Source organism: Pinus tabuliformis, chromosome X (assembly GCF_031772625.1).
Source record: "Pinus tabuliformis cultivar Carrire ecotype Pingquan chromosome X, CPIR1, whole genome shotgun sequence".
NCBI lineage: Eukaryota > Viridiplantae > Streptophyta > Pinopsida > Pinales > Pinaceae > Pinus > Pinus tabuliformis.
In genome coordinates this window covers 1067522183-1067594271 of record NC_142308.1, presented here as the reverse complement: position 1 = coordinate 1067594271, position 72089 = coordinate 1067522183, and positions in this window count along the sequence as shown.

Sequence of the window (72089 nt, the reverse complement as noted above, 5' to 3'; positions counted from 1 at the left end):
TGAGGGTATTTTATACTGCCATATTTTGTGCTTTAACATTGTGCAGAAGCATGCAAATTGATATTTGAATCTGCTGTACCATTATATCAGAACTATATTTTTTTTCCATTAAGAGTAAAATTTTTGCAGCAGAAGTTTTTTTTGCTACATAATGCATTCAATCATATCCATGGTGGGAATAGTTCTCACTAGCAAGGAGAACTATCTTGAATGGTCCCGTATGATAAAACACACCCTCATTTTCAATGAGTTGTGGAAGGAGTGTGTGTCGGAGAAGGAGACAATGACCCAGTACAGCCTACCTTAGACAAAGAGCTCGTCATTTTGGAAAACAAGAACAACAAAGCTTATGCATTAATCATAGCATCTATAAATGAAGAGGTGAGTCGCCATATTTCGTCATATTCAACTGCCTTTGAAGCCTTACAAAAGCTAAAAGAACTTTATGACTCATATTTTGCACTTGAAGTTGTCCAACTCATGATTAAACTCTTCACTCTTGAACTGCAAAATAATGATCCTCTTGCTCTTGCATCTGAAGTAAAATCTATAATGCATGATATCAAATCCACTAAGGTTGAATTGGATATTCCTCTTATCACTTTTCTCAAGGCACTTTATCCTACTTACTCCAATTACCTTGATTCATTGCAAGCAAATGGAAATCTCAAAGATATAACCTTTGACTCTCTTGTGAAAAAGTTTGCTGAAAGAGAGAAAGATTTTGGAAAGAAGACAGACCCTGAATCTTCTGAAGAGACTGTGTGCCTTGCTCATAAAAAAAAGCATCCTGCTCAAGATTCTACAAGGGGAAGAGGTGGACGAAGAGGAAGAGGAAGATATTTCAGAGGTAGGGGGGGCAGACATTCTCAAGGAGAAAAGACAGATTTGCACTGCATTCGCTGCAAAAGAAATGGATCACATGATGCCTCTACATGCAAGCTACCATGGGACAAAATTGAGCAAAAAAGAAATCAACAGAAAGGTAAAGCTGATGATACAGACAAAGGTAAAGCACCTGAATCCGCTCACTATGTTGTGGCACAATGTAACATTGGAGTAAATGAAGATTTATTTAATGCTTCACTTGCTTCTTGGAAAAATGATTGGTTGCTTGATTCAGGAGCAACCTGCCACATGACTCATAGAAAATATTTTTTTGAAGATTTCACTGACAATGTTGATGGAGTAGTATACTTTGCAGATCAATCAAAAATCAAGCCACCAGGGCTTGGCACAATCAGGCTTAAACTGCCCGGTCTTCCAGAATTTCTTCTGGATCATGTTCTATATCTCCCACAGCTCAAGAGAAACTTGCTGTCCTTGGTCCACATCTGCCAGCAAGATCACTCCATTCATATGTTTGATGGCAAGCTTGAGGTAAGAAAAGCATCTGACCACTCACTTGTCATGAGGGGAATAGAGGAAGAAAGGCTTCTCAAACTACAAGGAACATCTGCTCATGCACAACATTTCTCATACAATTCTCATCATGAAGAAGGTACACTTTCATCAAGTTTATTATGGCATGCTAGATTTGGACATTTGAACTATGACAATCTTTGCTTATTGAAGAAAAATGGTGTTGTTGGTTTGCCTACAATTCCTAGGAAACTTAAGCAATGTGATGCTTGCATTCTAGGAAAGCATAGCAAACAATCTTTTCATGATTCACATTCAAGAGAACATAGGAAACTTGAACTCATTCATTCAGATTTATGTGGTCCAATGCCTGTTCCTTCTACAAATGGAAATAAATATATCATGACATTTATTGATGACTACACCAGAATGTGTTGGGTTTATTTATTGAAGAACAAATCTGATGCTTTTCAAACATTCAAGAATTTTCATAAATGGATTGAAAATGATGCACAATCTCATATTGGGTCTATTCGCACTGATAATGGAAAAGAATACACATCAAATTAATTTGAAAACTATCTTCGCCAACATGGGATCAAACATCAAACAACTGTGCCTTATAATCCCCAACAGAATGGTGTAGCTGAAAGAATGAATAGGACAATCTTAAATATGGTACGATCCATGCTTTTCTTCAAAAATGTAAACATAATGTTTTGGGATGATTATGTTCTATGTGTTGCATATATAAAGAATAGATGTCCATCTAATGCTATAATAAACAAGACTCCTTATGAAATGTGGTATGGACATGTTCCTTCGGTAAAACATCTCAGGGTCTTTGGTTCCACCTATTATGCTTTGATACCAAAGGTACATAGAAACAAACTTGGTGCTAGAAGTCATAAGTGTATCTTCCTGGGATATTCAAACACCTCCAAAGCATACCGTCTCTATGATGAAGTAAATAAGAAGTTTGTTGTATCTAGAGATGTAATTTTTCTTGAATCATCCAAAACTGACAATGTTGTTGAGCGGCAACTTGATCGCTTGGATAGATTCGCAAAAACAAAATCATTTCAAGAATTTGATAATCAGATTCCACATCTTGAAGGGGGGATTCCTATACTAGATCAACATGTGGAATCTTCTTCTGAAGAACACTCTCCCCCGCATGAAACTCCAACAACAGATGATGCTTTAAGTGATGTAATTGATAGAATTGGGAGACTCAATCTTGATTTAGTCCCGACTCAATTAACGGAGCAGCCTGGACCATCTCAGAAAGGTCCCCCATAGTGGCTGACAAAGACACTTGAAAGTGTTCATCCTGATGAAGTTGGAAAGACAGGAACCAGAAATTCAAACCAGCAAAATGGAGGTGATGTAGATGACTCTAATTCACCTGTTGATATGGGTGTTTCTTATGATTGTGAATTGAACTTGTCTACAGATTTTGAACCAAATTCCTTCAAAGAAGCTGCTTCTCATGATGAATGGAAAGAAGCAATGCAAAAGGAGTATGATGCCCTCATAAAGAACGACACTTGGAAGCTGGTTGATCCTCCATTTGGAACCAAACCAATTGGCTGCAAGTGGTCTATAAGAACAAGTATAAAGCTGATGGCTCACTTGACAAGCACAAAGCTAGGCTTGTGGCAAAAGGTTTTGCATAGAAGGAAGGGGTCGATTATGAGGAGAATTTTGCCCCCACAACAAAATGGGCTACCGTCCAGACACTCTTTACACTAGCAGCTCAGAACGGTTGGAAAGTCCATCAAATGGATGTAAAAACTGCTTTCTTGAATGGAGATCTAAAAGAAAATGTTTTTATGTCCCAGCTTGAAGGATTTGCTATGAAAGGACATGAACATAAAGTATGCAAACTTGTGAAGTCCTTGTATGGCCTCAAACAAGCACCGCGAGCCTGGTATGAAAAACTAATTGAGCATCTTTTGAAACTCAATTTCAAACATTTTGATCTTGATGATGCAACTCTATTTGTCAAGAAAGTTGGCAAAACAATTGTATATCTTGTGGTATATGTAGATGATCTTTTGATGATAGGGAACAATGAAAGCTACATTGCATCCATAAAGAAGGAATTGGGGAAAAGTTTTGAGATGACTGATTTGGGCTATGTTCATTACTATCTTGGCATTGAAGTAACCCAACATCCAAAGTCCATATTTCTTTCTCAAAAGAAATACATTGGAGATTTTTTGAACGGGTTTGGCATGACAGAGTGCAATCCTCTTACTACTCCAATGGAACAAAACTTAAAGCTCACATCTATTGAAGAAAAAGAATTTGAGGATGCAACAAAGTATAGATAGCGTGTAGGAAGTCTCAACTACCTAACTACTACCAGACCAGACATTTCGTTTGTTGTTGGAATCCTCTCCAGGTTTATGCAAAAGCCTTGTGAGGGACATTGGTCTGCTGCAAAAAAGGTTCTAAGGTACTTGAAGGGAACTCAAGACTTTGGAATCAAGTATACACAGGTAGACGACTTCAGCTTGATTGGATACTCTGATTCAGACTTCGATGGAGACAAGGAAACTGGAGTATCAACTTTAGGATATGCTATGAGTCTTGGATAAGGAGCTGTATCCTGGATATCACGCAAACAATCGGTTCCAACAGATTCCACAACAGAAGCAGAATACGTGGCAGCAGCTGAAGCAACAAAAGAAATTGTGTGGCTCAGGAAAATTCTTGAAGATTTGCAGGTAAAACAAGTAAAATCAACTCCACTCATGATTGACAATACCTCTGCAATAAAGTTGGCCAAGAACCCAAAGTTCCATGATCGAACGAAGCACATCAATACTAAATATCATCTGATTCGACATCATGTTGAGGCCAAAACAATCCATCTCCATCATTGTTCCACAAATGAGAAAATTGCAGACATCTTCACCAAAGCGCTTGGAAGAGAAAAGCTTGAACAATTCAGAATGATGCTTGGACTCACCAACATCCCTTCAGATTAAGGGGGGGAATATTGACACCTAATCCTTGTGATTGGGTAAATATATGTAAATAAATAAATGAGAAATATGAACAGTCATTGTGAGATGAACTAAACAGTCTCTCCCTCATGTATATAACAGACCTACCTGATGGAATAGATAATACGAATTAGTTTTTGTTTTGTGGAGTTACTGCCTGGCCTGACAAAACCACTTGATTACCAGTCAATAATGTGAACTGTTAACACGCGTGAGAGAAACCACCAGTAATGTCAACGAATCTCAAAGTACTCAGTACAATCCATGAAATATGAATAGATGAGCTGATGTTGAACATGTCATAGAATCTTTTGATCGAAGGTTAATGATGCAACTTATCGTCGAAGGCGAGAAACCTGCCATTGAGGCATGCAGATTCCAAGGTACTGACGATTTCTAGATCATCTTTCTAGATAATGAGCTGAAGTCGATAGAAAGCAATCCGTTGTAGGCAAGCCCACAACACAAAATCATAGATCAAGTTTGAAGAAATATATTTGGCAAGGACTAACTCAGGGATGGTCAATATGGACGATAGATATTTTGCAGATGAATGGTTTATTTGAATTGACCTCTTGAACACATAATGACACTGCAGATGGTTTGGTGACAATTGAACCAAATCTAATACCCAGAAACCAGCTGAAGACTTTCAATATGGTTTGATTAACTGTTAGGCAAAGGATTTCCAAACCCAGGTGAACAAAAAGTGTAATGTCCAAGAGTGGTTAAATGCTTTTCTAAAACACAAAGTATAACAAACAGGTTCATTTTTCTCTCTTTTCCCTCACCATTTCTGGCAAGTACCTCTTTATTTTTGACAAGCTTGAGGAGGATAACATTTGCTTGGTTATAAGTTCATCCTTCGGATGAGACCAACTTAGTTTAAAATTCGAACCCTAAGAAGGAGTGGTTCGTTCCTGTTTAAAATTGAACAGGTCCTTTACTGTTAAATTTGAATGAGTCTAATATAGGAGAAACTCGGTGTTTTTCAATTTTAGGGAGTCAGAAGAAAAACTTAAGAAAACTCCATGGTTGTCCTTTTTCGTAAATTTGTGTCCCCCAAGCTCGAAAAAGTACAAAATAATACTTGAGAGAAGCGCTTGACCATTACGATCAAGGAGTACTTTTCATAATTAGTGTCCTTGATCCGAAAAAGTAAAAAAGCGATCAAAGACACGTCATTTTATAACCAATATCGAACTTGAAACGACAAAAATCCGGCAATATTTTCTTGTTTATGCGATTAGAAAAGAGATGTAAGTGGACTGTCCTTTTAATTCCATTTTAACGAGTTCAAAAAGAAAAACTCGGCAATCTTTTCATATTTTACGAGTCAGAAAAGAGCTTAAAGAGGACTCCAATGTTTTTTGTTGAAAATGATCAATTTTCCCTGAAAAAATCTAATATTCTGCACAAAAACTCAAACATTACTCATACCTATTTAAAATAAATAAAAATGCATCAAAAAGCTACCTTTTTAAAGTGAAAAATAAACAAATTAAAATTTCATTTATTCAAAAAAGCTATAAAAAGGGCTTTTGTAAATTCATTTTTACCGTTTGACTTCAAAGTGAGAAGAGAGAGCTTTTGGGTAAGAAACTTCCTGTGAATATTGTGGAAAATCCATCCGTTGGAATAAAAAACCGTCAGCTCCAGGTAATCCACATCATTTTTATCTTGCATTTCAACCATTTGCATTTCGTTTTTAGGCTTCCATTTTGATTTTTGAGGGAAAAATTAGTTTAGAAATCCGCTCGCGGGGGTCCGCAAGTGCAACATGCAGACCCCGAATTTTTCTACAAAGGAAAGAGTCAGGGTTCCGCACCTGTTGCTTAGGAATAGTGCGGACCTATGCACTATCCCTAACTAGCGGGTGCGGACCCCGTGAAATAGGTTTTAAAACTTCAAATTTCTCCATTTCTGCCCAAACATTTTCGAACTAAATTGTTTTAATACATATTTTTTTGCAATATAGGAGGTTCCTTTGTAGGGTGGCCCGAGCAGTGGTTTCTTATCGTGATCATCACCAGGGATAGTATGATCACCTTTGTAGACTCATATGACATTTTTTTTTGTACTATCATTTTTGCCAATCATAAGGTGATTTTCAACCTATGATCGAAGACGATGTATATTTGACACACTTCTATGCTATGCTATATCACTATTACTAGCTATCTTGTATAACATGTTAAGGAATGTTTTTAAATTTACTATTTGATTATTGCAAATGTATATTTAACATTCGAGAAGCAATTGCATCTGCTAATGTATTTAAATATCTTGGAATATCCTGATATTCAATGTAGTCAAATTCACGTTCCAAGAGACGAACTCTCAAAAATAATTTTAATAACACTGGATTTCTAATGGCATAAACTCTGTTAAGATGTAATACAATGAGTTCAGAATCTAACCTAACAATCAAACTCCGAATCCCAAATGAAATGGATTCAGATAATAACTCAATTACAACACTATACTCTGCAATGTTGTTTGTTGTTTGACCCCATGCATAACCAACTCATCAGAGGGTGAATAGATAACCCAAGCTACGGAAGAAATGTTCCGTGTATTACGACAAGCACCATCAGCGAAACAAATTTATGTTTGAAGAGACGTCGACATCTGCAATATCAAGAGTAGAATCAAGATAAGCAGGAATAATGATAAAAACACTCTCTAAACTAGGCACACTTTTCTAATCTAAAACACAGCAGCTAGAAAGAAACTAATCTAACAAAAATATCCACACCCAGATTTAAGCATAATATCTCTTCAGATAAATACCATTTCTGGGTTTACCCAAAGAGACACTGTCAAAATCTACCAATTGATAGGCCCTTTTTTCCAGCTTTCGCTTAACAACACAAGGACCATGCCACATAGGTACAAATTTTCCAGCCCCTAGCTTATCATTTTCTTGATCGTATAGTAAGATTAGGTCTCCTTCTAAAAAATTACAAGGTGTAACATTTCGAGTGTACTGAGCTTTTATTCGTTTGGCATGAGTTTAGATTGCTAATGCAGCGTCACGTCGATTCTCATCTAGCTGAGCTAAGTACAATAAACGTTTCTCCTCTTCGGAAGTGGCTAGGAGTAATTCTATGGCTATTTGCAATGACAAAATTTCACATTCAATGGGTAACACTGCTTCCAAACCGTAGACCAGTTGAAAAGGAGTGAAACCAGTTGATGTTTTTACTGAGGTTCGATATGCCCAAAGTGCTGAAAATAACATGTTATGCCAATTCTACCTATGAATACCAATGATTCGTCAGATCATAGTGACTAGAATTTTGTTGATAGCTTCAACCAGACCATTAGCCTGTGGGTAATATGAAGTAGAATTATTGTGATGTAGGCCAAGTTGATCTGTCAGTTCAGTCATCATGATGTTTCGATAATGACTCCCGTGATCAGTGATAATCGCTTGAGGAACACCAAATCTAGTAATTATATGATTGAAAACGAGAATTGCAGTAGTTTTTTTGTCTGCTGAAAATGTAGGCATCGCCTCAGCCCACTTAGTAAAATAATCTACCACAAGGATGATATATGCATGCCCCCCAGTCGAGTGAGGGTTCCATGTAATAAAGTCGATACCCCACTTTGCAAAAGGACTGACGACAATTATAGGGTGGAGAGGAGCAGGTGGAGCACGCATCTTACGATCAACAATTTGACAATTGTGGCATTTTTGGATCGCATAGATACAATCTTTAAATAAAGACGGCTAGAAATAACCAGCGCACAATATCTTTTGGGCTGTGGCATACCCAGACATATGAATGCCACGTGCTCCAGAGTGACAGTCATTTAGAACCTTTTCATCTTCTTCATGAGTTAAACAACATCAGAAAACAGAATCTGCCCCACGACGATAGAGTGTATCTCCAATAATATTGTATTGTTGGGATTGAAAACATATTTTTCGTCGCTGAGATCGTGAAATTTCAGGCCGAAAAGATTGGGTTTGGAGATAAATAATGATATCTCCATACCATGGATCAAGAGTACTGATAAGAAATAAGGATTCATCCGCAATGGGCTCTTCCACCACAGTTTCAATATCAGCACGCGGGAAATCACACATCAGTTCCGCAAATACCAAAGATTTCTTTGCCTTGGATTTTTCAAATTCCAAGTCAAATTCCTGCAGGATAACTATCCATTTGGAATACTTGCCCCCTAGCAATTGTTTGGTCAAAATATAGATCATAGGGTTACAGTCAGAAATTACGGTAGTTTTGCATAGTAAGATGTAATGACGAAATCTTTGGACAACTTGAACAGTTGCCAAGGCCAATTTCTCCACATGCGAATATTTAAGCTCAGTCGGATTCAGAGTTCGACTAAGATAGTAAATCACATGTTCAATGTTGAATTCATCTTCATGAACTAAAACCATCCCAATGGTGGAATTAGAAGCGGCGAGGTACAAGAAGTAATCCTCGTTGTAGTTGGGAGGATGCAATAATGGTGCATGGGTCAACGCGTGTTTAAGTGCATCAAAAGATTTGTCAGCTATCTCATTCGAAAACAATGGAGCATTCTGTTTCAACAACCTGGTAAAACCCTTTGTTATCTCGGCATAGTTAGGAATGAAACGACGTAAAAAGTTTTCTTTCCCTTGAAAACTTTGGAGTTGGCGAAGAAGGAGGAGGCAATTTGACAATAACTTCAACCTTCGAGGGATCGACATGAATGCCAGATTTTGAAACAACAAATCCTAGTAAACGACCTTTTTCTATATAGAAAATACATTTGTGTGGATTCAACCTAATTCGATAATGCCTACATCTCATAAAGATTGCTCATAAATGAGTGAGATGATCGGTTCTACGTAATGAATGGGCAGGTAAATCATCGAGATATGGCTACACAATGTGCTTGATGTCATGAAATGCATAAGACATAGCTCTTTGAAAAGTTGCTCCGTCATTCTTCAATCCAAAAGGCAATTTTCAGTAAGCAAACATCCCCCATGGACAAATGAAAGACGTTTTTGGTTGATCAGTAGGGAGTATGTTGATTTGATTATAACCGGAAAAGCCATCCATAAACGAGAATATTTCACTGCTAGCACAATCATCAATGATTTGATCGATATAGGGGGTTGGATAATTGTCTTTAGGACAAGCTCGATTAATATCCCTATAATAGATACATATTCTTATTGTTCCTTGCTTTTTGTTAACAGGAACAATATTTGATACCCAATCCTTTAAGGGAATTGGATAAATGAAACCCGCTCGAAGTAATTTCTCAACTTCAGTTTTAATAGCAGCAACTTTTCGCGGATGTATCTGACACAAATGTTGCCGGACAGGTTTAGCATCCGGGTAAGTTTTAATTTCATGGACAACAATTGATGGATTGATTCCTGGAATTTCTTCATATGACCAGGAAAACACGTCGCGGAATTCTTGAAATAGGGCTTTATAAGTTTGGAGTTCATTGTCCGCACAGGAAGTACCTATATGAATGTTTTCAATAATTCCTGGTTTAAATGAAATGTCAATAGGAACCATTCGAGAGATATTTCCCCAATTTAACTCAGAATCAGGATGTTGCAATGGATTCTGTGGTTCTTTGACATAATCAATAGTAAAAACAGATGAAAAATCATTTTCAAAATGATCAGGCTCAGGTAAAAAAGAAGATCGATGATGAAGATCTTCCCATGGTAAATCATCAACAGACAAAAGTTCACGAATCTGCTCATCAGTATGAACAAGCTCAGAAAAATTTGTTGAAGCTGAGGTTGATATTGAAAGTGATTATTCATGGACCACATTCATTAGATCGATTTCGGTTGAACAAGGGTCAGAAAACAACTGTACAGCCTGATATGCAATTTCATAGGGACTCAAAGGCATCACATCACCAAATGAATCCACCTGAGACTCGGAAGGTATGATCTAAAGATCATCAAAAGCAATAGTGTTCAATGAAATCATATGAATAGTTGCAGTAGAAGGCGATACGTTAGGAGGAGGAAAGGAAAAATTTCCTAGTAAACCTAAATCTTTAATCAATCCTACCCCAACACCTTGTAAAGGATAGTTGTTTTACCAACATGTTGGATAATTTCATAAGAGGCTGGGTCGGATGAAAAATAAGTCAGCTGGTCTATTGTAACGATCTTTCCATTATGAGGAAACTTGATAAGCCGAAATACTGATGAAACAACAACAGTCATAGCATAAGACCAGCTGCGACCCAAGAGAAGGTTGTAATATAGAGGGGCATCAACCACTTCCACATCTAGATTAACAGTTTTGCCTTCAACTCCTATAGGTAAATCCTATAGAATGCCAAAAGGATGGAACCCACAGCCATCAAAAGCATTTAGAATCGTCAGGGATTGATTGAGTGTAGGAGAACTAAGCGATCTCCAACACTGGATCGACATAATACACGTAGAAGCTCCCTCATCAATTACAGTCCTAAAGCAAGGTCTGTTTTTGACTAACACTGGAATCTAGAAAGCCATTTGATGAGGTAGGTGAGGTGTACTATTCTCTAAATTGAAGATTATAAGGTTCGTATCCTAAATATCAACAGCTCCTATAGCCGACAAAAGTAATTTACACTGTGTTGGACATGATTGCAGCACTTCCAAAGCCGACATTGCTGAAGGGGAAATAGCTAAGTCTTCAACAATGTTATAATTTTGAGCAGCTCTCGCATGTGTATTGAAAGCTGACTTCCGAAGTATACCTTTAGCAGGCGGTTTGATTATTAAGTCTAGGTTAGGTTTCTTGATCTGTAGCGGATCAGAACCAGAAGGAGTTGAATTTGATGGGTTTGAATTAGAAGATTCTTCTTCCTTACCACCAACAGGACTTTTACTACCATAATCTTGTGATTATGTCGCAATCCTGACATGTGACATCATCATTATGGGTTCTTCTGAGGCATTTTAGGAAGAACCAATCATTTTACTATCTTGAAGAGGAAAAGGATCCTTCAAGACAGCAGGCGTTTGAGAACCTTTGATGATTTTTGCAACCTCAGCGTGATGTGGGCAGTCTCTTGTAAAATGTTCCTCATCACAAATGAGATAAGGATAGTGAGGTTTACGTTTCTCGTCAGTAGATTCAGTTTTATCTGATTTCTCTTTTGAGTTCTGTTTATTTTTCTTCTTCCCTTTCTTTTTACCACCAGATTCTGATTTGGCCGCAGATGATTCTACGACATGAATATTGGTAGGAATTTCAGTGGAAGAGTTTCCTGTTGGGGAATCTGGTAAAGTTATAATAGGAGAAGAATTCTTTGAAGATTTCTTCTTGCTTTTGGTGCTAACTGAACTAATCATACCATCAGTGGCATGAGACCTTGAAGGAGCTGCAGTTATTTGATTTTGTTTCGGAAGGTCAGGGATTTTTTCGTGTAAAGTACCCGACTGCGTATAAACGAGGTCAAGGTACTGAGCTTGAGAAATTACTTGCTCTTTAGTGACAACTCCTACCTTAGCTACGTCCTCAGTGATTTTAGGTAATAATGATTTAATGAACCATTCTGCTAAAATTTGATCCGGAATAAAAAATTTCACTAAACGTCATCTACGTCGCCATTCATGAATATGATCTAAAATATATGTGGACGTTGATTGTTTTAATGGAGTTAATAATTTGTGCCATTGTCATATCTGATAGGCAACTGAAAATGAGTTAAGAAAGAAGTGGCTAACTGACTAAAATTATAAAAAGAAGCTCGCGGTAGCTCAATGTACCACTTGGCTACAAGACCAATTAGAGTGCGTTGAAAAAGACGTAAGCGAATTGAATCATCAATAATGGAATTAGATGCACACTAGAAGTGATAAGTCATCACATGGTTTGACGGATCCTCTCCTGATTTACCTCAAACTTTGGGATATCACTGGGCAACTTATTCAGCATTGGCAGCCAAAACAGAAGATAATTAATCGGATCATTCGTAAGGCGCGACAAATCAGGCAAGTCCAAAGTTGCAATAAACGGTAATTGACGGTTAGGGTCCCAAAAACCTTGGGTCATAAGACTAGCCCTAGGAGGAGGATATCCAGGATAACTTGGAATTGGAATTGCATTTGGAATATTATATCCTCCCGGAAAACCGGGATTAACCAGACCAAACTGGGGTTGTTGAGGTTGCTGATAAGTATATCTAGGGTACGGTTGATACTAGTAAACTGGGGTTTCCATAGCAGGACCAAATTGGTACTGTCCCTGGTACAATTGATAAGTGAATTGCTGTTGACTTGTGACAACCATACTTGGACCAGGTTGTCCTATAGGCATCTGAATTGTAGGTCCCGATTGAGGTAAAGAGGTTTGAGGAGTTGATGCAGGAACAGTAGAAACCGGAGTTACCGATACTCCAGAAGTAGGTGGGGTAGATTGAATAGAAGCTGCAGTAGTTGCAACAGTCGTTTGAGGTAGAGTTCGAGGTGAACTAGGCAAAAACTGATGAGCTACACAAGGTGCATAAGTTTGAAGAGTAGGCTGGACAGGTTGCTGGGTTGAACTAGAAACCAAAGATTATCCAGATTGAGATGACAACTACACATTAGGTTGCAAAATCTATTGAGTTTGAGATGGATCCCACACCATGTTCATTCCGGGGTATGGACCCATAGAAGGTTGAGCATATGAAAGGCCATAACCGGGTTGAGCATAGGGCTGATAATTAAATGGTACATTTCTAGTTCCTTGTACAAATGATTGACCAGAAGGTGGTTGGAAACCTTGAGTTGGGTACTGACCTTGAGGTTGATAACCTTGAGGCACGTACTGAAACTGGGGTTGACCTTGAGGTATATATTGATACTGGGGTTGACCTTGAGGTATGTATTGCATTTGGGGTTGACCTTGAGGTATGTACTGTCCCGAAGGTATATACTGTCATTGAGGTTTCCCCCTAGGCGGTCATTGAGTGCCTTGAGGTTTCCCCCTAGGCAGTAACTAACTACCTTGAGGTTACCCTCCAGGCGGTAATTTAGTACCTTGAGGTTGCCCCCCAGGTGGTAACTGACTACCTTGAGGTTATGGATTTGGAATAGTACCAGACATCATAAGAATTTCTTCTACACTCAACGGTTGAGTTCCGTTATTACCAGTTGATATCCCATGTTCAATGGATTGAGGAGATGCTCCTGAAAAAGTACCTATGAGTGACTGATATCCCGAAGGAACAGAAGGAACAACATATAAAAATGTTTCTGGTGATTGGGAAAACATGGATGACTGTCTTGACATATTCAATGGAGGATAATAACCTCTAGGTGTTGGATGAAAAGGAATTCGAGGTGGTGAAAAACTAAGACCCGGATTTTCTAAAAAGTTGGTCAATGAGACGTACCAAGCATCACTCCTAAATGGACTGTAGAAAATTGATTCACGCTCCCTAAGTTCTAAAGTTGGTTGATTTTCAGGGAGAGTTATATCTTCTTCCGGACTAATAAGTTCTTCAATAGAAATGAGTCCAGAAGGAAGATTTTGGGTAATGATCCTTCCTACCCTAGGTGAACCAGGACCACTAGAAGTTGGAGAAGCAAATCCTGAAGATGGAGTAATAGTAGGTTCAGTTTCAAGCTCAGAAATTTCAGGTTCTTTAGCTAATTCACTAGTAGAAGAAAAACTACCAGTAACTTCGGAAAATGAAATTGGTTCAGAAATATACTATGTTGCTTGAACTTGATAATCAAGATAAACAATTAAAGAAGACTCTCCAGCTTCCGGTGACCCAAATCTACTATCACTAGGTGATACAAGAGCTCGTAGCCCTTCAAGCTGGCTTAGTGTATAGTTGGGAGGTTTCCCCCGAAGTTTACTGGATTGTCTCGGTAATTCAGCCACGATTAAATATTTAATTACTTCACACACAAACAAAGAAAATTTCAATAAAACCACCTAAAGTCTTTAAAGAACCAAACAATTGAATCACACGCCTAAAAAATATAAGAGTTCAATCCACACACAAACAATAACTTTTCGTACCAAAAAGACTAGTTGGTGATGAAATCCAACATCACAGAATTCAATACAGAAAGGGCGGTTAGAACAGTTACCCCGAAAACCTGCTTAATGAAACAAACTGACACAAGTTTCTTCACAAAACCATCTCGAGTGAAGAGAACACCCCAGAGAGTCCAAGTGAGTCTAGTCTACGTCTGCTCTAGGTACAGTGAGACCCGTCCTTCACCATCACCTTAGGAAAGAATCTTAAGATTATGGTCACTAAGGATACCAACAGTAACAAATACAACTGGGGGAACAGTCTACGATCCGATCTATGCGCAAGGGAAAAGTAACAAAGCTCAATCCCCTTGAAGGCTCCTCAACATGATCAATCCGAGGTTTACCAACAAGTGACCCCAGGATCCTCGACAATGGTTAATCCGAGGTTTACCGTTTTTAATACGCGCAAATCTTCTATCTTTCGCAATGAGACAGACTTGATTGTCTGAAAGCTTCGGACATGATCTCGTGGTTGACTCCTTTAAGAGGAGCTTCCTAGATTATATCGATTACAATTGGATTTATTTCCTACTGCAAGATATAGCTGCTTGTTTGTTTTAACTATCTTCGAGGATTAATTACTCCCTACTCCAAGATACTAGCCTAAGCTATATTGGTGATAAGAGCCCTAGAAATAAAAATATTGCTAGATCAATTTTAATTAAGCATTATTTTTATGGGTTGTTTCTTAAGTCAATAGGTATGGATATGAAACTTTGATGGTGTGAAGACTCGACTCCAAAAACACTAAAAAAATTCACCTAAGATGACAAACAATTCTTTTTCTTCAATGAATTTCTAGCTAAAAGAAAGAGTTGAGAATGCAATACTTTGAAAAACAAATCTTTCTTTCAACATGTAAATGAAAAGAAAATCTTTTTTGTCTTTTTCAATAAACTCAAAACGAGACTACTAATTATGCTCATGAAAAATCCCTTTCCTTTTCAACACTAAAAAACTATAGAAAACAATTTCTTTCAAAAGAGATTCTATCATTTCTAGAAAACACTCAAAACTATAAAAATCAATCTTGAGATCTAAAAACTTCTAAAAACCTAATTGAAATAAAAGCTTTAAATCATTTTGAGGACATTTTACTTAGTTATTCAGTAAACTAAGGATTAATTCGTTCAGAATAACAAATCAATCAAAAAACACCCAGCTATGTTTTCTTTTATAAAAATGAAATTCAAAACTTACAAGCAAGTTCGTTCAAAGCTTTGCAAAGAGAAAACGAAATCTATTTCTCACCAAGGGCAGATTTCACAAATCAGTTAGACTCATCAAGAAAACTAAAAAGACCAGGGTAATCTAAGGTTTCTTAGGCTTCTAATCTTTGAGTCACTACAAAGACCAAGCGAAAATCAATCCAGGCACGCAAAAATTATAGAAAATCTCCTAAAACCAAAATGCCAATGGAACTCACTCACAAGAGATTCTTGATAGAACACATGCAGATCTAGGTAGACAATAAAAATCGTAAATAAAAACTAAACTTAACTGGACAAAAACAATTTTGGTTTTTCAAAAATTTTAACAGGGTCCGCAGGCTTCTAGTAGAACTAGATGCGGTATCGCTCTGTGTACTAAAGGAAATATGCGGAGAGGTCTGCACTGTTTGTAAAAAGAAAGTGCGGTTCCCTATAAACTTCAGAAAAAACAAAAAGAATCTAGATCCTAAAAACCACCCAATCCCACACACATTAAGCAAAAACTAGAAATAGGGATAAGTTTCTCAAGTCAAAGAAAAAGGAAAAGCAAAAAACCAAATTTAAGTCCCCAGCAGAGTCGCCAATTTGTTGGCCAGATAAATCGTTCTTGCGGACAAGACCAATCTCCCTAGTATCAATAGATATCTAGCGACAAGCAGGACATGCAAATCTACCTTTCTCTAAATATATTGCGATTCATTAATAAAAACTAAGAGGTGTTTTAGACCCTACCTTAATTCCAACGCTAGTTTGTGGCAACCACGCTTCGACTGTCTGAAAGAGTTTCCTTTTGAGAACCTATAATCACAAACAGACGCACATCAAATAACACCTGCATAGCTAATATAATAAATCATATTCATCATGGTGATCAAGGAATCCATGAAATAAACCATAAAACATAGCTTATTGAGAAAAATAAACTTGATTGTATTAACTTTGAAAATAGAAGAACTTTACAACCTTTGGTGCCTTGATGTTGTACAAGCTCCTCCCAGGGTCCGAAACAAGAATCTCCTCTACTTTGACAAGCCTCACACTCTTCCAAATGAGATCAAAAAGGTATGTAATCTTTCCTCACAAAAGCTCAATTAGGAAGACTAAGTTCCAGTAGCATTTCACCTCAAAAATCTTCAGCTTTCAACCTCTCTAGTAACCAACCCAATGCTTCATTTTATAGTGCAAAGGAAGGAGGTTACAGGTCCACCTATGAAGGGATAGAGTCCTCCTTCAAAGGGATAAGCTTCTCACATCAAGGGGTTAGCTCCTTAAGGTATGGGATGCATGAACCCTAAAAGAGCGAACTTGCCACCTCAAGATTCCTTCTAGAAGATTCCATAAATGACTCGAAGTGAGTTTTTAAGAATGTACTTGCTCCTTTTTGACTTTTAAAGGGGTTCACATCCATTACATAGAGACAGAGCAGTCAGGTACACAGGGGACATGACCAGTAGGTGCGGGACTACAAATAATGCTAAGAGAAAGTGCGGAACTAGAGTTTTAGAGACTTTTAAGGGATTCCTCCTATTTTCAAGGCTTGACATGAAGAACTGAGGTTTAGGACTTGCAAAGGAGGAAAGTATGAGTGATGATAAACTCACACCGATTGCAGAATGTCATGGTGACAATATTTTGTGCAACAGATTGCCCCCTAAAGTGCGAAGTCTGTAATAGATGAGGATAGCATTTGTCATCTAAGAAGAGTGAAGTACTTTATCATTTCAAGGATCATCCTATGGACACCCTGGTCAGAACCTGTAAAAAAATTCAATATAAAATATATATATGTGAACATATCATTGCTGAGGTAGGCATTCCCATACTCAAATCAAAACTGACTAGAAAACTAACTAAAGTGCTTTGATACAGGAATGATTTTGTAATACATCACAAGTATAGACATATGTAGACACAGTATGGGCGCAACCATCTATTTATGAATAGTCCATTGGATAATGAATAACAAAATTCCTCGCAACTTGGATGGTGGAAACTAGATCCAAGGTCTTGATTTCTGCTTCCCGAACTAGTACGATTCTATCCATGTGAATGAATGTGTTGAAGTTGAACATGGTAGAAACCACTTGATTACCAGTCAATGATGTGAACTATTAACAAATGTGAGAGAAACCACCAGTAATGTCAATGGCTCTCAAAGTACTCAGTACAATCCATGAAATGTGAATAGATGAGCTGATGTCGAACATGTCATAAAATCTTTTGATCGAAGGTCAATGATGCAACCTATCGTCGAAGGCGAGAAACCTGCCATTGAGGCATGCAGATTCCAAGGTACTGATGATTTCTAGATCATCTTTCTAGATAATGAGCTAAAGTCGATAGAAACCTACCATTGAGGCATGCAGATTCCAAGATACTAACGATTTCTAGATCATATTTCTAGATAATGAGCTGAAGTCGATAGAAAGCGATCTGTCGTAGGCAAGCCCACAACACGAAATCATAGATCAAGTTTGAAGAAATATATTTGGCAAGGACTAACTCGGGGATGGTTAAGATGGATGACAGATATTTTGCAGATGAGTGGTTTATTTGAACTGACCTCTTGAACACATAATGACACTGTAGATGGTTTGGTGACAATTGACCCAAAGCTAATACCCAAAAACTGGCTGAAGACTTTCAATATGGTTTGATTAACTGTTAGGCAAAGGATTTCCAAACCTAGGTGAACAAAAAGTGTCGTGTTCAAGAGTGGTTAATTGCTTTTCTAAAACACAAAGTATAACAAACAGGTTCATTTTTCTCTCTTTTCCCCCACCATTTCTGGCAAGTACCTCTTTATTTTTGACAAGCTTGAGGAGGATAACATTTGCTTGGTTATAAGCTCATCCTTCGGATGAGTCCAGCTTAGTTTAAAATTTGAACCCTAAGAAGGAGTAGTTCATTCCTGTTTAAAATTGAACAGGTCATTTACTGTTAAATTTTAACGAGTCCAGTATAGGAGAAACTCGGTGTTTTTCAATTTTAGGGAGTCAGAAAAAAAACTTAAGAAAACTCCATGGTTGTCCTTTTTTGTAAATTTGTGTCCCCCAAGCGCAAAAAAGTATAAAATAATACTTGAGAGAATCGCTTGAACATTACGATCAAGGAGTACTTTTCATAATTAGTGTCCTTGATCCAAAAAAGTAAAAAAGTGATCAAAGACACGTCGTTTTATAACCAATATCGAATTTGAAATGACAAAAATCCTGCAATCTTTTCTTGTTTATGCGGTCAGAAAAGAGCTGTAAGTGGACTGTCCTTTTAATTCCGTTTTAACGAGTTCTAAAAGAAAAACTCGACAATCTTCTCATATTTTATGAGTCAGAAAAGAGCTTAAAGAGGACTCCAATGTTTTTTGTTGAAAATGATCAATTTTCCCTGAAAAATTCCAATATTCTACACAGAAACTCAAACATTACTCATACCCGTTTAAAATAAATAAAAATGCATCAAAAATTTACCATTTGAAAGTGAAAAATAAACAAAATAAAAATTCATTTATTCAAAAAAGCTATAAAAAGGGCTTTTGTAAATTCATTTTTATTGTTTGACTTCAGATTGAGAAGAGAGAGCTTTTGGGTAAGAAACTTCTTGTGAAGATTGCGGAAAATTTGTCCGTTGGAATCGAAAACCGTCAGCTCCAAGTAATCCACATCATTGTTATCTTGCATTTCAACCATTTGCATTTTGTTTTTAGGCTTCCATTTTGATTTTTGAGGGAAAAATTAATTTAGAAATCCGCTCGCGGGGGTCCGTAGGCGCAACATGCAGACCCTGCAGACCCCGACTTTTTCTACAAAGGAAAGAGTCAGGGTTCCGCACCTGTTGCTTAGAAATAGTGCGGACCTACGCACTATCCCTAACTAGCAGGTATGAACCCCGCGAAATAGGTTTTAAAACTTCAAATTTCTCCATTTTCGCCCAATTTTTTTTGAACTAAATTGTTTTAATACGTCTTTTTTGGCAATATAGGACATACAAAATGCTTATTTGGAGGGAAAACGAGCACGAAGATGTGGACCTTGCCGTAATAAATCATCAACCCTCATTGGATGCATTGAGAGCATGCAGACTATTTAAATTCTAGGCCATACCTGGCATGAGGGCCCAAGTAGACTTTTTGCAATGGTTGGTAGACAGGTGGAACATACAGGACTAGTGTGTCATTATTGGTGGCCACCGGCTCAAAATCGAGCTAGAGGACATTTATTTCTTGACTGGTTTGCCCAAGAGAGGTGAATGATTATCTCTTTTTGGGACTAGGCCAGGTGGCCAGTCTGTCGATAGTCTCCGACTAGAGTTTTGTAATGACCAAACAAAGGACAAAGGGATCGATATCAAAACTATCTCCCGTCCTAAACCTAAAGTGATTGCATTTACTGTCACCGGAATCTATGGAAGTGCAGCACTGCATGTAGCTATTGGATCCCAAATGTGGATGGCAGTAGACTGTTATCGAGGTACCATCTTCAACTAGTGCGACGTTGTGTTGGTGAATGTAAAAGGCCAACTAACTAGAGCAAAGAATGGACAACTAAAAAAATTTGGATATTATTTCCTAGATGTGAGCTTTGGTCTAGAGAGGGTCCCGATGTTGGTCCCACAACAGCTCTCCGTTGAGGTTGGACTTCCCCGAGAGCCTAAGTTAATGTGTTGGGTTGCAGTTATGGCCTATCATCCTGAGAGGGTTCAGAGGTAGTTCGATTTCCGCCTGAGTATTTTCATTGGTTGGAGAACCAACTTTTTGTGATTCAGGATTTTCCATATGCTGGGATGGATTATCGTGGTGACCCAAACATGACTCTTCCACTAGGAGAGTAGTGGGATGATTCAGGTAAAATCATTCTCAACATTTTCTAAGATTTTTAACTAATTTTTTTTGTTTTTAAATCATCCAAAACTAATAATAAAAGTTTCAAATGCAGATGTGGGTCCACGGTGACCAGCCGCTCTCTGGCCCTATGAGAGGAGACACCTAGCTATAGCAGTACCGGCCCCATGAGACAAATCTACAGAGACCCTGACCGAATTAGAAAACCATCTAGAGCGTTTGACAGTAGATATTCCAGAGACTAGCATAGATGATATTCCACTTAGGATACAACGCTATGTGATTGGGGTCCTAGGACCTTTCAGGAGAATCCTTTGTAGGGTGGCCCGAGCAATGGTTTCTTATCGTGATCATCACCAGTGATAGGATGATCACCTTTGTAGAATCATATGACATTTTTGCTTTTGTACTATCATTTTTGCCGATCATAAGGTGTTTTTCAACCTATGATCGAAGACGATATATATTTGACACACTTCTATGCTATGCTATATCACTATTACTGGCTATCTTGTATAACATGTTAAGGAATGTTTTCAAATTTACTGTTTGATTATTGCAAATGTCTATTTAACATTCGAGAAACAATTACATCTGCTAATGTATTTAAATATCTTGGAATATGCTGATATTCAATGTAGTCAAATTCACGTTCCAAGAGACGAACTCTCAAAAATAATCTTAATAGCACTTGATTTCTAATGGCATAAAATCTGCTAAGCTATAAGACACTAAGTTCAGAATATAACTTAACAATCAAACTCCGAATCCCAAATGAAATGGATTCAGTTAATAACTCAATTATAGCACTATACTCTGCAATGTTGTTTGTTGTTTGACCGATGCTTACCCCATGCATAATCAACTCATCAGAGGGTGAAGAGATAACCCAAGCTACGGAAGAAATGTTTCGTGTATTACGACAAGCACCATCAGCATAACCAATGTATGTTTGAAGAGACGCCGACATCTGCAATATAGAGTAAAATCAAGATAAGTAGGAATAATGATAAAAAAACTCTCTAAACTAGGCACACTTTTCTAATCTAAAACACACCAGCTAGAAAGAAACTAATCTAACAAAAATATCCACACCTAGATTTAAGCATAATATCTCTTCAGATAAAGACCATTTATGGGTTTACCCAAAGAGACCGTCAAAATCTACCAAATCATAGGCCCCTTTTTCCAGCTTTCTCTTAACAACATAAGGACCATGCCACATAGGTACAAATTTTCCAGCCCCTAGCTTATCATTTGGTTGATCGTATAGTAAGAATAGGTCTCCTTCCGAAAAATTACGAGGTGTAACATTTAGATCGTACTGAGATTTTATTCATTTGGCATGAGTTTCGATTGCTAATGCAGCGTCACGTCGATTCTCATCTAGCTAAGCTAAGTACAACAAACTTTTCTCCTCTTCGGAAGTTGCTGGGAGTAATTCTATGGCTATTTGCAATGACAGAATTTCGCATTCAATGGGTAACACTGCTTCCAAACCGTAGACTAGTTGAAAAGGAGTGAAACTAGTTGATGTTTTTACTGAGGTTCGATATGCCCAAAGTGCTGAAAATAACATGTTATGCCAATTCGACCTATGAATACCAATGATTCGTCGGATCATAGTGACTAGAAATTTTTTGATAGCTTCAACTAGGCCAAGTTGATCTGTCATTTTAGTCATCATGATGTTTCGAAAATGACTCCCATGATCAGTGATAATCGCTTGAGGAACACCTAATCTAGCAATTATATGATTGAAAACGAAAATTGCAGCAGTTTTGCCGTCTGCCGAAAATGTAGGCATCGCCTCGGCCCACTTAGTAAAATAATCTACCGCAAGGATGATATACGCATGCCCCCCCGACCGAGTGAGGGTTACATGTAATAAAGTCGATACCCCACTTTGGAAAGGACCGATGACAATTATAGGGTGGAGAGGAGCAGGTGGAGCACGCATCTTACGATAAAAAATTTGACAATTGTGGCATTTTCGGACCGCATAGATACAATATTTAAATAAAGATGGCCAGAAATAACCAGCACATAATATATTTTGGGCTGTGGCATACCTAGACATGACCAGCACATGCTCTAGAGTGACAATCATTTAGAACCTTTTCAACTTCTTCATGAGTTAAACAATGTCGAAAAACAGAATCCGCCCCATGACGATAGAGTGTATCTCCAATAATATTGTATTGTTGGGATTGGAAACGTATTTTCCGTCGCTGAGATCGTGAAATTTTAGGCTGAAAAGATTGGGTTTGGAGATAAACAATGATATCTCCATACCATTGATCAAGAGTACTGATAAGAAACAAGGATTCGTTCGCAATGGGCTCTTCTGCCACAGTTTCAGTATCAGCACGCGGGAAATCACACATCAGTTCCGAAAATACCAAAGATTTCTTTGCCTTGGATTTTTCAAATTCCAAGTCAAATTCCTATAGGATAACTATCCATTTGGAATACTTGCCCCTAGCAATTGTTTGGTAAAAATATAGATCATAGGGTTACAGTCAGAAATTACGGTAGTTTTGCATAGTAAGATGTAATGACGAAATCTTTGGACAGATTGAACAGCTGCCAAGGCCAATTTCTCCACATGCGAATATTTAAGCTCAGTTGGATTCAGAGTTTGACTAAGATAGTAAATCACATGTTCACTGTTGAATTCATCTTCCTGAACTAAAACCATCCCAATGGTGGAATGAGAAGCGGCGAGGTACAAGAAGTAATCCTGGTTGTAGTTGGGAGGATGCAATAATGGTGCATGGGTCAATGCGTGTTTAAGTGCATCAAAATATTTGTCAGCTATCTCATCCGAAAAGAATGGAGTATTCTGTTTCAACAACCTGGTAAAACCCTTTGTTATCTCGACGTAGTTAGGAATGAAACGACGTAAAAAGTTTGCTTTCCCTTGCAAACTTTGGAGTTGGTGAAGAGTCGAAGGAGGAGGCAATTTGACAATAGCTTCAACCTTCTAGGGATCGACATGAATGCCAAATTTTGAAACAAAAAATCCCAGTAAACGACCCGTTTCTATACAGAAAACACATTTGTGTGGATTTAGCCTAATTCGATAATGCCTACATCTCATAAAGATTGCTGATAAATGAGTGAGATGATCGGCTCTACGTAATGAATGGATAGGTAAATCATCGAGAGATGGCTACACAATGTGCTTGATGTCATGAAATGCGTAAGACATAGCTCTGTGAAAAGTTGCTCCAGCATTCTTCAATTCAAAAGGCAATTTGCAATAAGCAAACGTCCCCCATGGACAAATGAAAGCCATTTTTGGTTGATCAGTAGGGAGTATGTTGATTTGATTATAACTGGAAAAACCATCCATAAAGGAGAATATTTCACTGCCGGCATAATTATCAATGATTTGATCGATATAGGGGGTTGGATAATTGTCTTTAGGACAAGCTCGATTAATATCCCTATAATCGATACATATTCTTATCATTCCTTGCTTTTTGTTAACAGGAACAATATTCGATACCCAATCCGTTAAGGGAATTGGATAAATGAAACCTGCTCGAAGTAATTTCTCAACTTCAGCTTTAATAGCAGCAGCTTTTCACGGATGTATCTAACGCAAACGTTGCCAGACAGGTTTAGCATCCGGGTAAGTTTTAATTTCATGGACAACAATTGATGGATCGATTCCTGGCATTTCTTCATATGACTAGGCAAACACGTCACAGAATTCTTGAAATAGGGCTTTATAAGTTTGGAGTTCATTGTCCGTACAGGAAGCACCTATATGAATGTTTTCAATAATTCCTGGTTTAACTGAAATGTCAATAGGAACTGTTCGAGAGATATTTCCCAAATTTAACTCAGAATCAGTATGTTGCAATGGATTTTGTGGTTCTTTGACGTAATCAGTATTAAAAATAGATGGAAAATCATTTTCAAAATGATCAAGCTCAGGTAAAAACAAAGGTTGATGATGAAGATCTTCCCATGGTAAATCATCAACAGACAAAAGTTCACGAATCTGCTCATTAGTATGAACAAGCTTAGAAAAAGTTGTTGAAGCTGAGGTTGATATTGAAAGTGATTCTCCATGGACCACATTCATTAGATCAATTTCGGTTGAACAAGGGTCATAAAATTACTGTACAGCTTGATATGAAATTTCATAGGGACTCAAAGGCATCGCATCACCAAAGGAATCCACCTCAGACTCGGAAGGTAAGATCCAAGGATCAATAAAAGCAATAGTGTTTGATGAAATCATATGAATAGTTGCAGTAGAAGGCGATATGTTAGGAGGAGGAAAGGAAAAAGTTCCTAGTAAGCCAGAATCTTTAATCAATACTACCCCAACATCCTTGTAAGGGATATTTGTTTTACCGACATGTTGGATACTTTCAGAAGAGGCTGGGTCGGATGAAAAAAAAGTCAGCTGGTCTATTGTAACGATATTTCCATTATGAGGAACCTTGATAAGATAAAAGACTGATGAAACAACAACATTCATACCATAAGACCAGCTGCGACCCAAGAGAAGGTTGTAATCTAGAGGGGCATCAACCACTTCCACATCTAGATTAACAGTTTTGCCTTCAACCCCTATAGGTAAATCCTGTAGAATGCCAAAAGGATGGAACCCACGGCTATCAAAAGCCTTTAGGATCATCGGGGATTGATTGAGTGTAGGAGAGCCAAGTGATCTCCAACACTGGATCGACATAATACATGTAGAAGCTCCCTCATCAATTACAGTCCTAAAGCAAGGTCTGTTTTTGACTAACACTGGAATCTGGAAAGCCATTTGATGAGGTAGGCGAGGTGTACTATTCTCTAAATCGAAGATTATAAGGTTCGAATCCTGAATATCAACAGCTCCTATAGCCAACAAAAGTAATTTACGCTATGCTAGACATGATTGTAGCACTTCCAAATCCGACATTGCTGAAGGGGAAATAGATAAGTCTTCAACAATGTTATAATTCTGAGTAGCTCTCGCATGTGGATTGAAAGCTGACTTCCGAAGTATACCTTTAGTAGGCAGTTTGATTACTAAGTCTGGGTTAGGTTTCTCGATCTGTAGCAGATCATAACGAGGAGTTGAAGTTGATGTGTTTGAATTAGAAGATTCTGCTTCCTTACCACCAACAAGACTTTTACTACCATAATCTTGCGATCGTGTCGCAATCCTAACATGAGACATCATCATTATGGGTTCTTTTGAGGCATTTGAGGAAGAACCAATCCTTTTACTATCTTGACTAGGAAAAGGATCCTTCAAGATAGTAGGTGTTTGAGAACCTTTGACGATTTTTGCAACCTCAGCTCGATGTGGGCAGTCTCTTGTAAAATGTTCCTCGTCACAAATGAGACAAGGATAACGAGGTTTACGTTTCTCGTCAGTAGATTCAGTTTTATCTGATTTCTCTTTTGAGTTCTATTTATTTTTCTTCTTCCCTTTCTTTTTACCACCGGATTTTGATTTGGCCGCAGATGATTCTACGACATGAATATCGGCAGGAATTTCAGTGGAAGAGTCTCCTGTTAGGGAATTTGGTAAAGTTATAATAGGAGAAGAATTATTTGAAGATTTCTTCTTGCTTTTGGTGCTAATTGAACCAATCATACCATCAATGGCATGAGACCTTGAAGGAGCTGCAGTTATTTGATTTTGTTTTTGAAGGTCGGGGATTTTTTTGTGTAAAGTACCCGACTACGTATAAACGAGGTCAAGGTACTGAGCTTGAGAAATTACTTGCTCTTCAGTAACAACTCTTGCCTTAGCTACATCCTCAGTGATTTTAGGTAATAATGATTTAATGAACCATTCTGCTAAAATTTGATCCGGAATAAAAACTTTCACTAAATGTCGTCTACGTCACCATTCATGAATATGATCTGAAATATATGTGGACGTTGACTGTTTTAATGAAGTTAATAATTCCGTGCCATTGTCATATCTGACAGGCAACTGAAAATGAGTTAAGAGAGAAGTGGCTAACTGACTAAAATTATAAAAAGAAGCTCGGGGTAACTCAACGTACCACTTGGCCGCAAGACCAATCAGAGTGTATTGAAAAATACGTAAGTGAATTGAATCATCAATAATGGAATTAGATGCACACCAGAGGTGATAAGTCATCACATGGTTTGACGGATCCTCTCCTGATTTACCTTCAAACTTTGGGATATCACTGGGAAAATTATTCGGCATTGGCGGCCAAAACGGAAGATAATTAATCGGATCATTCGTAAGGCACGACAAATCAGGAAAGTCCAAAGTTGCAATAAATAGTAACTGACAGTTAGGGTCGCAAAAACCTTAGGTCATAAGACTAGCCCCAGGAGGAGGATATGCAGGATAAATTGGAATTGGAATTGCATTTGGAATATTATATCCTCTCGGAAAACCAAGATTAACCAGTCCAAACTAGGGTTGTTGATAAGTATATCCAGGGTACGGTTGATACTGGTAAACTGGGCTTTTCACAGTAGGACCGAATTGGTACTGTCCCTGTTATGGTTGATAAGTGAATTGTGATTGAATTGTGACAACCATAGTTGGACCAGGTTGTCCTACAGGCATCTGAACTGAAGTCTGAATTATAGGTCCTGAATGAGGTAAAGAGGCTTGAGGAGTTGATGCAGGAATAGTAGAAACTAGAGCTGTCGATACTCCAGAAGTAGGTGGGGTAGATTGAACAGAAGCTGCAATAGTTACAACAATCTTTTGAGGCGGAGTTCGAGGCGAACTAGGCTTAGAATGATGAGCTACACCAGGTGCAGAAGTTTGAATAGTAGGCTAGACAGGTTGTTGGGTTGAACCAGAAACCAAAGGTTGTCCAGATTGAGATGACAACTGCACATTAGGTTGCAAAATCTATTGAGTTTGAGATGGATCCCACACCATGTTCATTCTGGGGTATGGACCCATAGAAGGTTGAGCATATGAAAAGCCATAACTGGTTTGAGCATAGGGCTAATAATTAAATGGTACATTTCTAGTTCCTTGTACAAATGATTGACCAGAAGGTGGTTGGAAACCTTGAGTTGGGTACTGACCTTGAGGTTGATAATCTTGAGGCATGTACTGAAACTGGGGTTGACCTTGAGGTATATATTGATATTGGGGTTGACCTTGAGGTATGTATTGCGTTTGGGGTTGACCTTGAGGTATGTATTGTCCCAAAGGTATATACTATCCTTGAGGTTGCCCCCCAGGCGGTAATTGAGTACCTTGAGGTTGCCCCCCAGGCAGTAACTGACTACCTTGAGGTTACCCTCCAGGCGGTAATTGAGTACCTTGAGGTTGCCCCCCAGACAATAACTGACTACCTTGAGGTTGCGAATTTGGAATAGTACTAGACATCATAAGAATTTCTTCTGTTGAGTTCCGTTATTACCAGTTGATATCCCATGTTCAATGGGTTGAGGAGATGCTCCTGAAAAAGTACCAGTGAGTGACTGATACCCCAAAGGAACAGAAGCACCGCCATATAAAAATGTTTCTAGTGATTGGGAAAACATGGATGACTGTCTTGACATATTCAATGGAGGATAATAACCTGTAGGTGTTGGATGAAAAGGAATTCGAGAGTTCAAACCACACACAAACAGTAACTTTCCGTACCAAAAACACTAGTTGGTGACAAAATCCAACGTCGCAAAATTCAATACAAAAAGGGCAGTTTACCAACAAGTGACCCCAGGCTCCTCGACAATGGTTAATCCAAGGTTTACCATTTTTAATACTCGCAAATCTTCTATCTTTCCCAATGAGACAGACTTGATTGTCTCAAAGGTTCGGACATGATCTCGTGATTGACTCCTTTAAGAGGAGCTTCCCAGATTATATCAATTACAATTGGATTTATTTCCTACCACAAGATATAGCTCCTTGTTTGTTTTAACTATCTTGGAGAGTTAATTACTCCCTACTCCAAGATACTAGCCTAAGATATAATGGTGATAAGAGCCCTAGAAATAAAAAGATTGCTAGATCAATTTTAATTAAGCATTATTTTTATGGGTTGTTTCTTAAGTCAATAGTTATGGAGATGAAACTTTGATGGTGTGAAGACTCGACTCCAAAAACACTAAAAAAATTCACCTAAGATGATAAACAATTCTTTTTCTTTAATGAATTTCTAGCTAAAAGAAAGAGTTGAGAATGCAATTCTTTGAAAACCAAATCTTTCTTTCAACATGTAAATGAAAAGAAAATCTTTTTTGTCTTTTTCAATAAACTCAAAACGAGACTACTAATTATGCTCATGAAAAATCCCTTTCTTTTTCAACACTCAAAAACCATAGAAAACAATTTCTTTCAAAAGAGATTCTATAATTTCTAGAAAACACTCAAAACTATAAAAATCAATCTCGAGATCCAAAAACTTCTAAAAACCTAATTGAAATAAAAGCTTTAAATCATTTTGAGGACGTTTTACTTAGTTATTCAGTAAACTAAGGATTAATTCGTTCAGAATAACAAATCAATCAAAAAACACCCAGCTATGTTTTCTTTTATAAAAATGAAATTCAAAACTTACAAGCAAGTTCGTTCAAAGCTTTGCAATGAGAAAACGAAATCTATTTCTCACCAAAGGCAGATTTCACAAATCAGTCAGACTCATCAAGAAGACCAAAAATACCAGGGTAATCTAAGGTTTCTTAGGCTTCTAATCTCTGAGTCACTACAAAGACCAAGCAAAAATCAATCTAGGCACGCAAAACTTCTAGAAAATCACCTAAAACCAAAATTCCAATGGAACTCACTCACAATATATTCTTGACAGAACACATGCAGATCTGGGTAGACAATCAAAGTCGTAAATAAAAGCTAAACTTAACTAGACAAAAACAATTTTGGTTTTTCAAAAATTTTAACAGGGTCCGCAGGCTTCCAGTAGAACTAGATGCGGTACCGCTTTGTGTACTAAAGGAAAGATGCGAAGAGGTCTGCACTGTCTGTAAAAAGAAAGTGCGGTTCCCTGTAAACTTCGGAAAAAACAAAAAGAATCTAGATCCTAAAAACTACCCAATCCCACACAATTAAGCAAAAACCAGAAATAGGGATAAATTTCTCAAGTCAAAAAAAAGGAAAAGAAAAAAACCAAATTCAAGTCCCCAGCGGAGTTTCCAATTTGTTGGCCAGATAAATCGTTCTTGCAGACAAGACCGATCTCCCTAGTATCAACAGATATCTAGAAACAAGCAAGACAAGCAAATCTACCTTTCTCTAAATATATTGTGATTCATTAATAAAAACTAAGAGGTGTTTTAGACCCTACCTTAAGTCCAACGCTAGTTTTTGGCAACCACACTTTGACCATGTGAAATAGTTTCCTTTTGAGAACCTGCAATCACAAACAAGCACACATCAAATAACACCTGCATAGCTAATATAATAAATCACATTCATCATGGTGATCAAGGAATCCTTGAAATAAACCATAAAACACGGCTTATTGAGAAAATTAAACTTGATTGTATTAACTTTGAAAATAGAAGAACTTTACAACCTTTGGTGCCTTGATGTTGTACAAGCTCCTCTTAGGGTATGAAACAGGAATCTCCTCTACTTTGACAAGCCTCACACTCTTCCAAATGAGATCAACAAGGTATGTAATCTTTTCTCACAAAAGCTCAATTAGGAAGACTAAGTTCCAGCAACATTACACCTCAAAAATCTTCAGCTTTCAACCTCTCCAGTAACCAACCCAATGCTTCATTTTATAGTGCAAAGGAAGGAGGTTATAGGTCCACCTATGAAGGGATAGAGTCCTCCTTCAAAGGGATAAGCTCCTCACATCAAGGGGTTAGCTCCTTAAGGTATGGGTGCATGAACCTTAAAGAAGCGAACTTGCCACCTCACGATTCCTTCTAGAAGCTTCCATAAATGACTCAAAGTGAGTTTTTAAGAATGTACTTGTGCCTTTTTGACTTTTACAGGGGTTCTCACCCATTACACAGAGACAGAGCAGTCAGGTACGCAGGGGACATGACCAGTAGGTGTGGGACCGCAGGTAATGCTAAGAGAAAGTGCGGAACCAGAGTTTTAGAGACTTTTAAGGGATTTCTCTTATTTTCAAGGCTTGAAATGAAGAAATGAGGTTTAGGATTTGCAAAGGAGGAAAGTATGGGTGGTGATAGACTCACACCGATTGCAGAATGTCATGGTGACAATATTTTGTGCAACATGCAGGAGAACTGATTCCCCAGAATTCAACTAAAATGATGGACCCACAACCTTTCATGGTATGAGTGGAGTTGGCTCCAAGAATTATCTTCAGATTAGTCTACTAGATTAGAGAGGACTTCCTTGTATCTTGAGAAATGATGAGTGGTCCCACTATCAACCAACCAACTATCCCACGAATATGGTGGAGAAAAACTAGTAAGGTCAAAAATAAAAATGTATTCATATTTATTTACAACATTACTTTCATACCCGGGAGCCCTTTAATTCTTTTGAGGAGGATGTTCTTCTTCAAAATTGCTTGAGGAGTCTGTTATTCTTGCTTCATATATTTTATCATGGTTATTCCTTTGATTTTCTTTTCTTCTTTTTTTATTGTTGTAGCTTCTGGTGTTGTAACGTGGCCTCTTTCTCTTCTCGGGACAGTCTCGAGCATAGTGACCTTTCTTGTGGAAATTAAAGCATTAAATATGAGATAATGATCCGTCATTCCTTCATTTTTTGTTTTTAGAAGTAGGCTTATTTGATGGACATTCTTTTGCATTCTTTTATCATGAGTAATATATGCAGTGAGTTCTCCCTCTTCATCCTTTTGAATCCTTCCTCTTGCTATCATCCTTGATTCTTCTTGAGTAAGATTCCAAACAATTTCAGCAAATGATGGAAGGAAATTGCTGTTGTTGGTTGTAGTAATGAAGGTTTCCCAAATAGGAGGGAGACCTCTAAGAGTCACAACTACTAGCTCCTTGTCAGGCACATTTTCTCCAACTCTCTGCAATTGATGTCCAAGGTGAGAGATCCTTATAATGTATTATTGAACAACTTATCCTTTGTTCATATTAGTTTCCTTGAGTTGATATTTCAAGGTGATGATCTCATTCAAGTTGTTGATTTTGTACATGTCAGCTATTTTTTCATACATGTCTTTAGACTTTCTTAAATTCCCAACATATGCAAGTAAATGATCTTGTAAACCATCAACTATAATATGCCTTTTTTTGCATCACCTTTCTTCTACCTATTCTTGAGGGAAGCGAAAGAATTTTATGGAGGCTTGGGCATCCTTCCTTGAATGAATTCCATCACATCATTGTTGTCAACTAAGATCTCCAATATGACTTTCTATTCAGCAAAGTTTGATGCATCACCCAACTTTTCATGCTCCTTGAAGGTAGAGGACGACTTCTTGACCTTGACTAGTCAACCTGCTTTCTGAAAAATGAGGGATTCAATGCTTGTCTTCTTTTGGGCTTGTCCTTCATCTCACCTCTGATACCATGTTAAATTTTTTGATTATTCTATGTTGTATGAGTTACTTTAGCCCAATTTACTTCTTCATTAACATTGCATCCAATTATTAGCAGTATAACCAATCATAAATGTAACTGAAGAAATAACAATATATGCAGTGACAATTAAGACAACAAAACAACCATAAGAGACAACAGATTGGTCCAAAACTAGTGAAAATGCCGATAAGGGGGAAACCCTTTCAAATCTTCTTCTTTAATAGATCACCATAAAAAAAATTCAGCAAAGAGTACAATGAGCCCAATACATATGTTTGTAGCAGGTATTTATAAATCAGATCTATAGATCTATATAATAGCAGAGATAAACCCAGATCATTGAAGCCAATTGAAGCCAAAATTTCAAACCCTAGATCTGAACCTTGGACGCTCTCAATAAAACTGACTACGTGCATTTGAAACTCCTTGGACACTCTCTCGGACACTGTGTGAGGGCGCCTGACTGCTCAAACGCTCTTAGGAAGACTATGTGCATGTGTCTCAGGTGAAACACACAAAAATCCCTTGGACACTCCCTTACAGTTATTGTGCGTGCGTCCGGAATGACCTAGATGCTCTCAGGACCACTTTGTGCGAGATTCTAAGGACTTATGCAACTCGATTTGTATCTAAACCCCTAGACGCTCCCATAATCTTGTGTGCCAACGTCTATGGCTCTTTGGACGTTATCTTGTCCACTATGTTCCAACATAGAGGGACTAAAATTCCTTGTTCTGTTCTAGTGTCCAGGAATCAGAAAACCCTAAGTCAGAGTGAGCCTCACGCCTATGATTTTAGACCATTGTACAAACTCTTGCTGTCGAACCTGTGTGAACCAAGACAAAAGAGAAAAGTAGAATACTAATTGATCATTGTGATGAAATGAGATTGAGGTCTCTTTTATTTATAGGCTTTCCTAAGGGTCCATTAGGGGTTAAGGTCGACCTAAGCAGTTACACATGTGATTAGGGTCGACTGATTCCATAATACATGTATGAATAAAATAATTCAAAAATTAGATTTCGCTTGACCAAATTGGCTGATCTTTAGGTTGATTTTGGTCCTCTCTAAAAGAGGAATTTAATGCAAGCATAATATTGGTCATCTGAGCTTTCCAATGTGGAATTGGACCCTAGTTTCAAAAATTAACATACGTGACTACTTAGAAACAGCTCCGCGTATGTACACGACTATTCAGAGACTAACTTGCATACATATTTGAAAATTTTCATGGCAAGCAAAATTCCCATTATGCAAACCTAATTGTCACATATTCAATTTACAACATTACTATAGCCACATATCTACCATTATTAGCTACAAGTATAAACATATTAAGCAAGTGTATTCATTAGTATTTACTAATCTTTCATATTTATTAGATCTGAGTCTTCTCCTTTCTCCTTGGTGCACACTTGTTTCAGATCAAATTACATATGAATAAATCATTCACTTGCAAAATTAACACCTTGATCTCCATATCCTTATATAGCTTTTTCCTTAGCCAATACCTTAGGTAAATCCTTTGGTAATGTTGTTATTATTTGTTGATGAGATCAAATAACGTTGTCACTCCAATTATTATGCACTAATACCATGGTAATGACCCCTAGTATCGAAATTTCCATGGTTCAGATTCTGTACGCGACTTTTACTCACAAGTCTTGCACATATACACGACCGTTCTTTACCGGAACCATGTATACTTTCTCAAAATTCACTTTTGTCATCCATCTGTAAGTGTGATGTCATTTCTATGTCCATATACTTTGTAGCATCTGTACCAATTGCATGAGTTTCACAGTCATCATATTATCACAATGTTGACATCAAGTACATCTTTTTCAGGCAGGTTTCCATTAAGGACAACACATTAGCCATAATGCCAACAATCCCCCCCTTTGCACTTGATGGCAACCACTTTGGTGTTTGGACACCATTTGTAAACATATTCAAACACATCTGCAAACACCAAGTGTTCTATCCAAACACCAAGTCTTATCTCCCCCTTTGACATCAAAGGAAAAGGGTTGAACTAGGCATGATGACGTATTATAATTATAGTGCTGATCACTGAAGGTTTGATCTATTGAATATGAATCATAAAACTAGCATATTGACCATGCCCTTCCTGAGCATATGATAAACCTGTTGAAGATATTTCAAAGGAGTACAATACTTTATGACTCAACAAAATATGAATTTTCCTATCACCAATGTCTCATGATTACATTAGACACCCAACATATTGGGTTTACATATTGGACCTAAATTTCACATCAATGTCCCAAGATAATGGGATTACATACATGACATGACTTGATCCCAATAGCCCATCATGACTGAATTTTAAAATTATTTAAAACATGGTTCTTTTCATGACCTTTACATCAAGAGACATATATGACGCTTAGAACCAAAAGTAGGGACCTCAACAGTGAGGTAGTAAGACCTTAGTAGTAATCAGTACCTACCATACACCATATAGGAGTCTACAACATAGACAATTGATAGCAGCAGCATAGATAGGAACATGATCTTCCTCAATATGTTAGACAATATAGTGTAGGGATCATTCTTTCCTCATCAAGAGTATTAAGAAGAATCAACAATCAATAATGTAATTTCCACATAAGTAACCCAAGAAAAATGAAAACAACATAAGTATCTTTAGTAGTAACATCAGAAGAAAACATAGATCAGCAATGATATGTACTCATCATAAACCCATCACACAACAAGAAGTAATCAAGTAATCATAATGAAAGCAATGAACTATTAGAAGCATGATTGATTCTCCCCCTGAACCTGTGCCAACTTCTCACCATCAAATATGATCACATCCATCTCATCAAACAACAAATGTACCAAAGCACCATTTCAGCAACAACACTATAATATCAACTCATAACCGTATCATGAATCAATCATCATTTCTAGGAATCATAAGGGCAGTATTAACATTTTGCAACAAGTCAATATCAAAACCAAAAATCCAATAATAATAGATGGAAACATATGAGAAGTTTCCCTTGAGTCTGTGCTACTTTTTCATTGCTGAGAAGCATACATGATTTTCTAGTTATAAAAATGAATATACATGTGATTGTCTTTCATACTATCCACATACAAAAAGTAAACTGTTGACGATCTCCCATAAAAATATCATGCATGTTTAGAACAATTAGTAGAGAGAAGAGACAATAATCATGCCTAATTTCTATCTGAGATATTCAAAGGAATCATGTGGAAGAGGCTTGGTAAATAAATATGAAACTTGTTCCTTTGAAGGAACATATTCTAGATTGACTTTTTTTTCAAGCACTTGTTCTCTAAGAAAATGGTATTTGATTGGGATGTGCTTAGTTTTGGAGTGCATGAGAGGATTTTTAGAGATACATATGGCACTAGTGCTGTCACAGAGAATAGGTACAGGTAGAGGGAAAGTGGCTTGAATGTATTGCAATGTTTGGACCATCCATAGAAGTTGAGTATAGCAAGAGGTAGCAGCCACATATTCTGCTTCAAGAGTTGACAAAGCAATAGAACTTTGTTTCTTAATGAACCAAGAAACTAAGCGAGGACCCAAATAAAATGCTCTGTCACTAGTGTTTTTGTGGTCATCAACATTACTTGCCCAGTCTACATCTGTGTAAGCATCAAGTGAAAAGTATGCATTTTTTGGATACCATAGACCAAAATATTAAGTGCCTTGTAGATACTTGAATATCCTCTTGACTACTTGGACGTGAGTTTCCTTAGGATTTTCCTGAAATTTTCCAACTATGCCAATTGCATGCATAATGTTTGGTTTTGTACCTGTAAGATAGATCAAGTTGTATGTTGTCGCTTTAAATGGTACCTGCAGCATGAGTGCTTCGGGAGACATAGAAAGCTTCCTAGAGACAACCTTTGGGTTGATTGTAGACCAATGCCTAGGACATCTTAAAGAGAGGAGTGCATAGAAGATTATCTGTGAGGGGGTTTCTGCAGCACTCCAATTGTCACGTAATTAAAAGAGAGTAAAGGGGGCTTGGTTCAATAGTCTATCATCTAGGTAAACTCAAGCCAATACATGGATCCAAATTCTTAGTGGGTAGATCAGGCCAACCTCAAAAAGAAATATCAGGTTCTGGTGGCTGACACACAACAATATGCAACTTTATATTGAAGTTGTAGTAAAGTGAAGAGGAGGAGGAGGGAATTTGACGCATAGGGCTATAAAAAAGACATAATCCTAAGCAACGATGTTTCAGAAAAAGGATGGAATTCAATGCATATGGTTGTAAACAACACATAATCCTAAGTGACGGTTTTCCAATAGAAATATGGAAGAGAGAGGAGATGAAAGAGTGGAAATAGTGGAGCGCAAATTAAGGTTTCAAGCCATAATCCTCATGGTCACATTTGTATCCAAAAGCTCAAGAAAATATGTGCACATTATAGGTACTTAAGTAAATGTGTAGCTAAAACAGGGATCGTTGCTACTTGGTAACAAATATACAATCATGAACAAGGGATAAAATGATAGCTTCATCACACTATTTTAGAGAAAGAAAAGCATATATAGAATGAAATTACAGAGGAGAAAACATATTGCGCATTGATATGCTTGGAATTACTAGGGAGTTTCATTAATACTTGAAGGGTTCAAATACCAATCCATTACATTCAACAAGTGTCACTCCGATCCCTCATGAACAGGCCATTTAGAACCAAGAATGGCATCTCAGGATTCAGACAACTGTGGGTGCAGAATTACTGGAACCTCTATTAAGTGTTTCTCCCCCTTATTTATACATAGAAGGGGGGATTTGAGTCCACATTTACAAAATATCTCAGCCAAGGGCCAGTTGTTTGCTAGACTAGTTGTCCCGGCCTGTGATAGCTTTGTTGCCCAAACTGATTTCCTCAGACTTGATTTCGTTCTTGGAAATATATGAACTACAGAATAAAAGAAATTACAGAAAAAAGGAAGAAGAGGAAACTGAAAGATGATGGAGGAAATATCATCCTGCGGTTCCTGTGAAGGCCCCTAATTAGGCCACGTATCGACCACAATGTGACCCTCCTGCTGCTTGGTTGGTTTCTGTCACTTTCACCTTAACTGCCGGAATCACTCGTTCTTTAGAGCAAGGAGTGGTCAACTGAGTTTTCTTGTCACAGAGCAAAAGCAGAGTTTTTTCGGGTAGTCATTCACATTTACCGTTGCACCATGCCTTCATTCAATGCTTCAACCGCTGACCCATCCACCTTCAAATCCGGATACCATGCTATCGGGGCTTTATGACATCGAGACCTTTACTTTAAAAGATGTCATATAATAGTGAGTCCCGATATCCTTTGGCTTCCTTTGTTTCATCCCCTTTTAGTGTTTTTGCATCATAGGATTGAGGGATGTGACCTAGGGCTCAACCTTTATATTAGAGGCTGGCAAATCGGCGATTTACTTTTCATTGTCCTTTGGTGCATCCTCCTAAAACTTGTGATTGTTGATCGCCTTTATGTCAAGCCCTTGGATCTTCAGCACCTTATGTGATTGTGACTCACCCCTCCATTGGAGCCCCTTTTATCAGAGGTTTTTAATGTTATTGGCATTCGACAGTTTGATGATGCCACCTTGGTTTTCTCCCCTTGGCCCTTGTGATCATCGATTGTCGATTGATGACATCATCACCCCCACATGTTGCTATTATACAACAAATTGACCCCCTCATTAACTCAGAGGGGAAAGACATGATAGCTGAAGCAAAGACCAAGATCACATGCCTTGTTTCCACACTAATGCTGGCTATGCACTGACAACCTACTTTATAAAGCTTCTCTGCAAGCCTAAGGGTGCGTTAGTGACCCAACTAACTCTAGTTGCTAGTTCGGGAACAACGTTAGTGGACCCTAATGAAGTTCTAAGGGTCAAAGGAGCGAATTGACTCATAAATATCTAGATATTTTCTCCTAGATCTACTCAAGAAAAGCAAGGAAACATCTCAAGTTTGACCTATTTGGGGGATTTCTAATCCTAATGAAGGAGGCAAATGGGAAAGAGCTAAAAAGCATGGCAACTTCATTGCTTTTACCCTAAGGAACTCATGGAGGAACATGGCAACCCTAACTCAATTGCTACATAAGCAAAACTAGGGCTATGGTGATGGAGGTCATATCATTTGAAAGGATAGCATACTTGATTGTTGAGCATTGTCTCAAATTAGAAGAAGTTGGTAAGAAGGGAGAGAGAGAGAGAATATGGAGGGGTAAGGGAAATCACTCTTCTCATATTAATATAGAACTGCAGTTGTATTGTCTACTCCATGGTGTTGGTACTATCATTCATTTAGTTGTTTGTCCGATACCTTTTAGCATGAGTATCTTAGTTATGTGTAATTAGATGTTCTTTTATGTATTCATGTATTAGTTATTAGAGTTGTATGCTATGATTATGCTTGTCTCTTCTATGTGCAGGACTTGATCTGGAGCCGGCTCAGGGAACTTCCACCTAGCTACATTGTGCTCTCCAGCAAATCTACACGGAGGCTTGAGGTAATCTATTTGTCCTACTTTGATAGTTAGTTATTGTTTATGAACATGCATGTAACTTTGTGATGCTTGCAGATAATCTTACAGTCTGCCAAAGGTACTGGGAAGACCTTTGAGGGTATCTCCATTCTCCATACACCGTGCATTTTATCCTACAACAGAATTGGCGACTCCACTGGGGACTATACATCTGGTTCCCGGTTTACCTGGACAATTCTCAATTTCCTCCTCCTTCTAAGACCTCCCTATACTTCTGCATTCCCTTTCTCACCCACCAAAACCTTGCTGCATTCTGCTTTCACATATTTAGCCTTGAATCTAATCCAAAAGGCCCTGTTTTAAGCTATTTTCCCACACTAACACATGTTAGCAGACTACATAGTGCTTTATAAATCTCTATGTCTGCATACACAAAGCGTTAGTGGACCCAATAACTCTCTGTGGTCACTGCTACAGAGCGTTAGTCCCTTAAAAACTTGATATACAGCTGTGTCTGCAAACTCAAGGGGATAAGAAGCCTGCTCATGGAATGAAAGAGGGTTTGCAACTGCATTTTGTTAGTAAGATAGGTGTCCAGAAAGAATTTTTTTTAGGAAATAAGTTTTTTTTCTTTCTTAAAAACATTTTTTTCTGAAAGAAAGATCCACAATTTTTATTCATTCTTCTATTTAGCTAGTTAAAAGCTGCTTTATTTTGGTTTCAAGTAGTTGTTAGGAAGGCATTGGAAATATTTCTATTGGTTATGCATGTGTTATAATGACTAAGATGCATGGAACAAATATGAATACGTGAAATACTCTCACCTATAGAATACAACTTGTTTTCACCGAATTGAATATTTTTTAAAGCATTGTCTTGTGCATGATTTTTGAGTCAGAGTCCCATCACATTTCATATGTCAACTCCCCTACCGAAGACAATAATAAAGTACACCTAAAATTTACCTAAAATCAATCAGTAACTCTTTATTGAGCAAACAAACATTAGTTTAGGCTAGGATCTTAGGATAGGCAATGTGAAAAAACTGCCCAAGATCAAAAACCAAAACTAGTGTCATTAAAAGAGAGAAAATTCCTTCTACACTCATACTACCGGGACCACTCTAGTCAAAGCGGAGCTAAATATGAGACAACATCAGACTGTAAGTGAAGGTAGCCCGCCTTCGCTTGCAAATCCTTTGGGTATTCTATGTATTGGGAATCCCTTCGGGGATATTAGAGCTGAGTCGGGGACTCAGGTATCCTTCCTACACAGCGTACTGTCTATGACTATGTCCCCCTTGGTAGTGTCTGTGATATGAGGTATCCTTAGTGGCGAAGCTTTTAGGGACTTACACAAGGTGACTGGGGTGGGTTGCCCTGGTACCTGACATAGACGGACCTACTCTGTCTTCAATTTGTGGGAGGGTGCTCGTCTTCACGAGAGTACTTGGCCCCTCAATCTGAGGTTTAGGTGAAGCTCTAGAGTAACTATAACTGTACATTTGGCTAGCCCTCTCTATTATTCATTGTGATACTGGGTTTCATCTCCAGTGATCAGTGCTTATCAGATAAGGTGATTTCCCTCTATTTGCTGATTGATCAACTTAGTGTATCATTTATATTTTTTAGGTACCCGTGTGCTATCATTGAGACTTTAACAAATATCATGATAAAATTTATTGATAAAAATTAATGGTCACCGTGGCTACATCCGGTCCTCATCATCAATCTAGATGATTGTTCAGAATTCCTCCACTCATTGTGGATGATCCGCCGAGCTCCAGTGAACCAGACTCCCCATCTTCGGGGAATCAGTCTCCTAGATCTCACACGGAATTTTTTTGGACAACCGACGATTCAAGTGTGCCGGAGGATTTCCTTACTGAAGGATTTCTTCCTCCCTTTAACCCTCCGCTCATGAATCTGTTGGACCCACTCTTGGTTCTCGTTGCACCTGTACTCCCTGTCTCTTTAGAAGGAACATATCCATCCATCTCGTCGATGACTAGCGGGTCGTGGAAATTTGTGGACACTTTTGGTCCTCCACCACTTCCCCAGTCGACAGTCACCACCACACCATTGATGGCGAACCTTGCTATCCTATTTGTCCCAGGTACAACCACTCACATGACACCCTCCATGAGTGGAACCCAGTCGATGCCAGGTTCCACCCCTTTAGTGTCAAACTGTATACCTTTGACAAGTGCTACATACAACGCTCCTTATAACACCCAATATAGCACTATTAGCGCGGTTCCCATCCACCAACAATATGGTCGGCAGCCATTGTACAATTCAATCCCCTAGATTCAAGTATCTGGGGGCATTCCCAATATGCACATATTGGTCGGGAATGTAACAGTTCCCCCTCCATTCTTAGGCATGCATGGTCAATCATTGATTGACATGAGCATTCCTTATGTCAATCAAGGACATATGGTTAGATCTGTGGCAAGTGGGAATCCTCAAGGAGGTCCCAACCAATCCATGGGCGTAGCCTACTCACAAATTCAAATGAGTCAAGGGGGCACTTCTTATCCTGGGGGAAATTCTACACCCCAACATCAGATTCCCCATGGAAATACACACTACAATGCCATACCCCAAGGAAACTACTATACCACGCAGCCTATGTATAATATTAGGACTCAAACGATGGGAGGACTGCAAAGTTCCTCAAGTCATATGTCATCGCCTTGGTCTGAGTCGGGAGCATCACACACTTTTCCTTTCTTGGCAATGTTGGATATCCTTTACTTGTATAAACTTACAAATGACCCCATCTACCACAACTTACTTTGGCTGTCGATCCTGCATAAGATACCAACAGACATCCCCAAGTTTGAATTGAAACAAGGGGAGGATCAGGGCACTCACATCACCACCTATCATCTTTGGTGTGTTTCCAAATCCATGGTGGACGATAGTGTCCGATTACATTTTTTTCCCCGCACCCTCACCGGCAATGCAGCTAAGTGGTACATTAAGTTACCACGCATGTCAGTAAATACCTTTGACGCTCTAGCGATGGAATTCCTAAAGCACTTCCAGCTACCCATCCGCTATGAGATTGGGAGAGAGCTCCTCACTTCACTATGTCAGGATATCGCCACCCACATCTCTGATCATATACATGAATGGAGACATAGGCAGAGGTTAGTTAAAGCTCCCCTCCTAGACTATCTCTTAGCACACTGGTTCTGCAAGTCCCTACTCCCATAAATTTCTAAAGATGTCACTTTAGGTGGTGTGGTCACAGAAGACAAATCCATACATCGTGCCCAACATTTAGATATGATATATTCACAGTGTGGCACTCTTTACGACGTAATCCCCGATGCCCCTCGTAACTCCAATGTTTCTGCTACTTAGCACCCCAAAGCGCATGCTGATGGTATTATCGGCGCAACCTCTGGGGCTACTGTAAAACAACTCAGTGGTCACATTTCCCAGATGTTAGTGGACCCCTCTACCAAATTGATTGCTCTTCCTACCACCACGATAAACTCTGTGCAGTCTACGCAAAAACCCAGTGGTAAGAACAAGAAGAATAAGAAAAAGACCACTCCTTCTGAGGAGCAGTCAACAAAGCAACAAAACCCAAAACAGAAGGCCACTGCACCTCCTGACGATGGAAAGGATAAACCCACCAGATTCCCTTGCAAAATCTGTGCTGAAGACCACATGACATATCTGTGTCCGCGTCTTTAGGAATGCATAGATTTCATTGCTAAAAAGGATACTGGTAGGACCCCCGTTGTCCTGAATAATCCTTTCCCCGCTTAGCAGCAACAAAACCTTATTGCAAACCAACCCCAACCCCTACAAGGGGGCAACAGTGGTTCGCAACATCCTTCAGTTGGTGAAGGATCTTCTACTGTTTACACCTTTGAAACAGTAGATCTACAAACAAGAGCCAAATCCTATGGAGCTCCTATCTCTCATGCAGAGGAACCTTCCTCAAGTTAAAACCCACCGTCACCCAACAATTTTCATATCAAAAGGCTAGTTGCAGACCTTGTAAGTTGCCCCCTTAAAGGGGCACTTCGATGCACAACGCATAATACATCTGCACATGCTGCCCAAAACTACAACATTGTAGAAGACTTGGTGCAAGCTTCGTCGGCTATGATGGTGCTCAAAGTATTACAAACATGTAAAACACAAAGGAAAGCTTTGCTTTTTGCTATTGATGGTATCGACCCACAGGATTCCATGCTTACACTTTTCGACATGGAAAAGTGTAAACCTCCCCTTTCTCACCAGCTTGCATTTCAGGTACAAATCTTTTTGAATGTTAAAGGTATACACAGAACTGTCATCGAGGAAGGTGCTTCTACCTATGTCATGTCAGCTTCATGCTGGCTTGCTTTGGGTTCTCCAACCCTATCCCCACCATCGAATTCCCTTAAAGCTTTTGACAGCCACACTTTCATCCCAAAAGGTTACTTACCTAGCTATCCCATCACCTTGAGTGGGAAAATGGTAATGGTAGATCTTGAAGTCATGGATCATAAACTCGACTATAATCTACTTTTGGGCTGCACTTGGACTTATGCCATGAAGGTCATTGTGTCTCTGGTCTTCTGTACCATCCTCTTTCCCTTGGATGGAAAGATACTCATAGTGGAGCAGCTCTATACCCTTAGTTGGTGGTGTACTTGACTCTTACGTTAGTATCGATATCGGTCTACTGAAGGCTTCTTCCCTGATGGGTTGTTTCCCTCTTTAGCTGCCCAAGGTTTCACAGATGGTCAACATGCTTTCATCCATTCCTAATGAACAGACCAATCCATGGATCCTACTGGCTCCTTCAGACATTGACACTTACGGAGAACAAATGCCGTTATCACCAGCTGAATTGGCCTACCCAGCCATTCAATTTGCATCCGCATATCTGGTCACTGCCAACGGTCCCACTTCCCCTCCTATAACCTCTCCTTCTTTCGATCCACTCAATCAAGTCCTACCTATGGATGAAGCTATTAGAGAAATCATGAGTTTAGAAGAGCGACCTTGGGAGGACTCACACCATCGTGTTTCAATATCTGATTCGGACATGATGCCTCTTCAAATATTGTCATATGACACATCTAAAATTATTTCCTCACCTTATACAACTATCCAAACTTTGGATTCGGAGGGAAACATGGGCCATCTTTCAAAGACATTGCTCATCGATATTTTAGTCAAGATAGGCATCGTGGAAAACATACAGAAGTAAATTGCAATCCTAAGGAAATTGTGAGCTTCACCTATCCTTTTAAGGACTTCTGCGATGTTTTCCCTTGGTCTTATGAGGAAATGCATGGCATAGACCCTTCTATTGTCAATCATGAGATCAAGAAAGATTGAGCATTCTTTTTAAGGTATTTTTCTTGCTCGTTAATCTGAAAAGTCCTCGAGTCTCCTTCTTCAGGCTCATTAAACTACCATGAAGATGATCGAGCATTATTTTTAGGGTATTTTTCTTGCTTGTTAATCCAAAAAATCCTCGAGTCTCCTTCTTCAGGCTCGTTAAACTACCACAAAGAAGGCTGAGCATTCTTTCTATGGTATTTTTCTTTCTCGTTAATCTGAAAAACCTCGAGTCTACTTCTTTGGGCTCGTTAAACTACTACAAAGAAGATATGAGCACTTTCTTTTATGGGATGTTTTCTCGTTCTACAATTGAAAAATCCTCGAGTTTGTCATCATTAGGCTCGTTAAAGACATACAATGACGGTATGAGCAACTCTTTTTCGCTCTTTTTTAGCTCGTTAAACTAAAAAAGACCATTAGAGAATTCTTTTTAGGTGCTTTTTTCTCACTAATAAAACTGAAAAAATCCTAAGTTTTGTCTTTAGGCTCGTTAAAAATTTATAAAGATGACCCGAGCATTATTTTAGGTACTTTTCTTGCTCGTTAAACTAAAAAATCCCGAGTTTTTTTTTCACTATGCTCGTTAAAATTCTACGGCAGCAACCGGAGCACTTACTTTTTGGGACCATTTCTTGCTCTTAAAATCGAAAAAAATCCCCGAGTTTTTCCCCTTCTTCGGGCTTGTTAAATATACGAAGAAGGAATGAGAAATTCTTTTAACTCTTTTTCCTTGCTCAATAAACTGAAAAAGATACATTGAGTTTTCTTCATTTGACTCGTTAAAATTTGATGAAGATATTGAGTTTGTTGTCACGTGACTCATTAAAAATTCACGACGAAAAACGAGTTTAGTCCGTCTCCTCGTACTCATAACAAAATGAGGTCGACATCTATTGAACATAGGTTTCTATTTATTTGGTTTCAATATATTAATTCACGGAAAAGTAATTGATCCGATTATACTGTTAACTTTTTTTCACACCCAGTTAACAACTATGACAAAGGGACCACCATGGAGTCATTATTTACGATCTTTTCAGACTCTCTAAATATGAAAAGACCACTAAGTTGTCTAGTCTGGACTCTTTAAATTACACAGACAAGATAAAGAGTCGCTCTTTTTACGATCCTTTTTAGGCTCTCAAAACATGAAAAGATCGATGAGTATGCCTGTCTGGACTCATTAAACTAATCAGATAGGGCGTAAAGTCACTCTTTTCGTGGTCCTTTTAAGACTCTTAAAATATGAAAAGATCGACAAGTTTACCCATCTAGACTCACTAAACTAATCATATGGGGAAAGTAGACAATACAACTGCATTCAATATTAGAAAGCGTGGTTTGGCAGCAGTCGTTCCCTTGAACATGGCACTCCCTCAGATAAACCTTTCTTGTGACGGCCTCTCAATATGAATCCTACCATCCTATGAGTTTAGCCTAAATACCCCGATGTTCTTGCATCTCTGTATCTTAACACACTTTAGTGTTCATGAGTCTAGTGCTGCATGGTTAAAACCATTGTCGTGCCTTCTATTGTTCAAGGGTTAACCTTTTGTTTCCTCCATCAACCCATCAAGCATATCCTTTCATCATGCCCTCTGTTGTTTAGACCTAATGCTCAAAGATTCCTAAAAAAAAAATTCATTCTTGTCCCATTTCGTGTCGATTGATGTAGGACACATTATTGCCTACCTTTGACAGGTATCTTCCTATCGACTTCAACACTCTATCTAGGAAGACAACCCAGAAACACATTCAGTGCCTTGGTACTTGCAAACATTAGTGGCAGGTTGCCTTGTGTTTGATCAGGGGTTCTCATTATTGGCTCCTGGTTAAGCGATTCTACGGGTGTTCGACGACAAAAACATATTTCACACTCGTTATATTGTACTGTGCATCTTGGAGACCATCACCATTATTGGTGGCCTTCCTTGCATCTGTTAACGGTCTCCATTATTGACTGGTAATCAGATGATTTCGTGCATGTTTGACATCAACGCATATATTCACATGTATTGATTTATGTTATTCGGTGAAGCGGAAATCAAGACCTTGGGTAGAGGCTTGCATCAATCAGCCTTGCTTCCTATCCCAAGTTGCGTATATTGTTTTTTGGAGATAGCTTATCAAGATGATTCTATTATGACACCGGACTTGCATTGTGCTTATCGGTGGCCAGCATCGTCATATCTCTTTGGAGAAAATCACTCTGACTTAGCTACTGAGCATGGGAATGCCTGACTCAGGACATGATTTTAGTATTTATATATATATATATATATATATATATATATATATATATATATATATATATATATATATATATATATATATATATATATATATATATATATATATATATATATATCTGTGTGTGTGTGTGTGTGTGTGTGTGTGTGTGTTGTATCAGGTTTCCCGTACCACCCGAAGCTTCGATCCTCTCTCTCTTTTTGTCGAAGAAGGAAAATTACAGGAAAATTACGTTGGCTATGCACTGACAACTTGCTTTATAAAGCTTCTCTGCAAGCCTAAGGGTGCATTAGTGACCCAACTAACTCTAGTTGCTAGTTCGGGAACAACGTTAGTGGACCCTAATGAAGTTCTAAGGGTCAAAGGAGTGAATTGACTCATAAATATCTAGATATTTGCTCCTAGATCTACTCAAGAAAAGCAAGGAAACATCTCAAGTTCGACCTATTTGGGAGATTTCTAATCCTAATGAAGGAGGCAAATGGGAAAGAGTTGAAAAGCATGGCAACTTCATTGCTTTTACCCTAAGGAACTCATGGAGGAACTTGGCAACCCTAACTCAATTGCTACATAAGCAAAGCTAGGGCTATGGTGATGGAGGTTAGATCATTTGAAAGGATAACATACTTGATTGTTGAGCATTGTCTCAAATCAGAAGAAGTTGGTAAGAAGGGAGATAGAGAGAGAAGCTGGAGGGGTAAGGGAAGGCTGATGTAACAAATGGTTGTAATCACTCTTCCGACATTAATATATAACTGTAGTTGTACTGTCTACTCCGTGGTGTTGGTACTATCATCCATTTAGTTGTTTTTCCAATAAATTTTAGCATGAGTAGCTTAGTTATGTGTAACTAGATGTTATTTTATGTATTCATGTATTAGTTATCAGAGTTGTATGCTGTGATTATGCTTGTCTCTTCTATGTGCAGGACTTGATCTGGAGCTGGCTCAGGGGACTTCCACCTAGCTACATTGTGCTCTCCAACAAAACTACACAGAGGCTTGAGTTAATATATTTGTCCTACTTTGATAATTAGTTATTGTTTATGAACATGCATGTAACTTTGTGACGGTTGCAGATAATCTTACAGTCTGCCAAAGGTCCCGGGAAGACCTTTGAGGGTATCTCCATTCTCCATACACCGTGAATTTTATCCTACAACAGTTGCTTCCTGAGTGGTGACACTTGTCACTCAGATATGCCCCCATAGGACCTTTGAAAATGTGAGATCAACATGCCACGTGTCCCTCCATACCACCATGTCATGCTGACATCAGTTGCCATGTTTCTTTATCGGGACCAATCCTGCTTTTCCATGTTCCCCCTGGAGGAGAGAGAAAAGGGTCTGCATGCCCTTTGTTTTTCATTGATTTTCTTTGTTAATTGTTTTTCGTCCCTCCTGGCACTTTACACTATCATATTGCAACATCAAGATATCACAATGTTTTGGAGTTGTAACCTCACCATCACGCCGAATCACTAATGTGCTATTCCCTGGACCTGCCGATTGTTGATAAGCCTGAACCTTGAAATCACCGATCGCCGATATGACTGGACCCTGAAATCCTTGAACACCAATTGTGATTTGCGATGTGCTTCTGGAGTTAAATATTGATGATCGCTATTTTATCTCGCTGATATGTCTTGATTGCTAGGACCTCCAATCACCGATAAGCAGATAAACTATGCTCCGAGGCCCTTCGATCGCTGACTTTCCTTACCTTGGACCTGCCGATTTGTGATTTACGATATCGGCGGTTGGATGATCACAGATTTCAATGTCTTCCCTTGCTGTTAATTTAGTAAAGCCCCGATTGTGATTTGCGATGAGCCTGACCCTTAGCGATTTTTCCTTTGTTTTCTAGTTTTCAAATGGCAGCTTCAATCTACTCTAACTTCTGATCCAAAATTCCATTTTTGGACTTCCGTATACCATTGGAAAGCCTATCATGAGCACTATGCAATGGAGAGGGTCAAAATTAGACCAGAGAGATTTTGTGGCTTGGGAGATGGCTTCAAACTTCATTGCTCTTTCTCACCCTTTTCACAACTGAAAACACATTTAGTAGTGACTGACAACATTGTCAATCATAGATTTGTATTAAAATTGATTAACAATAGGAGAATCATCATTATAGCTTAGAGTACACCATCTTACCATTGGTGTGCATATAGGTTTGCAATCTTCCATTCCATAATTCTTCAGAATTTGCTTGAGATACTTGGTTTGAGAGAGAAAGATACCATTTTTAGTTTAATGAACAAGAAGACCAAGAAAGAATGTTAGTTCACCAAGTAAAGCAATTTCAAATTCATGTTACATATCTGAAGCAAATTCTTGACTCATAGATTCAACAATGCTAGTCAAATATGATGTCATCTACGTAAACCACTACTATTAAAAGTTTGTCTTTGTCAATTTTGATATAAAAATTGTAATTTGAAGATCCTTTCTTAAACCATTGTTGCTGAAGATACGTGCCATGAAAGAGGATCTTTTTTTAACCCATACAATGCCTTCTTAAGTTTTGTTGGGTCCTTCATTTTCTTGTAAAACATAGTGAATAGAAGTTGAGGAAAGAAAATGGTTAAAGAGATCGAAACTAGGTTACTAAAAGTTTAAATGTGGTAGAGAAGAAAAGTTAGGACTTGCGCAACCAGAAAAAAGGGAAGTATACCCATGGAAGTAGGAAAATGGGACCAATTTTGAAGAAATCAATAGGAAAGAGGGAAAACGACTCCATGATTTTGTCAAAGAGCACCAAATCTAGGTGGGATCAAGAAACGTCCGAGAAGTACAGATCAAGCAAACTTTCCTATAAAGGAAATCATATATGGAAAAATTGAATATCATTTTCATATATATTAAGTCTCTGTTCTATGTGTATTGGGTTTTTGGGTGTCGCAGAGCTCTGTATCTGCACAAAAGTTCTAATATATGTGCTATAAAGTTTAATGTAATGTTTTAGTTGAGAGAGAGTTTCGTAGATCTATATGATCAATGTTATAATGGTTGGAAATATTAATAAAATGGACTTTAGGAATTTCTATGTCGTTGTGGTTTGATGAATTCGTAACCCCTTTTAAATTCTTTTTCTTTCTATGCGAATGGTGTTTCAATTTGTTATGTGGAAATGCATGTTTTAGCTATAATATGGTTGCGTAGATGATTAAAATGTTTATGGCGCAAGTAATGTTATAGTATTAATCTAGATCCTTTGATCATTCTTGTGGTTCTGGATTGCCTTGGGTAACATGCTCCTTTGCAAAAGGAAGTGAAAATGTCAGTGAAAAGCTAGACTACGACAAGCTCTTTTGTTGGAAACTGAGGCTAAACCTTGGTCACTCTCATTTCAAAATTTTCAGCAACAAATGGTTTTAGTGCTAGGACCCTAAGATAAAAAATGGATCTAGATAATGGTATCTAGAGTTTCCAGTAAATCTATTCAGAATTGGTGGCATGAGAAAGTTGATCACTTTATTTTGCAACAATCTCAACTAAGACAGAAGAACCTAGATAGGGTTAGATCAAAAGTTTTTTACACTGACCCTGCCTGTGACCAATACAAAATTTTCTGGTGTGATTTTCTTGAGAAGTTACAAGATTGGTTAAAATGATTGTGAATCAAGGCAAGGGTTAGAAGTTGGCATGTACTTTGTAGAGATTGGTCGACAACTAATCTGGCTAAATTCTACTAGTTGGATACATATCTGACAAGGGTTGTTGATTTTTGGGTTAATGCAACAATAGAAGGTTACATTATTGTATTTGTAGCCAAAGATCATCGTTACTTTTCTAGAGCAGAAGAATATTTCAAGTTTGGGTTGCAGGGAAATTGTTGAAAAAAATTCCCCTATGGATCAAGGTATTGATGGTTGAAGAAAATATTCTATCGTTTCAAGAATATCGAATGGCCGCTTAAAACCCTAAGTGTTGGGGGTCGATACTAGGGGATGAATGTTTTCCAATTAAGGAAAATGAGGGGTTTTTGTGATGGATCCAGAATAGTTGTGTAAGGTATGATTTTTTAGAGCATTGTGAAGGGCAACAAAAGTTGACGAGTGGCGAGAAAGAAAGTTGCGAGAGATTAGGTGTATAAGGAGAGAGTTGTAAAGGATAGGAGAAGTTGTGATAGGTTCAACATCATAGAATTATACCATGGATAGTTATGAGTTGTGGAGAAGTGGAAAGCATGAGGGAACTTCGTTTAGTGAAGTAGGAGATGCCAACAACAGTTTTGCGGGGAGTTCAACTGGGATTGGTAGGCCCCACTCAGAGTCAGAAGGATTTCATACACTTGAGTCACATTTGCATCTGATTACGATGTTAGGGGAACATACTCCAGTAGAAGATGATATGCATTTTGTGATGAGGTAACTGTTCTCTGAAGATGAGCCGGAGCCCCTTAACAACAACCCAAAACCTACCAGGACAAATCTTCCTCTCCCTAACCTTACCCTAGTACTGTATCAAAATCTTGATTAATTCCTTTCTATGTTAACTAAGACTATAAAGTTCCAACACATACATTCTAGAAATAGATTGGTAGTTCTAGTGGAGGAAGTAGTTCTAATAGTGGTGTTTAGTCCATTTCAGGTAGTCACTTTCAGCTGGGTTCCAAAAGGTTTAAAATTGTTCAACTAGGGCACATAATTATGGATGTAAATATGGAAGGATCGCTTAGTCACTATCCATAATTATCAAGACGATGTGGTGAAGATGTTGATTAGCATTGGTACCTATGTGAAGTTGTTTAGAGAGCTCCAAAAATTCTAGATTCCACCAAAATCATTGAGTTCCAAACTAATCTAATGGATAGGGCACTCTATTGATTTATTAAGTGGATTGATGTGAATCCAAATGTTTCTATGGATGTTGTTAAATGAGACTTTCTTCAATAATTTAAGTTACCTCAATATAATCCACAAGGCTTGGTGGAGTTATGGTATATTTGTCAAAGGGAGGGGAAATATGCTTGGCATTACATGCAAAGATTCACATATGCTATTAGCAAATTGTCATTTCCTATTGATCCTCATCATTAGAGGAATCGTTTTATTAAAGAATTATTACCAATGACTAGGATTCCACTATCACAACAAATGATTGATACACTACAGGATGCATTAGAATAGGAAATGCATATTGAGGCCATGACGGGATATCCTCATGATTACAAATTGGGTGCTCCTTCTATTGATCCTGCTACTATGGGACTCCATAACTAGATTTCCACTCTTACTGAGCAAATCAAATATATTTCTCCCATGCAACTTGTGCAACATCAAGTTTGGTGTACGCACTATCAAGTTGAAGGCCACCATGCCACATCATGTCCATGATTCAAGGGTCCAAAACCATCCAGTTTGCATATGGGACCTCCTCCACTACAAGTTCCTTCAACAATACCTTTCCAAGGTCCATATCAATATCAAGCATTCCCTCCACATCAAGGTAGGTCTATGGATGAGTATTGTGAAATTTGTAGGTCCTTTGGCCATTCACCTCAGTTATGTCTTGTTTGACAAAAGTATTCCAATGTGCCCAATAATCTGTTTTGTGAATTTTTTGGGTCTCACACACATCATACGGATCAATGTCAATCCTTAGAGGATTTGGAGGATTACTTAGAGCGCACATCTTTCTAGGTAAATGAATCTCCTTGAGGACGAGGAGTCAGGGCTCTAAGTGGAGGGAGGACAAGAGGTAGAGGCCCAATCAAATGTTATAACTGTGACCAAGAAGGTCATGTTGCGAGGGAATTCCTAATACCGAGGAGACATTGGTGTTCACATTGTCGGGTGAATACACATGCTATGGAATATTTTCCAGAGCTAATTTTCCACTAGGAAGAACATAACCAGATGAAGGGAGATAATTTGATTAATGCTGAACCACGAGAACCAAAGCCATTGATGCAGTCGAATATTGATATTGTGGCTAAAGGAGGGAAAATAACTGGGGCTAATGTTGGAACCTTTGAGCAACCAATTGTCATAAGGCTAGCATCATCGAAGAAATCTTACAATTCCAACCAACAAAAAGAATACTATAGAGATGCAACCAAATTATTTCAGCAATTAATTTCTTCTCAAGGTTCCTGAATTGAGCAACAAGAACACGTGTAGATTAAAAGTCATAGAACCTCAAGAGAGATAACCCAACCAGTTTTTGAATGGTTTAAGCTATTCTTATATATTATGAATGATGAACAACGTGTTGGACAATTGTGAAAAAAGTTAAAATTTGTTGTGAAGGGTGATCCTTTTTTAGAAGAATTTATTTATGCTAATCTTCTTGAAAGGCATTCGAGGAAAGTTCGGCAAAATAAGAAGAGATTTGGAAGATAAGTTTGGGTTGATGCTTAGATTTCTGGATATCAGATCAAGGATTCCATGTTAGATCTTGGCTCAGATGTTAATACTTTATCGACAAAAACTTGGGAGGCTCCCGGGAAACCCAAATTGGTCTCCTCACCCATTCAATTACGTATGGAAAATCAATATTGTATTATCCCCACCAGGAGATTATAAGATGTTGAGGTTAACATTACAGGCATTAATGCGTATACATATTTTGAAGTAATTGATATTATGAGAGATAAGGACCCATATCCAGCCTTATTAGGTATCATTTGGGAATTTTAAAATCATGTAGTGATCAATATAAAGTGGGAAACTATGACCTTTGAAGTGGATAGAGTTCAGGTCATACAACTACTAGATCCATACCAAGGCCCAAGATTATCGAGCTTGTAGATGATGTTGAAGAACACAATTTGTTAGATCAGTTGTATCAACTGAATGTCAGGAAGATGGAGGATTATATCAACCCTATGGTAGCTGGATCCATTAGCTGGAGAAGTGTCAAAAGTATGGAAGTAGGGTCTGATGTCTCAATAGAAGATTGGAAACATGGGTTTCATGAGATCCATTAATGGCATAGTGCAATTCTCAGGGGTCTCCATTAAAAAGATATCGAGGTACACACTTATCTTGTTTTCAATGGTACTGAAGTTGTGAATTTTATTTAAGAAGTTGACTCCCAAATAGAAGAAGGTAAAAAGATGTATTTGATGATTTTTTCTTTACAAGTTACTCTTGCAAGCTAGTGGGTATGCCATCATGACCAATTTCATGATTGGGATACTATTAAAACTACTATGATTTATAGATTCTCACCTTCAAAAAAGAACATCCAACAAGATTCCTATATATGATGGATGTACTAGCTCGTAAAATCACATCCATAATTGTTGTTCCTCATGGAAGGATGATGGTGCACCAATTGCGATGTGGATGCATCATTTTATTCATACATTGTGTACTATTATGAAAGACTGGTACTTGAAGGAGGATATGAAAAGAAAAACAATAGACTGGGATGTAATGATTGATCAGTTCTGCAAAGATTTTTCATTTCATGACACTGATGAGAAGATAATTGAAGTTCTCAAGGCTATCAAACGAGTTTTATTCTTGTTTAGTACTGCTCTGGCAAAATGCAGCAAGTATGGAGATTTTTCACATCAATATGATTCAGGGTTTCATGAAGTTGTAGCTTGTGGTAAAATTAACAGAGAATTTGATGATTATTTAGAAGAATTAAGGCATTTATCATTTAAAGAATCTGAAGGGAAGAGGAAGATAAAAAAATAGCCTGTTACTGATGCACCACATTGCAGCCACTCAATTTGAAAAAGTTAAATATTGGAACTTAAGAGAAGCCAAATCTTGCTTCTATCGGTGATTACTGGGATGACCAGACTACCAAATAGGTTTTTGAGTTGCTTAAGGAGTATGAAGATTTATTTCCCACTTCAGTTTCTAAATTAAATTACATCAAAGGAGAGCTTGGGGAGATGAAGATAGCACTGAAATCAGATGCAAAACTAGTCAAGCATCGACCTTACAGGTTAAATCCAAGGGTCAAAGAGAAAGTGAAAAGGGATATTGACAAAATGCTGGTTGCTAGATTTATATTTCTGGTTGATGAGGATGAGTGGATAAGCCCTATCATCATCCAAGATAATAAAGACTCTCAGGATATTATGGTGTGCATTGACTATATAATTCTCAACAATGCTTGTGTACATGACCCATTTCCCAATCCTTTCAGTGATGAAGTCTTGGGAAATGTTGCAGGAAATGAAGATTATTCTTTCACTAATGGATTTTCCAGCTATCACTAGGTCAGGATCACAAAAGAAGACAAGAAGAAAACCACATTTACCATTGAATGGGGTTCTTATTCATATAATGTTATGCCATTTGGGTTAAAGAATGCTCCTATAGTCTTCTTACAAATTATGAAAGCTACTTTCTGGGAATATATTCATAAGATTATTGAGGTCTAGATGATGACTAAACAGTTTATAGTTTTCTAAATAATCATTATAGGTTTCTACGAGTTATGTTCAATAGATGAAGGAAGCTTAAAATCTCTCTAAACTTGAAGAAATGCATTTTCGGGGTCCTGTTTGGAACATTATTCGGTCACATGGTGTGTAAGGAAGGAGTATGTGTGGACCCAACTAAAGTTACAGTGATATTGACTATGCCACCATTGACTACTGTAAAGCAGTTGCGATCGACTTTTGGACATACTAGGTATTAGCACAGGTTCATTCTAAACTATGCTTTAATCACAACACCACTGGAGAAGCTTTTGAATAAATAAAAAAGGTTTATTTGGTATGCTGAATTTGACTCTGCATTTGGAACTCTTAAAGAGAAACTCATAAGTGCACCGATTTTGGTTTATTCTGATTGGAATAAGGAATTCCATGTTCATATAAATGCATCTAGAATTGCATTAGGAGCTATTTTGATGCAACCTGGAGAAGGAAATTTGGATCATCCCATCTATTTCTCTAGTCATAAAGTCTCTACTACGGAGAAGAATTATACAACTATAGAAAGGGAAGCTCTTGCTATGGTGTATTCTCTCCAGAAATTCTAACATTATCTATTGGGAGGTCCTTTTAAATTCTTTGCAGACAATTCAACTCTAAAATACTTGGTTAACAAACCAATTCTTGAAGTGAGAATCTACCATTGGATTTTGTTATTTTAAAAGTTTACCTTTGAAATTATTTTTAAACCGGGAAGATAAAATGTGGGTCCAGATCATTTATCTCGCCTTGAATCAAGAGAATATAGAGGTTCAGCTGACGATCAGTTGTCGAATGCCCACTTATTCCGCATTGAATCAGTTCTCGACTATTTGGAAGATATTGCCTTGTTCCTCGCAACAAGCCAATGCCTAGAGGAGTACACATCTACTAAAAAATGGCATATGGTTGTTCATGCAACTGACTATCAACCAATCATGGGCCAATTATATAAAATGGACTTGATCATATTTTGAGGCTATGTGTATTGGATCATGAGAGGGGCAATGTTTTGAGGGAATGTGATGTAGGTTTTGTAGGATGCCATGTTGGAGGGAAAGCTACTGCTTGAAAAGTTTTTAAAGTTAGTCTATGGTGGCCAACCTTATTCAAGGACACCAAGGAATATGCAAAGTAGTGTGATGTTTTTCAATGGGTTGGTCGACCTTCTCAACGAGATGAGTTACCTCTGAATCCAATTCAGGAATTAGAAGCATTCAAAAAATGGGAAGTTAATTTAATTGGATCCATTCATGTGCCTGCTCATCATTCCCATGTTAGATATATCATTACTGCAAAAGACTATCTGACTTGTTGGGCAGAAGAGACTCCTGTTAAATACTACACTACTGATACAACAACAAGGTTTATTTTTGAAAATATAATCACCAGATTTGGATGTCCCCAAAGCTTTACTAGTGATCAAGGTTCCTGTTGTAACATTCTTTATTTTTGATAAGTTAGTTTTTAATTATAAAATAGGGTATAAACAAATATAGAATATAAAATGAAAATGAAAAATGAAAAATAAAAAAAGAAGAGATGGAATGAAACCCCATCAAAACAAAATCAAAATTTGTACAAGTGAGCTAATTCAAATTCCACTTCAAAGGAATAAATTACATTGTAATAAATTAAGGTTTTGTCTGCAACTTGTTTAAATGCCACAACCTATTGTTTTGATTTGAATCATATATTTTAATCATGATCAAACCATTTAAATTTATGTTTTAGAATACTGAATAAGTTCACCAAATTGTTTAATCTTGGTAGAACATCATTAGGTAGGATAGAATAGAATAAATGATGGCCTAATATGCTCAAAATTTGGTGAAATGATGTATTAGATTAGGTTAAAAATAAATTAGGCAAAGAATTGGTTGCTAGTCCAAATGCGCCAAAATTTAGATTAAGGTTGGTTTGATTAGGACTTAATTACCTATTAAAGGTGATTAATTTTTTATAAATAAAAAACTTTACGATGATTTTAACCAAAGTCATAAAATGACAAAGGAAATTTGTCGTGAAGCACTAACAAGCTGATACCTTTGGATAGTGATGCTCTTCCCTGGCCATATCAATGACGGGGAAGCCATTTCAGAGCCCCTTCGACCATTTTTTGATAACGGCAAGGGCGGGGGGGGGGGGGGGGGGGGGGGGTCTGAAAAACGGTTTCTATCATGGCGGGGCAATTACAATGTGTTACTCCCTCCTTACTTCACAACCCCCCCCGCCCCCCACTCATTACCACTTACCAGTACCCCCCTCTGAAATCGACTTATCTCACTTCATTCATACATCATCCCACCAACGATTATTCCCTTTTCCCGCGCCTTCCATCCACTAATCCTTTCACTCCACATGTCCATATCCATTACATTCCTATCTGCCTATCCATTTCTTCCATTCGTTACCAGCTTCTCATTGGCCATAAATTAATATCCTCCCATTTGGTAACGGTTTCCTTTTAACGGTTATACATTTCCCATTATAAATAAACCCCTCATCCCCTTTGTGCGATTTCCCTGGCTTTGTTTTTATTTATGATTCACAGGTTTCCAAATCTCGACTGCTCCTTGTGCCTGCTTTGCGACATAACCAGATTTACCATCAAAACAAAACCTCCTCTCTGTTAGGTATTCTTACTCCTAGCCTTCTGTTATTTCTTCCACCATTTTTGCAAATAATGGCACCAAAAAGAAAGGACCAGCCCTCTGGTAGTAAAACCTCATCGCAGGAAAATCCCAAAGTCATTGATACCCTAGACCTTGACCACATTCCCTTAGCTGACCAATTTTTCAAAATTATAGACACAGAGTGCGAATTTGATATGTTCGAATTGCACCATTGGTTAAAACAGACTTATCATGACTTAGAAGATGAAATTAACCTATGGGAACCTTTATTACCCATGTTCATGTTTCCTCAGACCCATCCATTTCCCGATTTAGTCATGTGGTGTCAAGCTAGGTACAATCCACTATAGAGAACTGTGGTAGCTCAGAATGGAGACATTTTGATATCTATCACCCCTGAAACCATCAATAAAATGCTTCTTATCCCTGAGAATGATTCCCTTAGATTTTTCTCCACTGCTGTCCTAATGGATCTATACCATAAGCTCACTTTCCCCCAAAGAGCTCAAATTTTTGAGATCTTTCTTCCAGAAGATGTTGAACTTCCTAAAAAGAACCCTCCTTATTCAGCATCCATGTTCCCTGAGAGAGCTAAACATATCATTTCTTTAGTTTCTTTCTTGTTAGGTTACCAAACAGATCAATGGGTAGATGAATCTATTCTAGGTTATCTATCCATCTTCTCCAAAGAACACAAACCAACTTTCATGTATAATTAAAGTTAATTTTTGGCTGAAAGTATGCATGAACAATTAATGAAAATCACTACTAAAGAGTATTCAAATATTCTTCTGTATTAGTGCATATGATAGTTTTCAACAAGGAGACATGTTTCCTATAACTTTACACAAGTAGGAAGATCAACAAGTAAGTCAATCAGTCACACAGTGGACTTCATTGATAAGGAGGAACTCAACTAAGTTCAAATTTTTAGATTTCATTGAGCATTTTATTTATCCAGTTGCACAGATTCTTAGCAGCTATAGTGAGCCTAGAATTAGTTTAGAAATTAAAAGAATTATGCACCTAAGTGACCAAGCTAAGACATGATATTGATATCTTTACAAGAATTACATAGAAATTAGGGTGTATGGATGTGAACTAGATCCATACAAATTTCCTAAATATGTTCCAATGAGAATTTTCTCTCTGGAATATAAGGAAAATGGTCAATATGGATGAGATAATTTTATTTCAGGGAAGAGGAAATCTTAGTTTGAAATCAAGTCCCAAGTGGGATCATTTATTTGCAATACCAGACTAGTAGGCATTGAAGCTGACTCAATCCTCAGACTGATGGGATTCAAACCAAGTTTCACCTGGTCTTATGACCCATTTATTCTAATATCAAACTTAAGGGTGGAACTCAAAACCACACCTTAGAATCATACTCCAAGACCGGAGATTGAAAAGTATAGAAATCAAGAATAGTGGGAGGAAAATGCACTTCAGGAAGCATAAGAATAGATTTTACCTCCTGCAATCCAGACTCCCACTTCTCAAAGAAGACATGATAAGAGGCCAAGGGAAGAATCTTCATCTTCAACAAAGGGTGTAAAGGAATTCATTATTTATCAGAAGAAATCAAAGACTGACTCCAAAGGTACTACTACTCAAGGTCATAAAGAGTCTATAATAATTAATCTAGATGATTCACAAGTTTCTACAGGGTCAGAAGAAAATGTAATCACCACTCCATCCTCCTCTTCAGTTTCACATAATTTTTTGCAGATCACCCAGTCTGCAGGAGTAGATGAGCAAGAGGTGCCAAACATCTTCACCAATTTCCTTGAAATTAAATAGAAAAATGAATCTTTGAAGGCAAATTTCTATGTTCAATTTTGGAAACATACATCCACTTCATAACATAGGTTATTGACAACCTTTGACAATCACCGTGAAAAAGGAAGGATGCAAGTGGCATTCCTACAAGCTCAAATGCCTTTTCCAAAGGCCTCTTCATGCTACAAGAAGACCATATTTTCCTTTTATTCCAACTAGATACACCCAATCAACCGGGTGGAGATGCACAGATAGCCTGGTGAGATGATTTTCTCTACCATGACTAACACTACTATGGCATTATCAAAATTAAGGACAACTCTTTCAAATGTGCAGTCACAATTAAAGATAGAAAAGATATCCTCTCTGACAAAGGATAATAGGGTAAAATTATTAAAAAACTTAGTGATCAAAATTGGGTATGATCCCACTGATGTTAAAGCTGCAAAGGATCTCCTTAGTTTGAAGGAATCAACTCAAAATACCTTCTACAGAGGATGCTCAAACCTAGGAGATAGCAGAAAGTGAGAAGCACAGAGAAGAAATTCTCAAATTAATCATTGAGCAAAGTGTACAAATAAAGACAATGGAAGAGCAAATTGAAAAATTACTTAAAGAAAAGGAAGAATTTAATCAAGTATCCATAGCTCCAATTACAACTATACTCATTAGAGTGTCAAGGACAACAGGGGAATCATCATCAGCAACAACAGAGTCTACATCAATAGTAGGTGATTTAAATAAAGTCATACAGGATCTGTCTGTCTAGAAAATGAAAGGCTTCATAAGAAGTTCAAAAATCTAGAGACACAGAAGATTAAGAATGATACAATTTATGTTGAAGAGATGTAGAAGTCCCACAGATTGACAAGAAGGATTAAAGAGTTGGAGAATGAGTCATTAATGACTCAGACCTTGGCCCAAGCCAAGGAGAATATTTCGGCAGATATCAATCAAGATATAATAGAAGTTTAGCCCTCCATACAGATTATTTTTGAACAGGAATAGATCATGAATAGATGTCAGACAATTATGGAAGAAGTCAGAGAACTCTTTAAGGAAAAACCAAGTGAAGCTATAAACATGATTAAAGTGCTCAATTCAAAAACCATGGCTAAATTGGAAGAGATTCAGATTGTTGACAGGACAAAAGCTATCCTGACGATTAAAAAGGTTTTGCAGAAAAAGATTCTCATGACTTAGTTCGAGACAAAATGCCAGAGTTTGAAAACCGTTGTCCAAAGGTTTCATTTCAAGTTTAACTTACTCAACCAAAGAGGACTGCCATGTTTAGTGGCACCAAATGACAGGTTAATCAATTTGGAAGAATATTGTTAAAAGCTTTATGAAATTGCAATTAATAAAGCTAAATTTGTAGGTATTAAGGGTCACCTTACAGGGAAGGAATTCTTAGAAGCTTTGAACTTTGATTTAATAATCAAGCATGAAATTAAACATATCTTTCTTAATAAGCCTACTTTTGAAAAGTATACTGAGGTTGATGAAGTCTACAGAAAATTGATTAATCTTTCTATACCAAGTGAAGATAGATGGGATCACTTGTGTGAAATCATCGAGTAACTTTCATCACCAATTGAAAGACAACAAGACATCACTTTTTGGCATCTAGATCATCAACAAATTCCTTGAAGATAGTGCCAACAACTCAACAGTTTTAGAATTCCTATATTTTTGTACTATTTTTTATTTTTTGTTAAAGAATGTCTCTAGAAGATCTTTCATTTTGTATAAATAACTCTTCCTTCGAGTTATTAAGGGTTGAACCCTTGGATGAGCTTTCAAAGAAGAATTGTAACTGAACTAGAGATTTGCTTCAAATTAATGAAAGGATTATGGATTTTCCTCAGATAGTTTGTCTCCTTGTGAGTTTTTCTTATGTGTTCATTTCATTATGTTTTTCTTCATGTATTTAGGTCTTTATGTAGAAATTTGGGTAAGATCAAACTAAATATCAATCTATCTTAAATCCTTTGTGAAGTTATAAACAATAATTAGAGATTATTTTATAAAACTATCTATTATTATAAACTCTTCTATATCTATAAATTGTCACAACCATCTGCATAAGATTATATACATATATATATATATTTATTTATTTATTAATTATTTTTTTTTAATTATTTATTTACTTATTTATTTATATTTTTTATTTATTTTTTTCAATTGGTAAACATTGTTTACATGCATTCCTTCTTATAATTAATTAAATATTCAGTTTGAATATTTAGTAAGTTGTAATTCTTTAATACTGTGCTATTCATTCAATTAAAATCAATTAAATATTTGAAGATAGATAAACAACCCTTTCACTTTATTTGGCAACTATTGAAGTTTAAGAACCTGTTTTCAAACTGTTCATAACATTGGTCATCCAAAAAAATTAAAACAAACAAAACATTTTAGATGCTTTGGCATGATTAATTAACCTAGAATCATCTCAGAGGACAACATTAGATTGGTGCCATTACCGGGGAACAAAAATTGAAGTATTTTTCCCTGGGACAATGATAAACACTTTTCTTTTAAGGTGAATAAAGGAACTGTAGGTTAAAATATTTCACTTGGCGACTCCACAACCCCAAGGTGGCTCCTTCAAAACACACAAGATCTCATTCTAACTCTCATATTGTTTCTCCATTATCTGATCCAGAGAGACTAGTAAGAGAAGCCTCTTTTAGGAGGAGACTTGAAGCTTCTGCCTCTTCTTCTAGAACACTACAACCTAAAGATATTTCAGCTCCTAATCCCTTTAGGTCTGTTCCATCCCCATTAGATTTGGTTAATTTAACACCTAGGGATTTAGAACTACTATCTAAAGGATTTGATCCACAGTCAACTCTTTTAGTCCATTCTTTGGAATCATATAAAATCCCTGAAATATTTTCAGATTCACCCAAGTCAAAAGAAGAATTGGATGTACATTTACCGGAGTTAAAACCTACTGATTTTATCTCCCCCACTCATTATACATTTCCATCTACTTATTCCCAACCTGAGGAAAATTTTTCTGTATATTCGAATCCTTTGTTTGAAAATAAAGAAGAAGTTGAAACTGAGGTTCAAAATTTAGTTATCAAAACACCTTTTAAAACTTTTAGAGATCTTCCACCTTCTTTTCCTCGTCCTACTATCATCACACCTCCATCTTGATCCAGTTGGATGTTGGTGGCCACCCACCTATCCCACTTGGACCCCCACAACCGTCTCTTTTAGTTTTTCAGTTTCCTTAATTGTAGCACAACTTACTATTTTTAGCAGTTTTTAGGGCCCTGAACTTCCGGAGCTGTTTTGAGGCCTTAAACAACGTTTTTTTTGGAAAGTCGGGAATAACGTGGGTTGTGAACCTATGTTGCTCGCTCAAAAGTTGTATTCCTCAGATATATCTTTCTAACGAGGTATTGTGTGTGTCACACTGAGATCGTATACCAAAGTTATGACCACGGGAAGTTGATGTACAAATTTACCTAAACAAGGCCCATAGTTTGGCATTTCATCTCCTAGGGTTAAGTTTTTGGATGTCTAGGGTTTTCCATTATTTTTCAACAATAAATAGGCCTTTGAGCCTCATTGTAACACAGTGCAGAGGCATGTAGCCGCCACATCTCTTCTCAGAGATAAGCTACCATCGCCCTAGTAGGTTTATTTCCATTTCTATTTGCAAGCATATTTCAGTGTTTTACATTAATGAAATGAAGTATTATTTTTGCTGCATCTCTGTATTTATGGTTATATATGTAATTTGTTGCATTCCTGTTTAAATCTGGATCACATCTTCACCTACAACTTCACCATATTCCACTTTATCCTCTACTACATCATCTTTCACCTCTTCTACTAATTCATCTTCATCCTCATCTTCAAATATGGCTGTTGTTAGGGTCCTATAATTTATAGGATCAAATGATGATTGATTTCTTTCAGTATTTTAGATTGTAAATAATATCGCATACTCCAAACAAGTTCCAAAAAAAGATATAAAAATGAAAATAAAAAATGAAAAGAGGGTGTAAATAGAAAAAATAGAAAAAGAAAAAGAAAATGATAAAAGAACCCCACAAAAAAAAGAATAAATGTGAAAGTGATGCCAGTTGAGGTGCCACTGATAGTCTAATAATTTTGTAGTGAATAAAGTCATGAAATTGTGTGCAACTTTTTTAAAATGTGATAATACTTCATTTTGTTTGAAACATATAGTTTAATCATGTTCAAGAAAATTTCAATTTATGTCAATTAGATTAGAGTGAATAACTTAGCCAAACAGTGTAATATTGGTTGAGATTATATAGGTAGAATAGGTGAATAAACTAATCCAATAGTTTAATACGCATTAATGTAGTTGTTAGATTAGCTTAGTTGTTAGAATAAATATCCTTAGTCCTTTAAAAATGGAAAATAAATAGGGTTTTCACTTCAAATGCACCCTAATTGTTTAAGTTACATTAGTTTAGGGACATCGGATTTATTATGTAAATGGTTGACAATGGCTATTTTGGTCCAAAGTTTGGACTTTATTGTAAAAAGATATGCCCGAGAAATAATGTGGGACCATCGGCGTTAAATTCTGCACACCTTACAACCCCCGATCACGACCCCACTTTAATCCAATGACTCTTAAGCCTTTTCAGACCCCCCTCTAAGATTCTCTTTAACGGTGGGGAGAGGGGGGGGGTTCCAAAAAGAGGTTTTTTCCCCTCAGCATGTCCATCCCTTGTTGGCTTGATGGGGCTTGGCCCAGGTTCGGAGTTAATTAGCCAAACAAATCCCTACACCACTGGCCCTTTCGGCATCAGCCCGCGGTGCGTGCACTGAAGTCTCACCCGAAGCAGTATGGGGGGATGATGGAAGCAATTTTCCACACCCTTGAGATGTCTGATGTGTCGATTTAGTTCAACTGTGCCTACCTTCACGCAGGTCACTCCATGCACTATTCTAACCTATGAGACTCTCATGATCTATTAGAATTGTCTTTCGCGCAGTTCTAACCAAGGCTGAGATGCTTTCATGCTACTAAGGAAACGACTATTTCCCCAAGTTACGCTGCATATCTTATTTATCTTCATACAAATGTTAGTTAACTTTGTGTAGACAGATACTTTATCTCACATTCATTTAATCTACCCAGTTATGTATGTTCGCACATAATATAAACAACATGAATGCAATTTATACCCAATATATATTCAATGCAGAAATAGGAAATATTTACACAAAATTGGTATGAAAACTTCTCTTTATTAATGATCCACTAGTTACAGACTCGACTCGCCATGCGCACTCAGCTGCAGGGGTCCACACACTCAGCTGCGGACTACTAGGCCTCTACACACTCAGCTGTAGAGCCTTCTCCTACTCTATGACCCAAAGACTCGACTTTACACTTAGATCTTCTGCTATGCTTCTATTCCATGATCACTAATTGGATTAGATGTCTCAACTACTTAGAGTCTCGCTCTATTTATACAATCCCATGGTCCACAGACCATGGGTAGATCTCTAAAGCTGACATTACATTACAAAATTGAGGGCGGACAACCCTATGACTCATTTACAACTTCGCACTCCACACCCACAAAATGTGGAGTCTTTACATTAGATTTACACTTTTTAGCCAAAATCTGGGCTTAAACCCCAAGAATTTTGTTGGGGGATCCCGTGCCCAACAAGCCCCCAACACAAACATCGTGACTCACCCTCGAGTCACTCTGTCAGTTTGGAGATCTTCACGTGGAGATCTCCCAACTCTGCCTGAACTACTGCAAGATCGACATTGCATTGAGCGGCTACCTGCTGCACTTCTTGGACGCATTGTTCAGAGACCATGGTAGCTGAACTGCTGTCCTGAATATGTTCCTGTGTACCTTGCATCTGCACGAGCTTTGCTTTGATGGAGGCTGTAATGATGAAGGCCTCATCGATCCATGGTTGTATGCATGCCTTCAAGACAACTTCCTTGTGTCGAGCAACGTCTACCTACTCCTTGAGTGCTTTTACCTACTGCATCCGCGCGAGCCTCTGTGTAAGGGCCACCATCTGCACGGCCCCTTTTATTTCGTCATACTACTGTTGTAGCTTGCACACCTCTATTTATAGGCATTGTATATTCGGGTCCTCCTACAGAGTAGTGAGGACCTCGAACGACTCTTCAAATAGCTTGGTACAGTCCTTCACTGCACTGTTGATCTTCGTTATTCCTACTGTAATGGCATTGATGCGTTGTTCCTTTACCTCTGGTGGAGTTGAAGGCTATGCCTTCAATTGTAGCTCAGCTAAGGTTCAGCTCTAACTGAACCTTATCCATCTCTTCCTTTGCCTCGCGCACCCCTGCTGCTAGTTTCTGGATGTGTGCCTCCGCTAGTTCCTCTGCTTGGATGGCTAGCTCTGGGACCATCTAGGAGGCTTCATCAACCACCTGCACTAGTTTTCTATTCTATGTCATGACCTTGTTGCGCTGCAGGCTTAATTGTTCAATATTAATTCATTGTGCACTCATCACCTGGATTGCGTTACCCTCCCTGGCCCGCAGTTCTACAGTCACTCCGTCTTTCAGAACATAGAGCATCTCCCGAGGGAGCGCAACCATGTTTATTCCAAATCCCTTCAGTGCACTGACCATAGGCCTGTTAGCCTCGTTTTCTGTGACCAATACTCCCTCTGGCAGCACTATTGTGTTGGTCATGTGGGCGCGGAACATTTCCTCAGTCGCGGTGATGCCTACTGTGAGGCTAGTCGACAGAGTATTAGCTTGAGGAGTGCACACTTGCAACTCTTGTATCTATGCCTGGAGGGCCCCCAACACCATATGGTTCTCCTCTGTGAACTATTGGAGGGCCTCCCTGACATCCCACACCGTCTCCCCTATGTCATGGAGATCCCCCTCAGTGAGGGTGATCGGGTCGAAAGAAGTCTTGGAGGCCTTCAACTTCTTCCATGGCCCCACCGACTCTCTCGGGCATTGTCGCTTTAGCTGTGTGGATGTTGTCTGTGGGTCTGCACCACCTTCCTCTATTTCTATCTCTTATTCAGGTGAAGGTGACTTCTGGCCCTCGCGCTCCTTCTCTGCTGCCTTTTGCTATTCTTCTGTTGCCTTCGCAGCGTCCTGCACCTCCTACGCCATCGCTGCTACTACTTCATTCCATCGCTTCTTTGCGAACTGTGCCATCTGCAGTTTTGCCTCCTTCTTCTTCCTCTACACGGTGGACTTCTTTGCTTCCACCATGGAGCTGGCGAGAGCAAGCCACTCTGGAGTCCACAACTTAAGCATGGTGAATATGAAATCATCCATCACCAGGTAAGGTAGCTCATTCCATTTCTTCATGGGGCCCTTGTGCGCCTTGATATACACATGATGAAATTTCACCTTGAACTCCTCGAAGCTTTGCAGACTGTTATAGATAGTGGGCGACAACTGCGGCTTGTGGTTAATCCCCATTTTGATGTTCATCTCCATGAACACCCATAATATTTTGCTATCTGTGATCTTGTGCCCATATATAGTTTCCCACAACGAAGCGTACTTTGCTGCCTTCGGAAGATCCTGCATAATCGTTGGGAACTGACTGTCCTCAGGTAATTCCTAAGCCACCAGCACCATGGACAGTAGAAGCCATGCATAGTGGAATGTCTTCCCCTGCTCCTGTGCCTCGTGACAGTTTTCTAGGAACTCTCTGCACAAGTAATCCGCCCAGTTAAACTAGACCCCCTTTGCGCATTGCGCGGCAAGTGCAACCACCAGCACGAGCACCTCATCCACGCGGCACTTGTGCATAACCTTCCTAGCTAGTATTTGCATTGTGACTTTGACCACAACATTGTTTATGCTAGAGATCACGTATCCTCTCTTCTTCTTCTCCAACTTGAATTTCTTCTTCATGGCCTTCGCGATGGCCAAATCATCATTTTTACCCTCCGAGATATTCGCTGGGTCCTCCCCCTTGCAAGGGAGTCGGGTAATTTTGTGAATTAGGTGGTCCATGATGGGGATGGGCTCCTCCAACCACAAGCACCCATCATGCACCAGGTAGAGCAACTGCCTAATGACAAAGATAGTCACTGGGGCGCAATGGTAATACGACACCCAAAGCAGGTTTAACAACCCTGCTTTCTCTACCCCTTGTTGAGGGAAAAAGTCCCCTAGGGTTTTGGGTCAACACCCTAGCAGAGCAGGGGTTATCTACAGTAAAAAACAAGCATTCCACACAACCATGATACTTAAATAAGCAAACTACGCGAAGAGAGGTGCACCTGGGGGTCCTTCATTTGGGTAGATCCAGCCAGGGTTCAAACCCTCTTGGAGTTCCTCTCAATCCTTGAACCTGCAAAACAACCAATTCAAAGAAGCATAGCAATATATGGACCAAGTATCATATAGAAATCAACTTCATAACATATTGAAAGATGGTTAGTTATACAATTGAAACAATTATTCATGTGTAAACCATAACAATAACATCATATGCCTAAAGAAGATTGATTTTGGGAACAAGACAAATGTTTCTTTATTACAGATAACTAAAACAAAGCAAGGAATGATATCACCTGAATCTTCCTCTTGCTGGCTCCAAGCGGAACCATCCTCCAGATCCATCTAATCACAAGTCTTCAAAAGGCTCCTTCCATGACTCACACAAAGATATCTCAACTAGTGAAATGACATCATAACTCAAGGAAACAAGGCTTTCCTATAGTGGGGGAAGTGTTGGAAGCACAAGGATCTTCAGACCTGATCAGAGATAATCTCAAGAGAGTAATTTTCTCTCTATTATCTCCTCCCTTATGCCTTCCCATTGAAACCTTTCTATACTTCTCCCAAAGTAGTTTTTTAGTTCGGAATTCGTTGGGAACAGTTGGGACATGGGCACTAATAGGTAATCAATAGGTAAAACCTGTGATCTCCACCCGAAATTAAGGAGATTTAATTTTTGTGTTTTAAGACATATACGTGGGTTGGGTATACACTAACTCGTGTACACACACGTTTAACTCAGGGCAATGTCACGTACGGGGAGTAAAACACTGTTTTTAAAGTATTTGGACCAGGTCTGGAAGGAGGGGTTGCCCTAGGCCATAAATGCATCATCAAAAATATCAAGAGTGAGATTTGGAGCTATAACAGCCCTCGCAACCACTTGTGTGGCTCCAACTCTATGACTCTCACCGGTGTGTTTTTCTTATTGTGCATTAGCTGCGCGGTTGCCAAATGTGGGGATTTTTCGTGGTTCGCGAGATCCCAATCTTCAAATTTTAGAACCGACACCCATCCCAAGTGTGCTCCATAAAAAAATGATGTCATCGGGGAGTAGCGGAGTCTGCAGAGAGCTCTTTCTCTCATATAGGTCCTTGGGTACCCTTGCTTTCCCCTTCCACTGAGGAACATACGTGGGAAGCCTGGTCAGAGGGTCCACACCTTGGGTTTCTTCCTCCATTTGTTCGTCCTCCTCCTCTTCGACCAGGATTTATTCAAGGTCTTCCTCCTCCTCATCGGCTTCCAAATTGATCACCTTCCCATTTTCTTCCATGGTAAGTTTAGTTCTCAGCAGGTTTCTAGGGGACATGTGCACCGCTACCATAGGCTAATTATCTTTCTTAGGTCTCAGCATGCACGTGATTTAGGGATTTCTATGACTATACCGACACGTTATAGGGCTTCTCCTATCGTCATGGCCTGCGCGACCTCTTCAGTGGTCATCTCTCCAATATCCATGGCTTCCTCTGGCGCAGCCATACTGCTATTCCAAAATTATCTCAACAGCTCAAGTAAGTGCTCAAACAATGCCTTCAACTTGAAAAGATCGAACAAATCGGGGTTCATGGATCTCTAGGTGCACAATAGCTCAATTCTCAAATGGCCAAGTGTTGTTTGCTGGGAAGCCATTTGTAATTTATAGTGCCTTTTGAATTCGAATTTGACCGTTCCCGCCAAATCTGGTTCATTAATGTTCCCTTGGAAACATATTTTCCCAAATCTAGCCTGTAAAGTTCACCTTAAATTCCTGCTGCCCGCTACATTTGGTCTCAAAACAAGCATCACATTGTGAATAGTGACTATAACGGTCACTTTCCTGCCAACCCACGTGGTAGCGTAGCACCCATCGTGCTGTCATGGACCTTGTGACACCTCACTACTGCGTGCAGTTCTGACATCGCGCAGCTCTTGGGTAGAGTAGTTTATAGTCCCGTGCCTCCTTCTAGCTGCCTGGAGCACTAAGAATGTGCTTCCATCGGCTAGTTAGATGGTTAGGCCACCTGTATATGGCTTCAAACAACTACCATTTACTTTCCCTGTAAAAAGTTCACCATTTAGTTTCACCAACTGCACCACGCCACCATCTGTGATCTCCTTAATAACATACGGTCCCATCCAATACACCAAACTGGTAAACTCTTGGCGATAGTCCCCAAGTCTATTAATGTAATCGAGCTCATCATGCTCTATCACCATGGTATTTCTACCAAGAAAGTCCTTCTTTAGTCCTTCCTCAAGCTTCTTGACTTCTTCTTCCACCATGGTGCTTTTCTCCCTCAACTGAACTCTTTCATCCATGAGTTCTTGGAGCCTAAGATCACCCTGCCAGATCTCTTCATTGAGTCCCAATCATTCTTCTTTAAGCTCTTCCAACTGCATGAGCCTCTCCTCCAAGGCTCTGTGGTCCATCATACCTGTGAGCGTTGCTATGCACAGACTAGGCACGATATATTCCATCGACATTATGGCTTCCACTCCATAGACAAGCCTGAAAAGCATCTATACTGTCAGTTTCTTGCATGTCATCCTATAAGCCCATAATACTGTGGGTATGCGTAGGTCCCAATCACTTTGCTGCGTGTTACATACCTTGTTCAACACCTTGCATACCTTATTGAACGCTTCTATGTGGATAAGCTTTTGCGCGGTCGTTATTCCTACATATTGTTTTTCCAGCCTGAAGAGCCATTTGCACATCTACCCCCCCAACACACGCTTATTGACCATACTTCTCAGAGTGGAGTTCATGTGCATCTGCATAGGTTGTTTTTCATATGCCTGCACCCACCTGGCTGGATGTGCACACAGACCCTCCTACCCATTGTATTTATCTGTCAATCGCACTCTAGGCTTCCCAAACTATGTCTGCATCATTCTTCTAAATCCGCGCTAGTAGTCAAAGCTTCCTTTGTGCGTACCCCACCACCTTGCAGGTGTAGCGCATAGTACCCAGTTCAAGGCCTGGAAGAATTGCTTTTCTGGCACTTCCCTTTCAAATTTGTCCAAGAAGGCATCTACCTCACTTAACCCATCATAAGTAGGCAGATCTCTCACTTTTGTCGATACGCATTGCAGTGACCTTATCATCATATTACAATTAAGTGTGGTTACCTCGTGTAACCATTTCTATCATCTCTCTATATCCTCATTAGAATCCGACGTACAGGAGCTTTCCCTCTCCCATGAAATCCGCCCATTCGTTGTGGGATTTACCCAGTCTTTCTCTCACGCGGTTATCTTGTAGATGTAGTCCAAGTCATCATTACTTTCATAGTCATGTACCGGCTATGTATAGCATGATCCTTCAGTAGGGTTCAAGGGTATAACTATGCGTAGAGACTTCTTCTCAAAAATCATCTTGCGCTTCTCCAGATTAATCACCCCGTTCATGTCAGTGGCCCAATCAATTCCTAAGAGCAGGGGGTAGGGATTGATGTCATCAACAATCTCTATTACTTCAAAGTCTATTAGCACACTTGCTCCCTCAATATCCACGGTGATTCCCTGCAATTGCCCCATGGGTATTATTTTCTACTGGTTCGCCATTCGCATCTGAATAGGAGACCACTACAGCGTAGGTCTCTCCATTCGCTCCCACGTCTGCTTCGGCAGAACGCTCTCGTCTGATCCTAAATCTAGAATTACTTGGTCCATCTCATATTCTCCAATCTGTGCGGTTAGCCTCATTTCTCTTTCCATTCTTGTCTTATGCTTTCCAATCTTCCAAACTACGTGTGGTTCTCCTGGTGTAGTCCCACCGCATCTGTTAATGAGTTCCTGTAATCCTTTTACAACCTTACTATCATGCAGTAACTTCATGCATGTTTCCAGGAACATTGTGAGCATAGATGGGTCCATCTCCAACTCCGGTCTATCTTTGCTTCCTAAAGTGGAGGCATTAGCGAAGCTCTTCTTAGCTTCCATGAAGGTTTCCCGAGCGCACTCCAAATCAAACTCTGATTCTTTTGCCGAAGCTTTGTGAACCCAAGTACTATCTTATGGCTGTTTTCCTTTGTCATCTCCCATCACGATTCCACTTTGGAGCACAATGTTCACATTTGGATCTTCCTCGCGTGGCTCAGACCTCATTATCTGTAGGTTCTGAGTCGGGGGAGGCGGTAGCGCTCCTTTGTCACGAATCCTAGCTATCAGTGTAGGACAATCTTTCGTCTCACGATCAAACAAGGTGCAATACAAACACGATGGATGCGTTGGGTTAGTAAAGTCATGGGAATAATGTCTTGTCCCTCCATAGTTGTAGCATATCAACTATCCGTGACGTCTTCCAGGTCCTCCTCTGCCTTGGCCTCATCCACGCCCCTGGAATCCTATTCCTGCCACTCCTGGATTCTAGTCTAGGGGCCGCGATTCAGCCTAAACTCTGTAGGTGGGAGTTCTATCCATCATCAAATCATAGCTTCTACAAGTACGCTCATCATGTCCCACCGACCTACAAAAGTTACAGAACAACTGTTACGAATTATGCGTGTACTTCTGTAAAAAATGACAGTTGTCCGTAGCATGCTTTCCACCTATTTGAAAAATCACACACCATAAAGCAGGCACCGCGCTAAGTCCTGTTTATGCTTCCAGCCTTAACGACATTGGTCCTCCTCTCGTGAGGTAATTTGCGAACACCGGGTAGTGGTACTTATCATGACCCTGACCGTTGCATTTTACGCACCACACCTCTTCGTGCACTTCTAGTCGAGTTGTCTTGTCCTGTTTTAGACTCTGCATCTAAAGGCATAAGTTATTCATCTGCGCGTGGATCTGCTGAACTCCAAAGTTGGGATCATGAATTGGGTTTTCATGCAGCCTCATCGCTCTCTCTAAGGCCTTTGCCTGAGTTTTTAGCTTCTACTATGATAACACACTCCTCAAATGCAGTGTTAGCGACATTAGAAACCATTCGCGGTGCTATCCATCTGTTAGATTCATGTTAGCTTCGCAAATCGTACACTTTAA